Source organism: Leucopleurus acutus, assembly GCF_964270905.1.
Source record: "Leucopleurus acutus genome assembly, chromosome: 2".
NCBI classification, from domain to species: domain Eukaryota; kingdom Metazoa; phylum Chordata; class Mammalia; order Artiodactyla; family Delphinidae; genus Leucopleurus; species Leucopleurus acutus.
Genome location: NC_139143.1, coordinates 189,163,482 through 189,231,354, shown reverse-complemented (window position 1 = coordinate 189,231,354; position 67,873 = coordinate 189,163,482). Strand labels below are relative to the sequence as shown.

The following is a 67,873-nucleotide window of genomic DNA, read 5'->3' as shown; positions in this document are numbered from 1 at the left end:
GAAACTGTTCCCAAGGGCGTCCCAGCAAAGGAGGAGGGGAGGAAAACTTCCTCCCAGATCTGCAGCCGGAGTGGCGCGAGGGCGCCGCGCGAGGGCCCAGTCCCAGCCTGGCTGAGAGCGAACGGAACCGGGCCCTCCCCCGACCCCTAAAAGGGGCTGTAGAGCTGCACCCCGAAGACGAACTTCCTCCGCAGACGCGAAAGGCTCCTCTAACCCGGGCCTCCCTCTGAACACAGGCCGGCCACGCCACCTTCCGTGGACCTTTCCACTGGTCACCGAGGGCGCCGGGTCCCCTCCTTCCCCGCCTTCCGCCCAGGTAACCAGGCCCAGGCCTCGGCTGCCTCACGCCGGCCGGGCTCCAAGGGCCGCCGACCGACCCAGGCTGCAGTCTCAGGCTCCCAGCCCCCCGCTGGCCGCGCAGGCAGGGGCCCAAGCCCAAGCCGCGGCCTCCGAGAGTCCCGGGTCTGCCCCTCACGCCTCGGGCCGCGGCCTCCTCCGCCCACAATGTGCGGGGCCCGGCGGCCGCCCCAGCCTGCTCCGGCCGGCCCGCTAGCCCGGCCCCGGCAGGATGCTGCAGAGAGCCGTGCACCGCGAGCCAGGCAGGGGCCGGGCCGGCGAGGCCCACGTGCCTCTCCCCAGAGCCGAGGCCTCACACGGAGCCATACTAACCACTGGCGCCATCGCCGCAGCGGAGGCAGAAAAGGAGTTGGGTGAACTACGCAGACGCAAAGAGGCCGCAGCGCGCAGAGCACGCAGGGCTCAGGCCGTACTAATCGCTCTGCCACGCCCCACGGTCGCCACCATCTCGCCCTGTACTGTACGCTCGGGGAGCGATTTCTTTTGCCTGAATGCAAAACCTGTCCTCTCACCCGTCCGGAGGATTGCAGGGGGAGGGAGGCAGGGTGGCCTGTCCCACTGCGACGGGTCGGAGCGGGGAGCCATGCTAGACTACCCCAAAGAGAAATAAAGGGGTTCGCTCTACTTTTGCAAGTCTTAGAAAGAAAACAAAAATTAAGGAAATTCAATAAACCGTAAATTACCAGCTACTGGGATGGGAGTCGAACTCACTAACTTGGGGAGGTGAGGCCTAATTTGGGGTCCTAATGCCCGAGAGCCCTTGGCTTCTTCCTACCTAAAGCGCCCAGCCTGGAAGCTGGTGCCGGGGGTGGGGGGATGGGGGGGATGTCTCCCTGCGCTAGCCCTCTTTGCTGCAGTCAGGTACACTCTCCACCACCTCAAGTTCAAGCCGCCCACACTCCGATCATCACCTCCTAGCTTTCCAGTTCATCCCTTCTAGCTTCCCAATTCCAAACATTCTTCTGCCGGCGCTCCCCAAACTGGCATATAGACAGGAATCACCTGGGAATCCCTTAAAAATGCAGATTCCAATTCAATGGGTTTCAGTGGCCTGAGATTCTGCATTACTCAAAGCTCCCAGGAGATGCTGGTGCTGCCGGTCCGCGGACCAAAGTTGAATGGCAAAGGTCTTCATGCCCAGACCTACAGTCCATGGACTGGACCACTTTCACCCACGCTCCCCCCGTCGTGTCCTGACCAGTTACAATCACTCACTTGCACACACCCTCCAGTCCCTGTGTGCCCTGTACTCACCTAGCAGAAGCCCAATCCTGGCTCACAGTGGTGGGGGAGAAAACTCCCCATGCTGTCTGGTCTAGGTTTATTTACCCTCAGGCCTACTCTGCCAGTTGACCAAGTTCCAAACCCACCCTGCTGTTCTTCTTTTTTTATATATATATAAATGTATTTATTTCATTTATTTCTATTTGGCTGCGTTGGGTCTTTGTTGCTGCGCACGGGCTTTCTCTAGTTGCAGCGAGCGGGGGCTACTCTTCGTTGTGGTACACAGGCTTCTCATTGCGATGGCTTCTCTTGTTGCAGAGCACGGGCTCTAGGCACACGGGCTTCAGTAGTTGTGGCACGCGGGCTCAGTAGTTGTGGCTCGCAGGCTCTGGAGCTCAGGCTCAGTAATTGTGGAACACGGGCTTAGTGGCTCCGTGGCATGTGGGATCTTCCTGGACCAGGGCTCGAACCCGTGTCCCCTGTATTGGCAGGAGGATTCCCCACCACTGCACCACCAGGGAAGCCTCCACCCTGCTGTTCTTGACTGCAAACCACGTTTCTGCTTTACCACCTGCAACCTGGTCAGGTTCTTTCAACGGGGGCTTAGAGGGGAGACTGCAGGCTGGAGAAAGAAGAGACTTCTCCCTGTTTGCTTCCTGCTTGTTCCTGTTCTGTTGGTGTCACCTACTCCTGCTTCTTCATCCTGGTAGCAACAGTTGGAACATTCCAGAAACAGCAGTTGAATACAGTTTGCAGTTATTCCAACGCTTGTAGAACAAGCCTCATTTTCTTCTCCCCAGAAACCCCAGCCCCAGCTGAGCAGCACCCCTTTCTCATGTATCAGCTTCCTGGGCCCTGTTCTTTAAGTGTCTCCATTTTAATAAGACCACCTTAGGAGTGGTAGCCACTTCCTGAAGTTGCTACTGTTCTTTTTTTTTTTTTAATATTTATTTACTTTGGCTGCGCCAGGTCTTAGTTGTGGCACACGGACTCATAGTTGCGGCATGCGGTCTTCTTAGTTGCAGCATGTGGACTTTTTAATTGTGGCATGCATGTGGGATCTACTTCCCCAATCAGGGATTGAACCCAGGCCCTCTGCATTGGGAGCATGGAGTCAAGTCTTGATACCTAGTTAACAATCCTTAGTGTTCTTCCTCCCGAGTGACATCTCTCCTAACAATCTTCTAAGTGATTGTTTTCACACCTCTGGTCAGAATGCCACCTCCTCGCCCCAAAGCCTCCCTCTCAGCTGATGACTTCCATTGCTCTTTTTTTGAAAACATAGAAGCAACCCAAAGAGAGTTTCCAGACACACTTGCCTCCACATCTACCCATCCAGCAACAGCTTTACCCAGCTCTGCCTTTCCTCCTGTTACTGCGGAAGAAGCATCCTTGCCCCCATCTGAGGTCAACCCAACACTAGGGCATTCATCTGGCATACTTCCGCCTACTTGAGGATGTCACTCCAGCAGTCCTTGCCCCCCACCCCATGAAATCATCAATGTATCCTTTCTTCTGGATTTTTTTGCATCAGCACTCAACCATTCTTTAACATCTCCCATCTTGGGACTTACTTGGTAGCGCAGTGGTTAAGAATCCGCCTGCCAATGCAGGGGACACAGGTTCGATCCCTGGTCTGGGAAGATCCCACATGCTGTGGAGCAACTAAGCCCGTGCGCCACAACTACTGAGCCTGCGTGCTGCAACTACTGAAGCCCACACCCCTAGAGCCCATGCTCCGCAACAAGAGAAGCCACCGCAATGAGAAGCCCGCGCACCGCAACGAAGAGTAACCCCGCTCACCGCAACTAGAGAAAGCCCGTGCGCAAGCAACGATGACTCAACGCAGCCAAAAATTAAAAAATAAAATAAAATAAAGATAAAATCCCCCATCTTAAAACAGAAAAAGCAATCTCTCAACCCCCAACATTCCCGGTTACTTACCACCCCTTTTGTCTCCTCTCTACTGTGGACTGAATGTTTGTGTCCCCCCCATATTCATAGCTGAAACCTTAGTCTCCAAAATGATGGTATTTGGAGGTGAGTCCTTTGGGAAGTAATTAGATTTATTAGCGATCGTGAGGGTGGGGCTCCATGATGGGACTGGTGCCTTTCTAAGGGAAAGAAGACACATGAGATCTCTCTTGCCACGTGAGCCACAGGGAGAAAGCAGCCGACAACAAGCCAGGAAGAAGGCCCTCCCCAGGAGCCAGAGCTGTTTGCACCTGCTCTTAGGCTTCCAGCCTCCAGAACTGTGAGAAATTTCTGTTGTTTAAGCCTCCCAGCCTGTGACATTTTTGTTACAGCAGCCTGAACTAAGACGATCACTTTAACCAAATTTCTTGGAAGTTTCCTCTGTGTGCTGTCTGCAGTTTCTCTCCTCCCATTTCCTGTTGAACCCACTCTGGGGAGGCTTTTGCACCCCGCCTCCCCAGCCACTAGCACAGCTCTCATCAAGGTCACTGGTGATGTCCCCCTGCTCAGCACTGGGGGCGGGTCCTGGTCCTCCTATTCCTGCTTCTGTAGCGTCTGACACCACAGGTCACTCCCTCCTCCTTGCTGACCCTTCTTCCCTGGGCCCCCAGAACCTCAGGCTCTCCTCCCACCTCACTGGCTGCTGCTTCTCCGTGTCCTTGCTTCTCCCTCCTCCTCCGTGGACTTGAAGAGCCACAGGGCACAGAGCTCCTCTCATCTTCATCTGCACTTGACCTTTGGCATGCCCCAGACTCATATCCTTAAATACAGCTCCCCAGGTCTGTGTGTGCAGCCTCCATCCTGAACTCGTGACTTCTCTAGACCAGAGGGTCAAGGTGACCACCCTCACCCCCATGAAACCACTCTCACCTCTCCACCCTTACCCCCACTCTCCATTCCCAGCCTCACCCCCCACCCTGTGTCCCTTCATCTCCACCCACTTTGGTCTTCCTTTCCTTCCTCTAAATTTATTCCAACTTCTGGGACCTTGTACTTGCTGTTGCCTCCACTTTTTTTTTTTAAAGTCTTTATTAAATTTGTTACAATATTGCTTCTGTTTTATGTTTTTTTTGTTTTTTTAGCCTGGAGGTATGTGGGATCTTAGCTTCCCGACCAGGGATCGAACCCTCACCCCCTGCATGGGAAGGCGAAGTCTTAACCACTGGACCGCCAGGGAATTCCCGCCTCGGCTTTGAACTCTTCCTGGCTTTTCTTGTGTCTGATTTTTTCTCATCCTCCAGGGGCTCTGCCCAGGGTTATCTAGTGTGTCCTTAGCTCCACCCCCTCCCAGCTGCCCTCCATCACATCATCCTGATTCTTTCCTTCAGAGCATTTAACACAGTCTGTCATTATTGTACTTATTTGTGCACTTGGTTAACCTTGCCTGGTGGGTTAGGCGCCCTTCTTGTGTATGGTGCACGGCAGATGCTCAGTAAATACTACTCAAAAGTAACATTGTCAGGATTAGATGACATAATACAAGTAAAAGAGCTTTGAATAGTATCTTGACCCACAAACATTGACCACTGTTTTTATGACTTGTAGCACAAATGGAACCAGGGCTAGGGAGGGCCCTTAAAAAATAGGTAGTTCCTGCCTAGAATTCACTTCCTTTCTTCCCCCGGCAAACTTCTACTCATCCTTCAAAACCCAGCTGGAGGGGGCTTCCCAGCTGGAGGGGGCTTCCCTGGCAGCGCAGTGGTTAAGAATCCACCTGCCAGTGCAGGGGATACGGGTTCGGTCCCTGGTCCGGGAAGATCCCACATGCTGTGGAGCAACTAAGCCCGTGAGCCACAACTATTGAGCCTGCGCTCTAGAGCCGGCGTGCCACAACTACTGAAGCCCGCACGCCTAGAGCCCGTGCTCCGCAACAAGAGAAGCCACCGCAGTGAGAAGCCCACGCACCGCAACGAAGAGAAGCCCCCGCTCGCCGCAACTAGAGAAAGCCCGCATGCAGCAACAAAGACCCAACGCAGCCAAAAATAAATAAATAAATGTATTTTTTTTTAATCAGCCTGAATATTATCTCCTAGTTTTTTCTAGTTAGTAAGATTATTTTTTATAACTTTAAAAAAAATTTATCTATTTTACTTTTGGCTGCGTTGGGTCTTTGTTGCTGCGCGCGGGCTTTCTCTAGTTGCTGTGAGCGGGGGCTACTCTTCGTTGTGGTGCGCGGGCTTCTCATTGCGGTGGCTTCTCTTGTTGCGGAGCATGGGCTCTAGGGCTCGTGGGCTTCAGTAGCTGTGGTTCGCGGGCTCAGTAGTTGTGGCTCCAGGCTCGGTAGTTGTGGCTCGCGGTCCCTAGAGTGCAGGCTCAGTAGTTGTGGCCCACGGGCTTTGGTGCTCTGCGGCATGTGGGATCTTCCTGGGCCAGGGATCGAGCCCGTGTGCCCTGCATTGGCAGACGGATTCTTAACCACTGTGGCAGCAGGCAAGTCCCTGATTAGTAAGATTTTATTGAGCACCTTCTATGGGCCAGGCAGGGGGCCTGACTCTGATTTCAAGAGGGACTGCTACAGGGGCCGCTTTCCCGGAGCTCAGGGTGACATGTGCAGAGAAGGCGGACACGCTGGAGAAAATGACACTGGGTGAAACAATCACTTGCCAGGCTAAGAAGGGCAGAGGGGGCCCAGCTGGAAAGGCTCAGAGCTTCCTCTATCACGCTCCCACCCAAACCTACCTTGGGAACTCGCTGATGATGGGCGTGGGGCCTTAATTATTTTGGAAGCTTAGGGTGTGCGTTTCACTTCACTGAAGTCTCACCTCATCACCGGGCGGCTGCCCTGTTCTACCCCAGCTCTGAGGCTCTGAGAGGTCAGAAACTTGGCCGAGAGACCCAACCTGCCAAAGGCAGCCCTGGGCTTCCAAGCCCTCTCACGAGCTCTCGCAAGAACTGGAGTGTCTGTGGGAGGGAGGGGCGGCTGCTGCTCTCGGGCGCCCTCGACTGCCCGTCGAGGAAATAGGGCCGCGCGGACCCACTCCTGTCCCGGACCAAATCCGACCGCACAGAGCCGGCCTAGCCAGCGGGGCCGTATCCCCCTGAGGAGCCCGCTCTGCGCGGCGCTCCCGCGTCTCCGGGCTCCGGGCTCTGTCACCGCGGGCGGGGTCCAGTCCGAACCTCGAACCCTTGCCCGGCGGGGTCCTTTCCAGCCGCGCGTTGCCGCCTCTCCTCCTCCGGGCGAGGGGAGCAGTGGCCGCGGCCGTGGCCGTAACCGGAGCCCTGGGTCACAGCGGCGGCGAGCGCCGAGATCCGTCCAGGTTTTCGGCTCGAGGCAGCCGGCGCCAGCCTCGGGAAGGTGGACGGGGGCACCGCGCGCGAGGCTGGGGGCGCCTGGCGCGGAAGGGGTGTCGGCTGCGGGTCACCCAGAGGACACCGGGAGGGGAATTCCTGGGGTGGGGGGGAGGGAAAGGGGGAGGCCCGGGGAGGCTGGGCGTTGGGTAGGAGGCACCGACTGACCTTCCAGGGCTGCCGTGGAGAGGCGGGGAGGGCGGCGGCACAGGGTCTGGCCCCTCCGCGCGCCTCCTGCCCGTTCTCCCCGCGCCCGGCGCTCCAGCCCCCAGCCCCGGACCCTCGCTGCTCCCCGCTCCACGACCGCTGGACGCCGCGCGTGGTCCAGCGGGCCAGGTAGGAGGGAGGAGGCGCCGGGGCAGAGGGGCCGCGGGCGCCCCCCCGCCCTCCTGCGCTGTGCCCGAGGATGTCGGGAGCTATCTTTGCGCCCCTGGAGGGCCCGGGCGCCCTGGACGCGGCGAGCGGCCCCCCGCTCGTGTGCCCGCTGTGCCGCGCGCAGTACGAGCACCCCTGCCTGCTGGACTGCTTCCACGACTTCTGCGCCGGCTGCCTGCGCGGCCGCACCGCCGACGGCCGCCTCGCCTGCCCGCTGTGCCAGTGAGTGCCTCGAGCCCCTTAAGACGGGAGACTGGCCCCGCTGGGCTGGGACCTAGGTGCTGGGAGGGCAAGGCTCTGACTCCCTGTGGAGACGGCTGGGAGAGGCTGCCCGCAGCCTGCACCTCTCTGCCAGAGAACATGAAGGCTCCAGCCCATTTTACAGATGGGGTAACTGAGACCTGGGGTTATGGCCCAAGGCCTCCCACAGAAAGTCAGGGGGCGAGGGTGGGCTAGAGTGCGCGTGCTGTCGGATTCAATGCTGCTGGAGTAGGGGATCTCAGCTCAGCGTCTGGACACTCCCAGTAACTCACTTGGGGGTCCTGAAGTCTTCAGTCAACACAAGCAGGTTATGTTGGCTCAAGTTACCCGGGGTGGCCCTAAATTTGCCCAATGCCATGAGAGGGGGTTGAGGGGAGCCTTCTGCCTTTGACACCCTGAGTCGCCAGCCCCATCCCAAGATTCCCCTAGGACTGGAAAGGGACGGGGTCAGAGAGCACTGGCTGAGGTATTTACAGACATCAGACCTGCAGGCATCCCACCTCCTGCCGCCCTATTTTTAGCTCCAGACTGGAATGTCTGGAGTAGGAAGGGGGTAGGGAGCCTTCGGGAAGGGGCCTCTGGATCTTGGCTGGAGCTTCTCCGCAGACACCAGACGGTGGTGAAGGGCCCCAGCGGGCTGCCTCCGGTGGATCGGCTGTTGCAGTTCCTGGTGGACAGCTCAGGGGATGGTATGGACGTGGTGCGCTGTGCCAACTGCGACCAGGAGTGCGGCAAGCAGGCAGGGACGCCTGGGGGTGGGGTGGGGAGCGGAGGGTGCCAGGTTGCACTGTCCTGACGCTTGCAGTGTGTGCCATGTCATCAGAGGATCACCCATCAGGGCATTCTCCAACGCCTCTCTAAGGCACCCTGTATCCAGAATGTGGGCCCCATTTTACTGGTGTGGAGACTGAGGTCCAAAACAACTGCCTTGGGCCAACACCAAGATAGTTGCAGGGGTTAAGGCTATTTCGATTTGGGGAGAGCTTACTGGTGCCCAACTCAGAACACAGTTGTGAATTGGAACAGGAAGGGCATGCCAGGGCACAGGCCTAGGTCAGCCCTCTGGGGTCCGCTGCTACCTGGGTAGCTGTGGGCAGCTATCAACAGCCCAAGGGGAAGTGAGGACATTGTGCCGTTGGGGAGGGGCGATCCTGAAAGACCAGGGAGCAGAGGACAGGCTTCAGGCTGGACTGTGAAGGGCACGCGAGACTCTCTCTGGCCTGTGGAGGCTGGACCAGGTATTCCAAATCCCAGGAGGATGTCCCTGCAGGAGCAAAAGGTCTGGGAGGGCGGGCAAGTTCTAATATATGTGCTACGCAGAAGTACAGACATAACCAGCAGGAGGTGAGGGGCTGGAGGTCAGGAGAGCGTGGGGAGGAAATGGCCTTGAGTGCCAACGTAGGAAGTTGGGGGTCTGTGCTTTCATAGCCATTGCTGGGGTCAGTGCCCTGGACTCCCAGCCCTGGGGAAGGGCACCTGCAGGTCTTCACTCCTTTTCGCCTCCCAGCCAAGTTCCCACTCCAGATGGCCGGCGTAGGCATCCATGTGGCTACTAGTGAGGGCGCCAAGGGGGGGGCTTCACACACACACAGGCGTACACATACGTTTTTGTTATAGGTGAAATGTTTTGCAAAGGCAGTGCCTGCCCTCCCCACAACCCCATGTAACCCCCTCCGCAAGACCGTCCTGGGTAACTGCTCCTTACTGGACCTCCTTACCTATTCTCTGAGCCTCAATATTCTCGTCTGTAAACTGGGTACATGAGAGCGCTGCGCGTTGGGGTTACATGAAAGGGCTGCATGTGACCGCGCGCCTGCCCCAGGCCGGGGCCAAGACGCACGGCCACGACGTGCGGAGGCTGCAGTTCCCTCGCGGGTTGTGTTGGGATCAGGCTCCCAGTTCACGGGCGGGTTGAGCCCGAGCTCTGTCCGCAGGACGCAGAGACCACCTACTTCTGCAACACGTGCGGGCAGCCGCTGTGCGCGCGCTGCCGCGATGAGACGCACCGGGCACGCATGTTCGCGCGCCACGACATCGTGGCCTTGGGCCAGCGCAGCCGCGACGTGCTCCAGAAGTGCAGTGAGTGCGGCGTGCTGGATGGGGACCAGCGCTGGGCGGGGATGGGGACGGGCACCGGCCGGAGCCCTCACCGCCGCACTCCCCCCCCTCCGCCGCAGCACTGCACGCCGAGCCCTACATCATGTTCTCCACCGACAAGAAGTCGCTGCTGTGCATCCGCTGCTTCCGGGACATGCAGGGGTGGGTAGAGGGCGCGGGAGGTGAGGGGGCTGGAGGGTGGCCCGGAGCAGGGCTCATCCGCGGGCTCCCCGTAGGGAGAGCCGGGCTCACTGCGTGGACCTCGAGTCGGCGTACGTGCAAGGCTGCGAGCGGCTGCAGCAGGCGATGCTGGTGAGCGCGGGGTGCCCGGCGCGCCGGGGCGGTGGTGGAGAACGCGCACCCACAAGGCTGAGGCCGCCCTGTCCCCAGGCGGTGAAGGCCCTGCAGACCGCCACAGGGGAGGCCATCGCACTGCTGCAGGCGATGGTGGACGAGGTGCGACGCAGCGCGGCGGATGAGGAGGCCGCCATCCACGCCCTCTTCGGCAGCATGCAGGTGAGGGGCAGGGGGAGCTAGACAGCCACAGGCTGAGCATCCTTACCAGCCATGGCCGGTGCCCGGGACACAGGGCAGGCCCCTCCCCCCGGGGGCCCGTGTGGACTTCCCAGTGTAGCAGGGCAGCAAGTCTTGAGCTGCCTTCAGAAGTTACTTAATCAATCGTAGCTGCCAGGAGAGTTCTAGAGGTGGAGCACGGGCCTGCGCCAGGCTGGCGCTGGTGGCGAGAGGGGGTCAGGGAAGACTTCCCCCAGGAGGTGACATTTAAGGTGAGGGCACCAGGGCTCTCAGGCAGTGAGATGCAAGAAGGAGGTGGCCCGGGCAGCAGCGCTGGTGGGCTGGAGAGAGCCAGCCTAAGCAGCGGTGTGGCTGGGGCCCAGGGGACTGGGAGAGCGCTGGGAGGTGGCAGGGCCGAGTTTGCCCAGCCAGTAGCAGACCTTCCCTCCCAGGACAAACTGGCAGAGAGGAAAGCGCTGCTGCTGCAGGCTGTGCAGAGGTGAGTGGTGGCGGGCTCTCCATCCCCTGCCCCTTGACCTCCAGACACCTATCTCATGGCCTGGGCAGGCGCCGGCCCACCCTGGAGAGCAAGACATCCAGGTGTCTACCGGTGAGGAGGAAAGCTCAGGGCTCAGGGAAGGGGTGTCGAGGAAGGATGCACAAAGCTGGTGGGGAGATGGAACCACCCAGCTCTGAGCCCACCCCCAAAGTGGGGGTGGGCAGCCCTCCCCTTGGAGGTGAGGCTGCCCGCTCCTCCCCCAGCCAGTATGAAGAAAAGGACAAGGCCTTCAAGGAGCAGCTCTCCCATTTGGCTACTCTGCTGCCCACCCTCCAGGTAAGGGGAGCTGGGGGCGCAGGGCCGGGCACCCAGCCCAGGCACTGAGCAGTGTCCCTCTCACAGGTCCACCTGGCCATCTGCTCTTCCTTTCTCAGCTTGGCCAACAAGGCTGAGTTCCTGGACCTGGGCTATGTGAGTGCCCACAGCTTCTGTGTCTCCCCCCCTCCCCACCAGGAACCCACCCTGCACACCAGAGCCCCCCACCTCAGGGCTGGGCAGCCTGTTACCTGGAGGCTGGACCAGGGGGTCTTTGGGTAGCCCCCTCTTCCACACCATCATCTACAAAACATTTAGGGGCTGGCTGAACCCCTTTTAATAGGACAGCAGGGAATTCCCTGGCGGTCCAGCGGTTAGGACTCCACCCCGTTCAATCCCTGGTGGTCGGGGAGCTAAGATCCCGCAAGCCACGCAAAGCGCGGCCAAAAACTAAATAAAAAAATAAGAGGACAGCAAAGCCTAGAAGGGAGCATAAGCCTCTCCCCCAAAGTGCATTGTGTCTACTGGAGTCCAGACCCCCCAGTCTTTCCTGTGGATTTGGGGGCAGGGGTGGTGTGGAAGGATTGGATGACAGGTGAAATCCTAAAGACGGACGCGTCCTCCGGTCCTCCCGCCTCCCTGTCACCCCCACGCCCCCACCCACCTGTGCGCAGGAGCTGGTGGAGAGGCTGCAGGGCATCGTCACGCGGCCACATCGCCTACGGCCCGCACAGAGCAGCAAGGTGGGCGGGGCCGCGGGGTGGGCCGGGCCGGGGGCGGAGGCCCGCGGAGTTTGGAGCTGCCTCACGAGTTCGTCCCGTCCCCCCAGATCGCCAGCGACCACCGCGCCGAGTTCGCGCGCTGCCTGGAGCCGCTGCTGCTGCTGGGACCGCGCCGGGCGGCGGGTGCCGGGGGCGGTACCAGCACGTGAGCCGCAGGGGCGCCGGGACCGGGAAGGGGATGCGGGCACAAGGTCCCCGTTGGGGTGGGGGCCGCCCTTCCCAGCTCGCCGAGCTCCCCGCGCCGCGTCTGGGCTCCAAAGATGTCCACGCGGGAGGGAGAGTCCGCCCAGCCTGGAAACAGCCGTCGGGGCCGCCCTGGATCGGAAGCGCGTGGCTGACCTGCAGTGGAGCCAGGCCAGGGGTGGACAGAGGGACTCAGGGGCTCCCCCAACCGCCGCCGCTGCACCCGGACTGGGGTGCCTAAGCCCTGAAAGGAAGCGGTAGCTTAGGGTGGGGCCTGGGTCTCCAGAAGCCGCAGGGGCTCTGACTTCCGCGGGGGCGGGGCCCAAGTCTAGAGAGCCGGAGACCCCCGGGGGAGTTAGGAGAAATGCCTAAGCTGGATGTGTCTGCTAGGAGCTCCAGGGCCCCAGGCAAGGGATACTGGGCGTCAAGCCAAATTTGCAAGGTCGAGTGTGTGTGAGTGAACGTACTGTCTGAGGATATCCTGGTGGACTCTTCTGCACATTGGCATCACCCTCAGGATTTAAAAAAAATACCCTGCTGATGTCACTGGTCTTGGGTGTACACAGCCTTGCATCAGGTTTTTTCAGAGCTCCTGCGTGGTTGTGGTGTGCAGCCTGGGGTGAGAGGGTTGAGAAGGCTGAGAACGCGCTGGGAGGCTGGGGGAAGGGAAGACCCTCTGGAACCCCCACGTCTACATCCACACTAGTTCTCTCCCCAGGCTAGCAGGGGGCTCGGGCCCCAAGGTGCTGATGGGACCCAGCTGCCCCTCCCCCGTGGGAAAGATGTTGGGGTCACCGGTCCAAAAGCCCACGCTGCACCGGTCCATCAGCACCAAGGTGCTGCTGGCTGAGGGCGACGATTCACCCTTCACGGAACACTGCCGCCACTTTGAGAACTCCTACCGGGTGAGGGGGCCAGGGACCTGCCAGCTGGTTAAGGCCCCACCCCTTCTCGCCAAGGTGCAGTGGCCAAATCTAGTCCTGGCCACCTGGCCTGCAAGCCGTCCCTCCACTGAGGCCCCCGCAGTGCACCCAGCCTGCAGGAAACACAGGCACTCACGCGGTCTCTCCCCCCAGCGCCTGCAGGCAGAGATGCAGAACCTGAAGGACCAGGTCCAGGAGCTGCACCGGGACCTCACCAAGCACCACTCGCTCATCAAGGCCGAGATCATGGGTGACATCCTGCACAAGTCCCTGCAGGTGGACACACAGATCGCCTTGGAGTATGCTTCCGTGGAGGGCATGAGAGCAGTCTTCCAGGAGGTAGCCCTTCCCGAGGAACCTCCCTCCCCTGCGGCCCCACCTGTCAGCATGCACATGAGCTACCCCAGGACAGGAAGGGGGAGGAGGACCTTGGCCTGGTGCCCCAGGAGGCCCTCGTGTGGCAGGCTCTGGAACCTGGGCCTTTGCTGCCTGGAACCACGTGAACTGGCTGGGAGTGCCCTATGGCTCTGAGTAGCTAGAGGACAGAAATGCTGTCAAGGGAAATTCCAACTCACGGCCACATGCAATATCCAACTTACTTTCTCTTTCAGATTTGGGAGGAATCCTACCAGCGCGTGGCTAACGAGCAGGAGATCTATGAAGGTCCCGGGCAGCTGGGCGCACCCCTGTCCTGGAGCTAATCCACATGCTTTCAGGGGCAGGAAGCCAGTTACCCACTAACCAGATACGAGCCCCCATGCTCTTCCCCCTAGCTCTCAACTTTGCCTCACAGCTGCTAACTGGCCCCCAAATGGTCTATCTGAGATCAGGATTCAGTAAGTAGGATGCCTTCACAAGTCTCACCTCACTCTTTAATTAGAGATAATCACTGAAATAGTTGGGTTATTTAGATGGTTCAAGGCTGGAGAGTAAGAATTTGAAGCCAACAAGACCTAACGCTCTGGCCTGGGCCCCCACAGCCCAGCTCCATGACCTTCTCCAGCTGAAGCAGGAGAATGCCTACCTGACCACCATCACCAAGCAGATCACGCCCTACGTCCGCTCCATTGCCAAGGTGAAGGAGCGGCTAGAGCCCAGGTGAGAGCAGGGAGTGTTCCGGGGGAACCAAGACACTTCAGAATGTGCGTAGGAAAGGTGCCACACCTCTGGGAGAGCCCCTTTCAGGGAATTCAGTGGGCCAGGTCATGAAGGTTTAATCAGGGCATCTGGGAGGACCAGGTGCTGGACATCTAACAAGACACAGAACGAGCAGGCTGCTCTGAGTTTCTGCTTCTAGGCACACAACTGCCCATCTCTTTACGCCTTGGGGGTGTAATGAGGGTCCTCAGCTGATCCAGACAGCAGGACACAGAGCAAAGAGAACTTCCCCAGTACACGGTTAAGACGAGTCTAGATAGGAACCTGGACCAGGCTCTCAGCACCACACTTGAGCACTGGAGGTGTTAACAGTGGCAGAGGATTTTTGGTGGCAGGTCCTCAACGTGCCTTCCTCTCAAGTCTGAGCCCCAGGGTGGTTGCCCTGTAGGGCTGGTACACAGTGGTCAACCTAGCCTCTCCCTCCACCACCCTCCAGGGGACTCCATTTGCCTCACTCCAAAGTGAGATCTCCTGATTCCCATATGACACGTGTCCTCTTTCATGGTTTGGTGAAGGCCATCCCCCAAGCAGCTCCTTGAGAAAGGGTACAGAGAAGGGACGTGTTTTGAACAGCGTAAGGCTGCAATATCTTTATTCTGCCTTTGCACTTGACTGATAGTTTTGCTGGGTATTGAATTCTAGATGGAAATTCTAAATTGGAAACGATTCTCCTTCGAAGGCATCACTCTATTGTCTTCTAACTTCCAAGGCTATCTTTGAGAAGTTTGAAGGCATTCTGATTCCTAATCCTTGTAATGTGACCCACTTATTCTCCTTATTTATTTATTTATTTTAATATTTATTCATTTATTTATTTCGGCTGTGCCGGGTCTTAGTTGCGGCACGTGGGATCTTTAGCTGCGGCATGCGGGATCTTTAGTTGCGGCATGCTGACTTCTTAGTTGCAGTGTGTGAACTCTTAGTTGCAGCACGCATGCGGGGTCTAGTTTCCCAACCAGGGATCGAACCTGGGCCCCCTGCATTGGGAGCACAGCGTCTTACCCACCGGACCACTGGGTAAGTCCCCACTTATTCTCTCTTCAGAAGCTTGTGGAATCTTCTCTGCTCCCAGCGTTCTGAAATTTCACGTTGGTGAGGGTCTAGTCCCGTCCATTGGGTAGCGGTGGGTCCTTTCAATCTGGAAATTCATGTCCTAGTTTGGGCATATTTCTTCTTGAACTGGTTAGTTGATTTTCTCCACTTTTTCTCTTTCTGGAATTCTTATTGGGTATTGGCCTTCCGGGGCTGGCCCTCTGATTTACCATCTCTTTTCAGTCTTGTTTTCCACCTCTTCATCTTTTTGCTATACTTTCTGGGAGATTTCCTCTCTTATCTTCTGACTCTTCTATTTAGTTCTTCTTTTTTTTTTTTTTTTTTTTGCGGTACGCGGGCCTCTCACTGTTGTGGCCTCTCCCGTTGCGGAGCACAGGCTCCGGACACGCAGGCTCAGCGGCCATGGCTCACGGGCCCAGCCGCTCCGTGGCATGTGGGATCTTCCCGGACCGGGGCACGAACCCGTGTCCCCTGCATCGGCAGGCGGACTCTCAACCACTGCACCACCAGGGAAGCCCTAGTTCTTCATTTTTGAAGAAAATTTCCAAGAGCTCTTTTAAATGTTTTAAATTGTTTTTCATTTCCAAAGAGGTGTTTTTGGTACCCTGACTGCTCTTGTTACGCAGCATTCTGTTGTTGCATGGACAGAATATCTTACCCCTTTGGGGGCCGATACATGTTTTTTTGCTTTTGTTTTTTTAAGTTTCCTTCTCTCTGAAGTCTGTTTCCTCCAAGTTACGTTTTGTTTATTTAGGTTTCTACCTTCCCTGTTAAAGGCTTTTCTCAGCTGTCAGGAAATCTTCAATTACCGGTTCCTGTTAGGAGTTGGGGTGGAGGAGAGCAGGCTGGAAGCTCTGAGCACATGGGCGGTGCTTCGGTGTAAGGGATCTGGGTGGGCAGCGTTTTTTGTTTTGCTTTATCTTACTCTTGATGCCCCAATGTCAGTTTTAGATCTTTGCCCAGTTTCCTTCCTGGAATGTCACCGTATGGAGTATCTGTACACACAGCTGACTGTCTTTCAGTAGTTCTCACGGTGTGTCGCACCCTCCCAGAGACTAACCCTTCAGTATTGGGGGTGGGGGCAGCGGTTCGGAGGTAGGGATCTTGACCTTCATCGTCCTATTTCAGTCCCACCCTCCTTGCAGAGGCATTGGGGCTACCCGTTCCTGGGCCCCCTGAGGATTCTGTGGTGGGAACTGGTCGGGCCTCCGCCGCTCAGGTCTGCTGAATTAGTGACCATTGTCTACATGCTCTCCAGTTCCAAAATTTTGCTGTTATCCTTTCCTGCTGTCAACCTGGAGAGGTTTTTTTCCCCCTCATTGTTTTGGTCCCTTTACTAGTTTTAATGAGTTTGGGGAAGAAGGAAAAATTAGAGTGTGTGTGTGTGTGTGTGTGTGTGTGTGTGTGTGTGCGCAATTGCTGTATTAATCCAGAACTACCAAGCCACCTTTAAAGTGACTATTTTAACGTCACACTGAGAGGTTGCACTCATCATGCCTTCTGCACAATTTGGATCAAATCCCCGTCCAGCCAGGACTAGTTACAGTGTCCTCCTAAGCTGACATTTACTAAGCAGTTTACTCCAGATACTGTGTGATTCCATTTATAAAACCTCAAAACCAGGCAGAACTAACCTCTGGTGTTAGCAGTTGAGATTGGGATTATCCTGGGGGGCCTCTGGGTGGAGGTGACATCCTGGTGCCGCCTACCCAGCCTGTTCACGCTGTGTGCCCATTCTAAGCCGTGCTCTTAGCATTGGCGTCCTTTCCCTTCTGTGTGCTCTGCTTCGGTGAGCAGCTGGCTTCAAGTAGGGTGCTCCTGCCTGCCTGCAAGGGGCAACACCCCGGCAGAGTCACATCTCTGTGGGGAAGTGGCATCCGTGCTTGGTGTCAGCACATGGAAAGCTCGGGCAGGAGCCCAGCTCCTGGAGGTTTGGGGCAAGCAGGGAGGCTGCCTCTACCCTTCTTCACGCACCGCTTTCCAGGTATCTGGAGCTGCCCTCTGCTTCCTCCCCTCCCACCGCTGGCAGCTCACACCAACCCCACCCACCAAATCTGCTCCTGTTCCCACCATCAGCAACCTGTGGGCTACATCCCTTGGCCTCGAAGCAGCACTCTGTGAGCCTGGACTGTCTGTCACCTTCATCACACTCTTCTTTTGCTTCTGAGACGCCCCACACTCCCGGTTTGGTTTTCCTCCTGCCCCTCCAGCTGTTCCTCCTTCTTTCGTTTTTTTTAAAGGGAAAGAGAACCTTTTTAAAATTTTTATTTATTTTAATTTATCTTTATTTATTTGGTTGCACCAGGTCTTAGTTGCGGCTCGCAAGCTCCTTAGTTGTGGCATACGAACTCTTAGTTGCAGCATGCATGTGGGATCTGGTTCCCTGACCAGGGATCGAACCCGGGCCCCCTGCTTTGGGAGCGCAGAGTCGTAACCACTGGGCCACCAGGGAAGTCCCCCAGCGGTTGCTTCTTAGTCTCTTTGGCTTTGGGCTCTGCCCCCTTGGCTCAAGGCCCAAATGTCAGTTTTCCCCAGGGCTCAGTCCCAGGCATTCTTCTTATCCTACGCCCTCTCCTTAAGGGGCTTCACCCAGTCTCCTGGCTTTAAAACCCCATGGTATTGCAGATGACCCCCAATCCCCCTCCCCAGCACAGATCTGCCCAAGCTCTAGACTCATCTCCAAGTGCCCCTTCCTGGGAGAGTCTCCTCTTGGTGGTCTCAGGGCACCTCAAACCCCACAATGGCCCCGGACTTGGTTTCCTCCCCGCCGAACATGCTACTCCTGTTTCATCTCAGTGAAGGCATCACAGTCACCCAGGTGCTCAAGTAAAAAGCCCAGGAGACTTGGATTCCTTTCTTTCCCTCATGCCTTATTGCCAACCCATCCTCAAGTCCTGTTGACTCAACCCTCTTGGTCCGCCTGCTTTGTCTCGCTGGTGACCCTCGATCCAAGCCGCCGATGTCAAGCCCCGCACCCTGGCCCCTCCAGCACGCCACAGTCAGTGGTCTTTCTAAAGCCTATCGTGCTGGGGCCTGAAAGCCCTTCTGGGACCCTCTCTGCCCACCTCTGCCCACGTCGGCCCCTCCCCACACCCCAGGCACAGTGGCCTTTCAGTCCTGCAAAGAAGCTAGACTGGCTGCCACTTCCCTGCCTCTGCCTGGAATGTTCTTGCTTCTTCTTGTTCCATGGACCTCATCACCCAGGTCTCGTCAGCAGGGAGGCCTTCGCAAACCACCCTAGTGAAAGCAGGTCTCCCTCACTGTCACTCCCCACCATCCGTCCCGCTGGGCCTCCTTCCCAACCTTGGCGCGTCTCCCCCCGCAGAACGGGTCTCCCATGAGAGCAGGGCCCAGCCTCTCTCGTCCACTGCCGTGGCCCTGGCCCTCGGTAAATATTTGAGGCCCAAAGTGTTTGCTCAAGTTCGGCGTCTGTGCAGTGAGCCTAAGCACACGCTGGCTGGCTCTGCTGCATCCGCATTCCTGGGAACTGCTTTCTCTCACGCAGGTTTCAGGCCCCTGTGGATGAACCGTCAGACCATCTCCAAAACACGCATGACGATGGCGTGAACGGCGAGGCCCAGGCCAGGTAAAGTGAGTCTTTCCAACCTGAGGGGGCAAACGATGTAATCTCAGAGACAAATACAGGCGACAAAGACTGACCTCCGGTTTTCTTTTGGTCCCAACTTGCCACTGACCAGCTAGCTCTAGGGCCTCAGCTGGGCCTCAGTGTGTAAAATACGGGGTCAGAGGGGTTCTTAAACTGGGCGGTGCCTTCAGACAGATGACCTCGTAGATGACAGATGTGACCTTGATAGACGTGACGTGAGGTTTATAACTAGGGACAGCCGTGGTTGCCGCCTGCCCAACCCACACCTCTGAGAGCGCAGGCTCCTACGCCACTGTGACTCAGAGAAAAAGAGATCGAGGGTTATTTCTTCCTGTGAGAGAGCACTGCTGCTCACTGGAGCCACAGTGTTTGCCAAAATGACTGCCAGAGGGAGAAGAGAATGTGCCTAACAGATGTGTCACTATCACAGGCTGATCTTTTCGTAGTTCTCTGGAGTTGTAGGAAGTCAGAGCTAAAAGGGCCTGGGGGCAGGGAGAGGTCTGCTGCATCTAGAGGCACCACGGGGTTGGTGACAGAGCAGAAAGCAGCCCTGCCCTCCCAGGCACCATGCTTCGGGGAGGGTCAATTCAAAGAGCAGGGTCACCACAAGCCACTGAAATGGTCTGCACTGCCAATGTTTTGGCAACTAAAAGTCATCAGAAGTGAGTAAGAATCCTTTAGGAGGGGCTTCCCTCGTGGCGCAGTGGTTAAGAATCTGCCTGCCAATGCAGGGGACACGGGTTCGAGCCCTGGTCCGGGAAGATCCCCCATGCCACCGAGCAACTAAGCCCATGCGCCACAACTACTGAGCCTGCGCTCTAGAGCCCGCGAGCCACAACTCCTGAAGCCCGCTACGCCAAGAGCCTGTGCTCTGCAACAAGAGAAGCCACCGCAATGAGAAGCCCACGCACCACAATGAAGAGCAGCCCCCGCTCACCACAACTGGAGAAAGCCAACGAGGACCCAATACAGCCAAAAATAAATAAATAAATTTATTAAAAAACAAAAAATCCTTTAGGAGATGATGTAGTTAAGGTTCTGTCACCCGCTGGTGCCTTCCCGGAAGGCTGGCCGTTCTGAAAGCCTCTGCCTGGGTGGATTTTAGCGCTGGGACACAGTGAGACAGGGCAGCAGAGAGGAGCTCACATTAAGTGTTTCTTTAGGAACGATCCAGGGAGTGTCTCGGAGAGGAGAGAGAAGACCTCAGAGCCGAGAAACAGCCGGACCCCGAGCAGCCTCGCAGAAGAGCCTCCGCTGAAAAATAAAGATTCTCACAGACCCAAACCCAAAAACGGGGGTGACGTCCCCACATGGAGAGAGCGCCCAGCTTAGCGTGGGACTGCCCCCGGAGGTCGGGCGTCTTACAACGTGCACATCAACGCTGGGATATTTAAGAAAAGGCGGTTCCCATCGTGATTTTCTGTTTAATGTGTAATAATCACGCATCAGCAGAACAACCCAGACGCTCTCTGCCAGGTCCCAATTTCAGGTTCTTTGGCTTGAGCTAGACTTCGTGTTGCCCCGAATCTTGGTCCTCATCAAGGTGACTCGGGACGGCATCCCAGTCAGCGTGGAAAACGTTACCTGAGTGAACGTCCAGCCGGAAGCCCCTCACTGCCCCTGCACCTCCCTGGCGTCTGTGTGCTAGTCCCGTGAGCGCCCGTTGGGGTGGGGTGTGCACCCGTCTGAATTTCGGGTGATGAGACCCGCCCACTGTGCGGCACCTGCCCTACCACAGAGGAATCCGGCTCCGCCTGACGCACTGCCCCACTGTTCACCGGGCGCCGCTGGAAAGCTCCCCCCCGCTAATCTGAGCGCTGACTCAGCATAGGGGAGAAAACCCTTTGCTCCAGCTTTTCTCACTGTAGGGCCAGGGCTGAGCGCATAAAGCAACGCGATAGCACCTGGTGGCCTGCGTGGCAGGAGATGGCCTCCGTCACGACTTCCCCACCGCTGTCCCCGCCTGTCACTCTCCTGTGTTCACCTTCTATAGATATTAAAGCACGATTCACCAGCAACTTCGCTCTAGTGGTTTTCCACTCCTACCCAGTACCCATTTTATCAAGCGGAACTTAAACAAAATGCTTAAAAAGGAAAATTAACCTGCACGACCTAAAGTGTAAAGTTTCAGAGGCAAAACGATGCCCAAAGAATCATGCTTTAAGCAAACATCAGCTTGATTCAGTGGTTCAAACGGCTAGTGGCTTCTACGTGCCAGGTGGGCCTGCAGGTCAATACGCTGACGCATCCGCCACGTCCGTACCCAACACCTCCACACCTGCTCTGTCAGACGTTCCCGTCCCAGAGCATCACAAACGTCCACAGTAGGCTGGGGGGCTGGAGGAACTTGTCATTACAAACTGGTTAGAGGTAGGACTTCAGAACAGAATCGAGGAGGCAAACACATCTGGTTTTACGCTGTAGGCCTTGGACATTTCTTAGCCAGAAGCAAAAAGACCTTAAGAGTTTCTGGGGGCTTCCCTGGTGGTCCAGTGGTCAAGACTCTGCACTCCCAATGCAGGGGGCCCGGGTTCGATCCCTGGTCAAGGATCTAGATCCCAAATGCCGCAACTAAAAGATCCTGCATGCTGCAACTAAGACCCGGCACAGCCAAATAAATAAATAAATAAATAAATATTTAAAAAGTTTCTGAATCCCACACGATCATACTATTGTTCATAGTGAAATCAAGTACAGTTTTATTAAAGCATTGGAAATAATTTCTGTGAAAGAAAATCCAATATTTAAGTAAACATTTCTGCATGTAAAAAGAAGAGTGATTACCCCATTAGGTTACTCTCCTAGCCTAAGCTATGGGACAGTCCTGCAGGGGCAAGCGCTTGGGACCGAGCCCAGGACAGGGCGTCAGGCCCCCACAGCGGGGCACAGACAGCAAGCCTCTCGCACCACGCCAGACAGGCTGGGGTCGCCTGGCCTCACCAAGTCACTGCAGAAGCAAAACGCAGACGGAGGGCACAACTATCTAAGGCAGTAAGAAAGTGCAGAGAAGGGACAGTGGTTCACTGTTCCTGTCACAGAGGGGCTGCGACCAAACGGGGCTGCAGTCGAGACCCTACGGAACCTCACCTGTCAACACAACCGGTGGGTTTAGCGATGTTCCCCCATCATGTTAATCACCCAGAGTGCTAAATAAGTGGAAGGGATTGATAAAGTTCACTTTGTAGGCTTATGCAGCAGTTTATGACAATGAAGGGCCGGCGGGGTGCGCTGCCTCCTGCCCTCTGCCAGGCTCACCTACAACCTCGTTTCAGGAAACCGCCGGTCTCGGCCCCAGCCTGCAAACCCTCGTGAAGTGTTTCATTTTGCACTGCTTCAAAATAGCTTTGTTCTGTGCAGTGCCTATTTTCCATTTCAGAGTCTCCGCTTTGAAACCTGCAATGGAAAAAGAAATCTCCTGACGGTTTCTTAATTTGAGGGGACCGGTGATGTGGCCTTTACCCAAAATAAGCTTTCGGGAATACCCAAAAAGCCTGTACCCCATTAACCTGATTCTCTTCCTTGTGCGTTGTCACTGCTGAATTTATAAAGGTAAAAATAACCTGAAGATCTCAGTGCTAGATGAAAGTCAATCACTTGCCAAATCCTGCCCCTAAGTAGTTCATCTTTGATCCCCAAGTAATTGCGGACTTCCGCCCTGGGTTACAAATCAGGGTGGGAACTTGCTTGTGGAACTGCTCTTTCAAGCAGAGCAGAATGTCACGTCCAGCCCAGGTGGTGTGACAGCAGCATCTCCCTGCCGACACCAGGACCTGCCTCCTGAGCTCCAGGCCTGGCAGGCCGGCGGAGGAAGGACAGACCGTCAGAGGCCAACACCTCCGGCCTTACTGTCCACAAAGCCAGGGTCGTCACTAGCTCCTCTCCATCTGCTAAAGAGACAACTTCACGACCCCCAGTGGTAATGAAAGCTGGGTCCTAACCTGCTAGATGCAGCAAGAAAGGACTTTCCCTCAAAGAGCTGGGGGTGGCCGCCAAAACCCCAGCTACATCCTCCTCAGTTTTGCAATCCTATGAAGGGGAGTATATTTCACTAGGAGTGGTCTGCAGAACAAGTTTAGCACTGATTCAAGTCCTCAAACACAGTAAGTGCATGTTGATGTCCCGCCGGGCAGTGTTCCCACCAGAAGAATCTGCCACGAGACCCTGGCTGCTGCCTGGGCTGTCTGCCTGCGAGACCTCAGGAGGCCGAGGCTGGAATCTGTCCGGTCCTCAAACCAGCAAATGTCACACCTGTCACCGATGAACCTGTAAACCTCTTTGGTATATATAATGATGAAAAACACGAATTAGGCCATGAAATCTAGAAATAAGTTAATATTTTGAGTTGGTAAATGCTGTTTTGAGCACACATTTCCAGTATCTGGTGCAGTGGATCAAATGTCCATTTTTGTGTAATTCATGCAATACTGGTTTCGTTTATGTCATCTCTGTCACCAAAGTATTAAAAACGTTTGACATTGTTCTTCTAAGTCTTCACAAGACCCCTGCGAGGTAGGTGGTATTGACCCCATCCTACAGATGGGGAGGTCTAGGCACGGAAAGGTTTAGTGGCTCCTTGAAAACCGCGTCGCGTCGCGTCGCGTCGCGTCGCGTGGCGTGGCAGCACTCCAGCCAGGGGCCGATGCCACCTCTGATTCACACTCTGTTGGTGCCACTGCAGGACTGCATGGAAGGAATTCACACTGAGAGCAAGCTGCTCTCTGGTCCAGAATTCAACAAGGGTCTCAAAGCTTGTATGTTTGATTCGTAAAGCCAACCAATCTTCCCGAACTTGAACAACAAAAGCACTGACTCAATCTCAGCTGCGATTATTTGCCCTATTTTTTTTGAGTTGGCTTGCCTGAATTTCATAGTTGTTTATGCTCAAACCCCTTTGGAAAAGACAGTTTGAAATGGCATTAGGGACGATGGAATTTTGAGAACAGAACATAGAAATCAATGGTTAACAGATTTAAGTCAAAACACAAAAATATAAGCTATGATAGAATAAGAAAAAACCCCAAGTAAACGGAGAGCGGTATTTCTCAACGTTTAACAATGCCTTGCACAGAGCAGGTGTCCAGGAAGCATTTTTTTGGATAAAGGAGAAATGACACACCTTTGACATGCCTGTCACTGGTAACAGCCCCCTTCTGGGAGGAGCCAGGACCCAGGAAAGCCACAGGGGCCCACAGTGTCCCTGGCCCGGGGAGCCCTGGTAACACAGAGCAGCAGCTGAGTCATCTGGAGGTGTCTGTGCTGCCTTTCCGCCAAGTGAAAGGTGGGGCTCACACGCCAAGCGAGTCCCCTGAGTTCATACTGCTGTTTTTGAAAACAGGTAAGTAAACAGGATGAGATATATGAAGAGCCAAAGTGCCTTATAAGGAAGTGTCTTTAAAATTGCAGAGATGCTCATGCACTTAAGGACAGAAACAGGGAGGTTAAAGCTGTGCTGTTTGTGTGTTTCGGTCAAAGTAAGGATTCTGAATGGGTTTCTAACACTAGTAAGTACTGGTGCCCACGTACCCCTTCCTGCTGCAGGAGCCTCACTCAGCATCAGGAGTGAGCCCACCTCTCCCCAAGGGTCTGGGTTACAACTTAACAGCCCTGGCCTCGTGCGGGATGGAGTGTGGCCGAGGCTCTGCCCAGGCGCGTCGGGGGTCACTGCCAAGGACTGCGGTTATTTGCTTATTGTCCACCTTTAATCTATGTCCTACCTTGATGCAGCCCGGGAACAGGCTGCTCCGGGCAGCAGGGAGGTGGGAGTGGGGGTGGGAGTGGGGTCCTTTGGTCCTAAGGCCTTCTGACCATTTGATCTTGAGTGATATTCCAGAAGAGTCACTGGTGACAGACAAAATGATTTAAGAAAGTCCGTTCTGCAGCGTGGCCGACAGGAAGCAGTTCCATCCCACGCTGCCTGGAGTGGGGGGGCCCCAGCCTGGCCCGGGCCGCCCGGGCCTATCATAGCTCCACCTTGACCCCCTTTATGAAAGGCAGGCCCGTGGGCACCCGCTTCTTATACTCCAGGTACTCGTCTCCAAAAAAGTGAATCAGCGAGATCTCCTCCTCCTCTGTCCGGTCGCGGAAGAAGCGCCACACTGTCAGAGCGTAGCTCACGCCGCAGATGGGGTTACACAACACCACCTGGCGAAGGGACACAGGGTTAGTGCACTGGGGTCAGTGTGACCCGAAACCTTGAACTTTAGCGGCATGTGCTGCTCTCCAATGACCACAGAGGACTTCCTGCCAAGGGCCCAAGAGACTCCTGAAACATCACTAGGGTCTTTGAGACCCTGAGCCAGGGCGCCATTAACGGAAACCACACCATCACTTTCACAACAGGGCTAAACACCCATCACTGTAGCTTTCGTTCGTACGCTTTTCTGTTGTTCCTCTTACCTGAGAGATACCTAAAAACTGAAAGGAAAGAGCAACCTCCTGGATTTCAACCCACAGGCAGGGGTGCTGGCAACTCCTGCCTCCACCCCCATACGTGAATTCCCATTCCAAGCACCACTGCCTTCCCGTGTGGCTCCCAGCCTGCCCCCTTCCTAGCACGCTCCCTCCCACCCCACAGCTGCCTGACCCCCTGCCTCTGGCCCCCACAACCTTCCTGCGTACGTGCCGTCGATACACTGCTATCAGCTGAGCCCCCAAAACCACTTCTTCCATCAGATCACTCCCCTGTTCAGAAAGCACGAAGGCCTCAACCACGCCTCCTCAGCCCGGCTTTCGCAGCCCAGGAAAGCAGTTCCTCAGCCCGCTTCTTCTGTGTAGCTCAGGGAGCCCACTGATCCACCCCTGCCCACTCCGACGGACCCCCCGGCCCCCGCCCGGGACGTACGTCTTCCCCACATGGGTGACCTCACTTCTTCTCACCACTGTTTACTGAGCACCTACTGTGTTCCCAGCACATGCCAAGCCCTTTACCACCAGCCAGTAAGCCATTCGACGCCCAGAGCAAGCCTCTTGAGTAGCGCTGCCGCCCCTGCTTAACCCGCAAGGAAACAGGCCAATCAGTTGATGTTAGAGCCGAACCGGCCCCACCCGCCCGCCAGGGACCCCAGAGCCTGTGCCGCCACCGCCAGCAGACCCTAGAGCGGGGTTTCCCAGTCTCAAGCCACAACCCGTCATGGAGCCAGGAGATCAATCCCGTGCGTCCGAAACGGCGTTACAAACACTGACAAGACAGGAAACAGAGTGTTTTGTACACAGTCAGGGTGAGTGTTGCTCAGGAAAGATCTGTGCAGTTGTTACACACACTTGTGTGCTGGGTCATGGTGTATAAAGATCTATAGGCGGGCTTCCCTGGTGGCACAGTGGTTGAGAGTCCGCCTGCCGATGCAGGGTACACGGGTTCGTGCCCCGGTCCGGGAAGATCCCACATGCCGCGGAGCGGCTGGGCCCGTGAGCCATGGCCTCTGAGCCTGCGCGTCCGGAGCCTGTGCTCCGCAGCGGGAGAGGCCACAACAGCGAGAGGCCCGTGTACAGCAAAAAAAAAAAAAAAAAAAAAAAAAAAAAAAAAAAAGATCTATAGGCAAAGAAGTATGAAAAGCTGTCCAGTCCCAGAGCACTTAGGTTTATTAGTTATAGCACTTACGGCAAATTACATGATTCCACTACAGTCAACCTGTTCCCGGGAAATGTGATTGTTAATGCGGAAGTCTTAAGTTTCAGGGTTGCAAGTTTTCACACAAATGCTGTGCAGTAACCTACTACACCACTGGGGGTCACCAGAGTGCCCCCCCATACCATGCACTGCAATGGGATGCCTGGGGGACCGGACTGGATGTTCCCAAAGAGGTGATGAGTTTTCTAAGCTGTATCCACAATCTCTGTCCAAGTTCTTCTAGGACTAAGAAAACAGATTCAAGAGACAATGCTCAAGAAACAAGGCTCGGTCTGCAGCCTGAGACAGAGCAAACCTCCATCGCTCATGTTAAACCTGACATACGACCCTGGGCTCATCCACAGCAGCCTCTAATGAAAATCAGCTGAGCTGCCCCTCGAGTGGCAGAGGGCTCTCCCCAAAGCCCCATGTCTGTCCTCAGCCCACTGGGATGCTCCAGCTCTAAGTTAAAGAGGCAGAGAAGGGGTACGACAGAGGGGGTAACGGCACCTAGGATCGCCGGAAGTTTACAAGCTCAGGACACCCAGATTTTAAGTACATAGCAAAAAGCGCTAAAGACTAAATCAGTTCTTTTGACTTTTATTTAACTATCACTTGAAACATGGCAGGGAACACGTGTACCTATTTAAAAAGGACCAACAGGGAATTCCCGGGTGGTCCAGTGGTTAAGACTCCATGCTTCCACTGCAGGGGGTCCAGGTTCAGTCCCTGCTAAGGGAACTAAGATCCCACCAGCTGCACGGCGCGGCCAATAAATAAATAAATAAGTAAACACAACACTTAAAAAAAAAAGAACACAATGGCAAACAAATTAAAAAGACCAACAACTTCGTGAATACACTGAAATCTACTGAATTATACACTTTGAAATGGTGAATTTTATGATATTTAAATTATATGTCGATTTAAAATATATTTTTAAAAACTTTAAAGGAGACCAGTATCGTATCTGTTACCATACCTGGGTTCCGATACTCCAGTAGAACCACCCAACGTAAGAAGGATGCCGGAACCAAGCGTATACTCCGCTTGTCACCAGAGTGTGGGTTTCTGACTTTTCATTCTGCACCACGTGGTTGAAATTGGAACCAGCTGTAAACATCGCCGCTTTCCGCAGACACTCTCCAAAGACCACCATCAGCAGCCCCGTGGCGCTGAGCCAGGTGATCTGCTTCAGTTCTGCAGGAGAGGGATGGTGACAACCGGGGAGTGAAGACCCTGGACTGCTGAGTTCCCCTCTGCATGCTTAAAATTAACCTATGTTTCGAAAGACAGGAACACTAGAACACATGCTAGTGGGCAATCGGCATCTGTCATCACATTAAAATTTAATTATACACAAAACACATTCCCCTAAGTTGTGCTGTTCACCCATTCACGTTAAACCGCCAACAGCCCAGTTAGAGTGTCATGGCAAAGAGGTGACAGGCTCTCATCCACACACACCCCCGCCACACGCTCCCATCCTTCCTCTGGGGACAAAGACAGCTAAGTGAAGCTGAGAAGGGTCCAGCGTCTCCAGCCTTGGCCCTTTACTGAATCTTAGGAACTACATACATTTCATTTAACTTGCTGTGGAAAGTTCAGTGTCAGAGTAGGTTCCAGATGCAGTAGTTTTTGCTAATAAAATTTTTACATGAAATTTCTCAAGTCACAGAAAATGAACAGATCTGAATCTTCTGACTGTAAACCTGGTATTACAGCTATCAGAGGTTGGGACTTCACGTTAAATGGTACACACTACGTCCTGCAAGGCTTAAAGCGTAAGGTCAACACATTATCCATTCAAACTCCAGAAGCGGAATTCACAAGTGGAGCTTGTCCTTTATAAAGAGCTTAGTGAGGATAGAGGTCTGGGGAAGATCACTCGGGGAGATTAGACCTGAGAGGTGAACCCACGTCACTGTCCTGAGGCCCACGTGGAAGCCACCCACATCCCCTGCAGAGGGGAAAGCAGGGCACACTGACCTGGCCAGAAGATATTTTCAAGTGTGAACTCTATCCAAGAGGAAAGAGCTGCTACTGTATACTCCACACTGTGATTCAGGAGAAAGGAATCCAGGGACAGACTCTTGGGATTATTGACTGCTGTGACTAAGTACTCAGAATAGTGGAACAATGACAGGGAGCACATATACCTATTTAAAAACAAAAAGAATGAGAGGTAAGTTGGGGCAAGGGAATCAAGTTAGCCTTTAAGTCCAAGCACAGATTTGGTCTGAACTGTCCCTGAATTCTATGATGAGGGCCTGCTGTCACATGTCTGAGAGTGGACATCAGGCACCCACATGTAGCATCATTCCCTGAGGTTTGCAGAAAGTGGGGTTGTAAAGGGACTATGTTTTTGAATGTCACAGGAGGGAAAAAAAGAAAAAAAACCAAAAAACAAAAAACATAGGTTAGGAAGGCACTATGGGCCTTCAGCCTTTTTTAAAATGACACTACACACAGTAAAACATGAAAGAAGTATCAAAATAAAGTAGTGATGTATGTCGAATACAAAAATTCAAAAAACTGAAATAATTCCAGCAAAGAAGGATTAGATGGCTCAGAGTATTGATAGTAGGAGATAAAGCTTTTTACCTTGAAGCCACTGGTTCATATCCAGGTCAGGGACTAGAAGGCTCAAGGGACTGAAATCATAGTGTAGGGAAAAATCCTACACTGGCCGTGGGGGAGGCACTAGATGTGACCTAATAGAAATTAGAGACGGAAAAGGCCTGTGAAGACGAGCCAGAGCCTTGCCCCTTCCTGTCACTGAGGACCAGTACCCTCTTCTGGGAGGGGCTGGTCACATTACTGAAGGTGCAGCAGATGAGAGCACCTATGGGAAGGGTGCCAGGGAGACCTGTTTCCACCTGCGACAGAAGCAGCCAACGGGCACAAGTTCTCAAGGTTCAAGATGCGGGAATCTAGGAAGCTAGAGGCCTCATTCCCTTAGAGCCCTCACTAGCCTTCAGCCAGCCAAGGATGCGGGAATATCACTACTGACCCTCTGAGCCGCCCACCCCCGCCTCAAAACTGTCATTCCCAAAGCACTTCTTACCAGCCAAAGTGATTCCAAGAAGACTGGCTAAAACTGAGTAGCACTCCACAGCCAAACACAAAGCCAAGGAAACAGGCTCGGATGGCTATCTGAAACGGACCCAAAAGAGCATCAGTCACCTGGTTGTTCACAGAGCGTACATCGTACTTCCTGGGATAAGCAGGCCACCCGCAAGTCCATGGAGCCGATTTGCTCAGAGGTTAACAGGGTGAAGCACGGCTGCCTGGGTTCAAACCCCAAGCCCACCCCTCTATGGCTCTGTGGCCTTCGGCAAGTTACTTAATCTCTCTGGACCTCGGTTTCCCCATCTGCACAATGGGGATGACAAGAGTACCTACCTCTGAGGACTGCTGTGAAGATTACCCATGTAAAGCACTTAAGACGAAGTGCTTCGTAAGTAAGGTTTAGCTATCATTCCTATTATGATTGTTATTGTCACTCAGGGCTGTGGGAAAACTGCGTTAAACCTAGCTTATTGGCCGGATTCTCCCAAGTCCATGCAGCGAATCTGGTCGGGGCAGCCGGGACTCTGCGCCCAGCCCCCTCCACGTAACTGCGGGGGCCTCTGACCTCAGACTTGACAGCAGGTAGTTCTCCACACCTTAAATTACATAAAAGAACTCGTGGGCCCGCTCACTCCCCACCCCACGTGCATCTGCCGCAGCTGCTGAACGGCACCAACCGCAACTTCCCACCCACTCCGCCGGGTGGAGGGGGACCGCGACCCACGCCCCCCGGGACTGGCAGGGAGGGGGCCCTCCTGCCACCTGAACTCGCAGCTGCTAAAAGACGCGGCCGGGGGAGGCAACCCCTCTCGCGGGCCGCGCTCTCGGCAGACCCGGACCTCGACCCCGGGGGGACGGTGCCCACGCGCCGCGCCCAGCCCGCCCGGCCCCCGGTCCCCGCCCCGGCCCTCGGCCCGGCCCGGCCCGCACCTGGTAGCGCGGCGGCCGGTAGAGCAGCAGCAGCAGCGCGTTGAGTCCAGCCACGTAGAGCGCCAGCCCGGTGCGGCCCTGCAGGCCGGCGCGCGTGAGCAGTGGCAGCGCGAGCACCGAGGCGCCCAGCAGGAAGGTGGCGAGGCTGAGGCGCGCCTCGGAGCCCGGCGGAGCCCGCGCCGCGCAGCCCGCCATGGCGCAGGGCGGCGGACCAGCGGGCGGCGGCCCCAACTGTAGCCTGGGGAAACCCGCCCGCTGCGCCTGCGCACTGCGCTGCCGACGCCGGCCGGGAAGGGCAGCCGCCCAGACCTGCGCACCGCCCTCGAGCTCTCGCGATACCGCCGCGCCGCGCGGCGGGGGCCCGAATTTGACAGAAGCGCCCCACCCCGCCCCGCCGTCCCCCCGGGAGCCCCTGACCCAGGCACAGCTGCGGCTGGCGGGCGGGGCCGCGGGCAGTCTGGGTCCTGGGCCAAGAAGTTGCCGGCGGCGGCTGCCAGGAGTCGGCCCCAAACTCCAGAATGTCCCCATCCAGAGAAATCACGTGAAATCTAAAGCACCCAGCCCCCGCCCCCGCCGCTCACGGGCCCCGCGCGATCCCCGGCGAAACCGACAGTCCTGGGCCTGCGGGCGCGAGCCGGCGATCCGCCTCCACCCCACCGCGCCCCGGGGGGGTCCGCGCGCAGAGACCACCCGCCTTCGGCAGGGTCTCCGAGCGCCCGCTGGGCGCCCAGGCTGCGGGGACACTACCCTTGGGGCATGCACGCAGCGGGGTGACCGCCCACTTCAGTTCGTGTCGAGGGAGAATGTTAGCCGACGGTGGAAATCCTCAAGACATTACGTTTTTTATAATGCAGCATGCCAAACTTTGCAGTGTGATCCTGACTTCACTTGGGAAAAAGAGAAGCATATGTGTGAGCCCGGGAAAATGTTTGGAATAGAAGCCAAAATTACTTCACAACGATAATCTTCAGGTGGTAGGGACTCTGGGAGACTTTTACTGTCTTTTTTTATATGTTTTTGTATTTTCCATATGGTCCACAATCAATCTATATTACTTAGGAATTTTTCCTTACTTTACCGGCGCGGCATTTTGGAACTTCCCGGACAGAGGATCCAGCCCGTGCCCCCTGCAGTGGAAGGGCTTAGTCTTAACCACTGGAGCGCTGGGGAAGTCCTGTTCCTTAATTTTTTAAAAGGTAAATGCCTCCACTTCCGGGCGCTCACAAAGGCCTGATGGAGGAAAATGGCAAGTAAGCAAATGACTAGAATAAACAATGGTGGGATGGGAGTGGGTCAGGAGCCAAGTAGGGATAGAGAGGGAATGGGAGGGACCCCAGGGAGAGGCCCGTGGGTGGGAGCGTTAGGAGTGTGCCCGGAAGAGTCGGTACTGGCAGCCCGCCTGAGACTGGAAATGAGAGCAAGGACATCTACAGAAGGGAGGGGACCGAGTTTTGCAGACACAGAGGCGGGAGGAAGCAAGCCTGAAGCGGGATAGGGGACAGGCCCTGGGGGAGGCTGGAACCCAGAGTAGTGGGTCAGAGAGCCATAAGGGCAGGTGGGCTGTGAGCTGCCGTCAGCCCAGTCTGCCTCTGAGTCCCTGGCCACTCTACCTTCCTGTGTCCTTGCAGGACCAGGCAGGAGGCCTGGTGTCTGGAAAGCTGGGTTCAGGGAAGGGTGGAGAGCCTACCTCAGCGGCGTTGTGAGCTCGGGCAAAGCAACTCTGTGAGCCTCAACTTCCTATAAAATAGGGATCCTGATTTCACGGGTCTCACACCAATGCTCTGTAAACGCAGTATCATGTTTGAAATGTGCTTAGAAGACATTTGCTAAACTCGGTAGATGGGAACTGAAAGGAGATTTAATGTTTTAAAATCCAACGTCACCCAGTTGCAGCACCATGTGGGAAGGAAGCCTGGACTGTTACTGGGGGCTGAGAGCCAGGGTCCTGCCACTGTCCCCTGTTTCTACTGTCTCCCCCCACTCAGGACCTCTCCTGCATCTCCAGGACACCTCAGGGCCACTAGAGGGTGCTCACTGCACCTTCACTCCCGGGAGTGAGTCTGGTCCTGGGGCAGAGGGCTGCTCCCAGGAAGCTCCTTTTCTGGCCCTTGGTATCTGCTCTCCAGGCTGACTTATGGCAGGGGCAGTCCCTGTTCTGGGGGGCACAGAGTAACATGTAATGCAGATTGGAAGGCTTGAGCAACTCTCTCTTCTCTGCCCATCAGTTCCTTTTAGACCATACATCTCCATCAGTCCCAACTTGGAGAAGGGAGAAAGAAGGGGGAGGCAGTCCCCTTCCAGGTAGGGCCAGACCAGCGTGAAGGGGAATTTTTAGAAGTCACTAGAGTTGCTGAATCTGTCAGGGCCCGGGGGTTCACAGAGGAGTGATGGAAGGGAAAGGCAAGTAAACGAATGTATGTACACACTGGCATAGACCCAGAGCAACAAAGTCACACAGAGAGATACACAGGCACACAGAAAAACAGTAATTCACAGAGATATAGACAGAAACACAGAGACCTGCTTTCCCACCAGAGAGGAAAGCAATCTGATCAAACATGTCCACTCTGTACCCAGCTCTCCCGTGTCACTCCATTTTGTCCTCCCCTAGCCTAGAGGAACAGCACACCTACAGTAATATAAGAAAATAAAGAGAAACCAGTCAGCCTGGAGATGCCTTGCTTTCCATTTTTTCCCCTCTAAATAAGCATTTGAATGTGTTTTGTTCTAGGAGCTGTGAGGCAAGCACAAAGGGAACCCTTTCTCATGCAGGAAGTTCCCTCTCTAGGGCCTCCCCTCCCCGCCCCCCAATCCAGCCATCCACCCACCAGCTGAGCTGGCTTTCCATCCTGGGCCCAAGTGGGGATCCCTCTTGTTTTAAAAAGCCGTCAGAACCATGTTGACTTTTCCAAGTTAAGCTGCAGGCTGAGGTGAAATTAGGCTCCCTTTTCTCAAACAGGGTTGCTTTACGGAGAAAGAGGAAATGCAGGAAGGGGGAATGCTGCAGAGCAAGCAGGAGAAGGGGCAACGATGGGTGTTAGCCGAGCACCTCCACCCACCCCAGCTTCCCAGGATGAAGGGCTGGCTCCTGTCCAAGCCTGGCACCAAGTAGGAAACAGCTCTGGAACTCTGCCTCTCCCTCCTCCCTGATGGTGGGTGACCTCCTGGGACTCCTTGTCACTCACAGGCCTCTGCCCCATCCACTTCCCACGTGGAGGCCAGGAGGGACCTGCCCAGTGTGGCTGCAGCTTGCTCTGATCCTCCAAAAGCTGTTTTTTCTTCCCCTCCTCTGGCCATTCCCCACTCCGGGCATGAAAGCACCCCCCACCCCCCCACCCCCGTCTGGTAAATGACTCTCGTAATTTATGAGCAGATCAGCCCAATGTGCATAAGTCATATGTGCACAAAGGGGCCGGGTAAATATTTAAAGATTAGAGCCAGCTGGGGAGAAGCACAAAAGGCTGCGACAGTGAGGGTCTCCCAGAATTCACTCTCTCTGAGCTGGGCCAGCCCGGTTCAGTGTTGATGCCCTCACCGGAGTCCCAGCCTTTGTCCCCTGGAGGGCCCTTGGCTGCCGGGCTATTCGGAGTCCTAACCCAGCCAAAGAGAGTTAAACAATCGCAGCTTCTCCAACCCCATCTGAAGACAATCGGCTGAGTCATTTCTGAGCTTTTGCTGTGTCCCAATAGTTAATTACACGGAGCAATCGCTTCATTCCATTTAGAAGTGCATCCTGGAGGCGGACGCACATTTCTCCCTCCAGTCACTGCACAGGCGGTGGCCTCCGCAGCACCTAACAGCTCGGGTAGCTTTAAATGCCTGGGGGCTGCAGGAAGGCAGGGGTTCCCATCCAGGGCCTGCATCGTTCTGTAATGTTCTTTCTTTTACCAAAGTCAAGAAAACCAAATGGAGGAAGAGAGGACAAAAGGCACAGGTCACTGTGGGCCTTAAATTCCCCAGCCTGAGGAAGCCACGGGCTTTGAGTAGCCCTGGACGCCCCCAGAGCTCTCCTGAGTTATAGAAAGAATTTTTCCTGAATGAGCAGAGGGCAGCCTGTGTCCCCCCAGCGCTCTGCCTGGACCTGTGCTCCTTTCCAAGCCCCCTGGGAACCCCAGAGGCTAAAGATGGAAAGGGAGTCGGTGGCCTACATCCCGGCTTGCGTAAGCCGGGTTTCTAAGTTGGTCCATGCCCTTGCCGGCAGCCCGAGAGCGCTTGGTCCTGCTTGCCCTCAGAGAGGACGAGGTGAACCCGCAGCCGCTCCCCCTACGTCGGAAAACGCCTCCCCAGCCTCTGCACGCGCCCTCGGAGCCCAGCCTGCCTAGGGTGTGTAGGATGCCCAGACGCAAAACTTGCAAACAGACCTGGGGGTCCCTAGCCTAGGTCTCCGAGCAGGATCTCGGTGGAGACTCCGGTCTTTTCCAATGAGCTTGCCAAATGCAAAAATCTGCCTTTAACTTACTGGGGGTATCGGCTGCCCAGAAGACTAACCCGAATTGGGGGTAAAGGGTGGCGAGGGTGGCGAGGAAACTGTCTCTGAAGGTGGGTAAAAGGTAAGATGGAATTTGCACAGAGATCCCTTTCAGCCTTGAGTCCCGCGCGACCCTCGGCCAGCTGGAGGCGACGAACGCGCCAAGGTGGCTGTTTGTGGTGAGGGAGCCGAGCGACGACCCGGGCCAGCCCGGAAGGTGGGGGAGGGGATCGGCCTAGGTGGGGAGACGCCAGTTGAGGACCTGCCAGAGGGGGAGGGGCGCAGCGGGCAGTGCCGGGGTGGGGGTCGGGGGCAGCGGAGGCGGAGGCCCATTAAGCCGGCAGGGGCGGAGCTTGACAGCCCGAATTCCTCCCGGGCCGCCCGGGCCGGCCTCGCCTGCCGCAGCCAAAGCAGAACATTGCGAATTAGCGCATTTTGCGGTCAATTTTCCACTGCTTAAGAAACACTAAGCCACCCACGTGAGCGGCCCCACCCAGAGCGGCCGGGATCTCGGGGCACGGGCTCGAGAGGGGTGGTGGCCCTAGGAGCTGCGGGGGCCAGGGTGCAGGCGGGAGCGTCTCGCGGGCCCCTTTATTGCGGCCCGAACTCTGGAGAGGGGGCGGGCCCGGCGCCCCCGCTGTGGGCCGCGAGAGCTGCGCCGAGGGCCATTGGTTTGCTAATAACGCCGGAGTTGAAAGGCGCGGGCGGCGGTTTATGGGGAGGGATCATAATTAGAGGACAAATTGCCCGGCTGCCCGCGCGGCTGGAGATCTGGGCTGGGATGAGGGGGACCGCCCGAGCGAGGCGCGCGCCCAGCCTCCCTGCAGATGTGCAGCAGCTGGAAGCCCGCGCGCGGCAGGGCGCCCGGAGTTTGGTCCCGAGGGGTCGGGCGGGGGCGCGGCTTTGTGGGGCCGGCACAATGCCCTTAACACTCGGCTGCCCCCTTTGTGCCCGGCCTCGCCGCCCGCCCGCCCCGCGGCGCCTTTGTACCGCGCCGCCACCGCCCCAAGCCGGAGCGAACCCGCGGAAGCCACTCGGGGCTGGCCGGCCCCGGCGCTTCAAAGCCGCCCGGCGCGTGCCAGCGCCCGCAGTCCCGCCGCGGCCCCGCCACCCGCCCTGGGCCGGGCCCGGCCCGGATCTGACCGGCGGGCCCTGCGGCCGGGGCGAAAGAACACTTTGGAGCCGCTGTCTCCGACGCTTCCGCCTGAAAGGAGGGCGGGGAGCGATTCTCCACGCTGCTTGGCGCCTGGGAACGCCACTGCCGGGCAGGGGGCCCATCAATGCCCGGAGCGGGGGTGGATGGGTAAGAGGATGGAGCTGGGGCCCACCAAGGACCCAGCAACTTCCCCTTCCCCCCCCCACTGGGACCCCGCAAGGGCCAGTTCGTTCAGTCTTCGGCAGCAGGGCTCCACTGCCGAACTTTTGGGTCCTTGCGACTTCCACAGCGCCCTCACAAGCGGCGCTAGGGGCCGCATGTTCACTGAGGCCAAGGGAACTCAGTAAAGGGAGCTGTGTAGGTTTGAACCCAGGGACTCCCGCAGACGTCAGTTTTCCCGTCCCTCCCAGCTCCTGGAGCCCAGCCTCCTGAGGCCCAAGCAGGGACTGCACCCGAGTCCTGTTATAGGGCCTAGCGGGTCCGGGGGCAGGTGTCTCCTCCTCTGAGCTCCTTGGGTCGTCAGCCACAGCCTGAATAGTGAACAGGGGTTGACATCCCGGACCTCCAAACGTGCAGAACGGTGCTCTCCGCAGATGCTCAGTGGTCTTCACCACCACCTCCCATTTGTTGGGACCCAGAGAAGGCCAACGGGCAGGGGTGGGGGGAATAAACTCCTAGGCCTTCCCTGTGAGGGAAAGGTCCTCAGAGCCTGAGTTTTCCAGTCTGCAAACTCAGGACTGGGGGTGGGGGAGGCCTTTCTGACTGCCCTGGCCCGAGGCTGCCTGCAGCTTGCCCCCCAGTTTGAAGAGTGTGGGTTGGGTCCTAACAGGGCCGGAGGGCCCCTGAGCCCAGACTGAACCCCGACGCAGGACGGCTCCCAGTCCCGAGGCCCCAAGGAGGAGGCTGGCTGTGGCCCCGCGGGCGGGCTGCATGCTTTAATGGGACACATGTTGCTGCTTGGCCCCCGCGGGCCTGCTCTGCACCTGGCTTTGAGTGGCCACAGGCAGAAAATTGCTGCATTGTCCCGACATTAGGGCGAGTAATGTGGCATCGCCGGCGCGGCCCGAGCGTGAAGCCGGCAGAAAGGCCTCGCTGGCGGCTGCTCTCTGCCTCCGCGTCTTCATCAGCCCCGAGGAGGCCCGGGGCTCAGTCATAGTCATTAGTGGGTCTTGCAGCCATCTGGGCCCATGGACCTCCCCCAGTGGGCTTGGTGGTGAGGCCCAGAACTTAGGGAGACTGGGACGGGAGGGGATGGGCATGGGAAGGAATTCCAGACTCAGGCAGTGGTGAGGGTGAGAGGGAGAAAGGAAAGACTGAGAGGACCTCCCTGGTGGCACAGTTGTTAAGAATCCGCCTGCCAGTGCAGGGGATATGGGTTTGGTCCCTGGTCCGGGAAGATCCCACATGCCGTGGAGCAACTAGGCCCGTGAGCCACAACTGCTGAGCCTGTGTGCCGCAACTACTGAAGCCCGCGCGCCTAGAGCCCGTGCTCCCCAACAAGAGAAGCCACCGCAATGAGAAGCCCGCGCACCGCAACGAAGAGTAGTCCCCGCTCACCGCAACTAGAGAGAGCCCGTGCGCAGCAATGAAGACCCAACGCAGACCAAAAAAAAAAAAAAAAAAAGGAAAGACTGAGAAAGGGTAAAGGTGGTCCCTCAGGAGGGAGGAGGGGTCCTGGAGGTGAGGCCTGGACTAAGGGAAGAGAAGAGGCAGAGGGAGGTGGCGAACTTCCCAGTTTGTCCCTCTCTCATCCCCTCCCCCTTGGGGTTCCACAAGTCCAGGAGCGCCTCATTGACATGTAAACGAGGTGCCCCTATAAAGGCGGTGCCGCCTCCAGTGGTCTCTGCTACGACAACATGGGCACTGAGTCCGAGACCCAGGGCAGCTCTGGCGGCCCCGCCGGCAACTTCCGCAAGGTCTGGGGTCCTGAGGGCTGCGGGGGTGAGGGGTGAGGCAGAGCGCGAGAGGGCCAAGGCCCTGCCCTCTAACTGCTGCTCACCCACAGATCTCCAAGCCGCTGATGGAGAAGAAGCGACGGGCGCGCATTAATGTGTCGCTGGAGCAGCTCAGATCGTTGCTAGAGAAACACTACTCGCACCAGGTGAGAAAGGGGACTCGTTGGAGGTAAGGGATGATACGGTCCCCAGCCTCATCCGCTCCAGCCCAGGCTGCGGTGCTAAGAGCCCTTTCCACGGATCCCCAGATTCGGAAACGCAAGTTGGAGAAGGCAGACATACTGGAGCTGAGCGTCAAGTACATGAAAAGCCTTCAGAACTCGGTGCAAGGTAGCGGGATGGCTTGGGGAGTCGGGCGAAGAGGCGGGGGAACTTGTGGGGTCAGAGCCACGGATTCTACAAGGCCAGATAAAGGAGGGATGGACGGAGAAGAACTGCTCAGGGCAGTGGGCAGCTGAGTGACAAGGGGGCCCCATATTGCTGTGAGTGGGCAGGCAGCAAAAGCCCGGCTGGCTGTGGAGTTGTAATCCGGGTGGGCGAAGGTCTGGACCCGGGAAGGGGGGAGCGGGTTCGGGCTGACTCCCCTCCCTTCTCTTCCCTCCCTCCACACTTCTCCCCTCCCTTGCTCTCTCCTCTCTCCATCTTTCCTTTCCTCCTCCTCTCCCCTCCTTTCCGCATTTCTCTCATCCGCTCCCCTCCCCCCAGGGCTCTGGCCGGTCCCCAGCGGAGCCGAGTACCCGTCGGGCTTCCGCGGCTGTCTACCGGGCGTTAGCCAACTTCTGCGGCGCGAAGAGGAGGGCGGCGACGGTCTGCGCTGCCCCCTGGCGCACGAGCGCGCGGGTGGCAGCACCATGGACAGCGCCAGTTCCGGCCCCGAGGCGCCCGCGCGGCGCGGCCCCGGCGCCCCCCCAGTTTGGGTCCCTGCTCCGGCCGCCGCCGGCTCGCGGTCCCCGCCACCCCGGCTCCTCTTCTCTGGAGGTCTCCCCGGTCAGTCCACCAGCATCCCCGCGCCGCAGTCGGCGTCTCGCCGCTTCGCCGAGAGCCCAGGGCCGGGGCTGCCCTTGTGGCGGCCCTGGTGAGGATCAGGTACGGCCTCGGACTCACAGAGGCCCTCGTCTGGCCTGGGGACGCAGAGACTGTTTTGGACGGCCGGGACTCCGGTCATCGGTTCTGGTCCCGGGACGGGGTGGCCGGGAGGGTGCCGCGTCTCTTCGAACTCGGGGAAATACACGAAGCTACGATTGGACCGGGTTCTGCGCGTCTAGGCATAACCCACCCCCCACCCCAGCACTACCCACTTAGGCCGGACCCGCTTTCTCCTCCTCCCACCTTCCAGTGGGGCTGGGAGTGGGTGTCCCGGGCTGCGCCCCTTTCCCAGGGCCCCTGGCGGGCAGCTCTTCCCCGCCCCGCGGCCGCGCCGCGCTGGGAAGGTCGCCGTCCGCAGCAGCACAGAGCGGACCCCTCGCAGCGAGGAGAATCGCTGCCCCGCCCCTGCCCATTCAGCCGGCCAGGGACGCCCGGTTCCCACCGGCACAAAGCGCGCCAGGCCCCGCCCCCCCGGCAAGGGGCCCCCATCCCATCCCCATCCTGGACCCACTCGGCTTCCAGGGATCCCCACCCCCTCCGCACGCGGCGCGGCCCACCCGCTGGCGCACGCTCCTAAGTCTGCCCTCTCGGAAGCCCCCTCCTTAGCGACCCTGCCCAGTGCCCGCTCAGCGCTGTGGCCCCGCCCGGTAAGATGCTCCACCTACCGCCCCGGCCACCGGACGCTTGGCTCCGCGCGGCTTCTGGTAGGGACCCCGCGCACTGTCGCACCAACTTGGGGGCTGCTAGGGCACACCCCGGCTCCTCTCAAGGGAGAGTTCACTTCTCCCCACTTGGAAAAGACCCCGGCCCCGCAGAGCCCCCGACTCCGGACCTCTGGGGCCTCCAGGGAGCCCACCACCCTTGACAACCCTGGGAGTGCTGTGCGACGGTTTACTCGTCTGAAAATGAGGTCATTGCTGTGCCCGGACTCGAACCCGGGGCTCCCGGCGGGGAAGCCTGGGGGTGGAGGACAGGGACCCTGCCCTGAGCCCAGGAAGAGATCCTAGCACCTCCTCCCACCAGCTTGAAATTCAAAATAAGAACAGTGCGAACTTCTGAAATGGGTATAAAGAGGCCACGAAGGTTCTAATTTCTCCCGTGATGCCTACTTAGGTGAATCTTTTTGAACTACCAACATCAACTTTGTATAAAACGTTTCTCGTTTTGGGCTGCCCCTGCCTTGCCGTGTGCTAAACCCGTCCTGGTCAGACCGCGGGGAGAGGGCGACCTGGCTCCCCTACCGCACCACCCAGCGGGCTCTCCGGTGCTGGGGCGGGGCTCCTGCAGTGGTGGTCCTGGGGCGGCCTCTCGGGTCTCAACTTGCCGACACTAATCCTTCTGCAGGCCACCAGGCTCCTGCCGGCCACCAGGTGGCGATCTTACATCGCGGACCCAGGGCACGTCCTCCGAATTCCAACCCAGGCTGGTGGGCGGGTCAACCGGCACAATGGGTCCTCCTCCCCTAGGCACGGCTCCAACTGCTCTGCCTTTCTCGCCCTCCAGAATCAGCCTCACTGGGATTAGTGGTCCCTGAAGCCAAACCTGGGCAGGGGCTGCCATCTGCACTCATAGGTCATCTCCGCCCTTTATTAGGGCTTTGGAACCCACCAGGCCGCTCCATCCTGCTGCTGTCCCAGGTCTGACTCACTCGCTGGGTGGGGCCGCTGGATTTGCCTAGAGAAAGGGGCAAGTCCAACCCAAAGGAAGGGTGCACTAGCGGAGGAATTCAGGACCCAGAGGGAGAGACGTTTAGGGGCAGCTGGCCAGCGGTGCTGTTAGGTTCTAAGTGTTTCCATGAAATCGGCCTCGGATTGCCTGGTGCAAATCATAGGAAGTTTTTATTAGATTCTGTACAGAAGATAAATGCTCGGTTGTCAAAAAAAACTACAAACGGATCCCTGGCTCTGGGCTGGGTGGTGGTATGAAGACAGAGCTCCCTCCACAGTGAACCCAGGGCCAAGCTGCTCTTCAGGGCAGCAAACAGGCCTGGAGGCAAGACAAAGTGAGAGAGGGAGCCCCACGCTCCGGGGGCCTCTGCTTGGGGTCCTCCCTCCTCTTTAATAATTTTGTAAAAACCAGGACAGGAGGGACTTCAGGGGACCACGCCTCCCTGCAAGTATTGCCGTTGGATATGAAGTACACAGATTGGATATAAAAACCCAAGGTGACCAATTGGCCGGCGGGGGTGGGGAACAGTGGCTAACTGGCTGCCTCTGCCCCCACATCACATGCTGGTCCTTGAAGGCACAGCAGCGTTGGCGAGGCAGGCCTCCCATGGCTGAGGCTGGACCGGAGGCCCCTGCCTTACTCACCTGTGGCCAGCTCCTCCCCCCAAGTTACCCCACAGCCAGAGACTGAAGGGGCCTCTGAAGGTGAGACAGAGCTGCGTAGTCCCCCCTGTTCTCCCGGCTCCCAGAGGCCTCTCTGGAGCTGGGACCCTGTCTGGAGGGTGAGGAGACAGGCTTGGCCACCTGAGGGGCAGAGGCAGTGCTGCAATTCCAGGTTGCAGAGTAGGAGGGGAGAGGGGGTAGACCAGCTCCTTGCGGGCCCTGGAACCCCCTCCAGATCTTCACATGGAGGGGCCACTGCAGGGAGGCAGGGGATGGAATGAGACAGTCTTTGCATTCACCCCGGCCCCTCCAGCTCAAAGTCCACAGCTATTCCTGGGCTTCTCCTTAGCCTGAGTCTAGGGTTTTCCTCCACGCAAGACCCAGCAGGCCCTCCCAAGGGCCCATGGCCAAGCCCAGGCCTGCAAGAGGTCTGCCCAGCATGGAGAGCAAAAGAAGACCCCTGCCCCGGGGTGGAGGAAGACTCTTACCAGGGACCAGGCCTTGAACCCAGAAGCTGCGAGGCCTCTAAGGCAAGATCCCTTCCTGGCCAGACCTGCACAGGTTGGGGATTGGCACCAGGAGAAGGAAGCCCGCTCCCCCTTTGCTTCAGTTTTCTCCACCACGTACCCACGACCTTCGTGGTGGGAGTCACAGAGGTGGCTGACGTGTTGTACATAGGCAATGGAGGCACAGTGATGAGGGTGGGATGCTAACAGCGGCCAAGGCGGGCGTGTGCCAACGGTGATGGTGCGAGAGTGTTGTGCTTTAGCTTGGCTGGGGAGAGTTCTCAAGGGGGCCAGGGGCACTAAGTGTGGGAGGCCTCAGGCCTGGGGGCCACGCCAGGCCCCTGAAAACAGCCCCACAAAGGACCCATGGAGGGTCCTCCACTACTCACTCCCTGTCCCCTCGGTGGCGGCCGGGGCACACAGACCAGGAGACTTGTCCAGACAGTCCTGAGAACTAACATGGTCACCTGCTCCTCACAGATGCGGAAACCAAGGCAGAACAAGTCAGCAGGGAGACCTGCTCAGAGAACTTGGTTTGGGCTCTGAAGACCCCTGTGCTTACAGACCCTCTGTACCCCACCCCCTGAGGTGTGACAGTTGCGGTGCAGAGTGGGAAGCGGCTGCAGTCCGCTGGCTCCTGCAGGGCTGGGCTTTGTTCCGTCCGGCGGTAGCCAGCTGCCCCGTCCGGAGCCCGCCTTTCCCCAAGCCCCAGCCTCACTCTGCCCAGAGGCCGGTCCGTGCCCAGTGTGGTCGTCCGGGGCGGGCGTTGCCCCTCCAGGCAATGGCCGCTTCCGGGACGGCACACAGCCGCCGCCCCGTCAGGGCTAGCGCAAGTCCAGGCGCCGCCGGCGGCCTCAGCGTAGCCTGCCCCGAGCCTGGGCCGGGTTAGGATGGCATCTTTGGTGCTTTGGCCCCGTGGGTGGCCCGGCCCGCCTGGAGACTTGGGGAGGCGCCGGCGGGCCCTAAGACGCCGAACCCATCGAGTCCGAGTGCAGCGTGACGTAGCCCGACGACTCCGAGGGCGAGCTCAAGAAGCTGCTGATGCTGCCGCCGCCGCCGCCGCCCGCCGCGCGCAGGCCCCCGGGTTCGCCCCACGACGCGCTCAGGCCGGTCCGCAGGGTCCTGGAATGCGCGTGTGCGGCCGGGCGCGGCCCGGGGCTCCGTTGCGCGCCGCCGCCGCCAGGAGGCGCCGCATCCCCGCCGGGCTGGGCGCCGTCGCGGGGCAGGGCGCGGACGGGGAAGGGCCCCGGCGAGGCGGGCTGGCGGCGCAGGGCCTGTGGCTCCCGCTCGAAGGCGGTCAGCGCGAAGGCGTCGGGCAGCAGCGAGGCCGAGGCGCAGCGGGCGCCGGGCCCGGCGCGGCGGCGCGGGCTGCCGGGGGGCGAGCCGGGGGCGGGGCGCGGGCCGTCGTCCAGGGCCGGGGGACGCAGCGACAGCAGGCTCTCGGCCGAGCGACGGCGCGGGCGGAAGGGGGGCGCGTCCTCCGCCAGCAGGCCGCCGCGGCGCCGGTCGGGCCCGCCAGGCAGCACCAGGGCGGCCAGGTCCTCGCCAGAGCCCCAGCGCGGTAGGAACGTGGGCAGCGGAACGGCGGCCCACACGTCCGCGTCGTCGTGGGAGAAGCGTCGCGTGGGCGGGACCTGTCAGGACCAAGGGGTTAACCCGGGCTGCCCTCCTGGAAAAGGGGGGCCTAGCCTCCCCTCACCGGGCAGGGCCGCCTGAGGTCAGGGACCAGGCCTGGTCCAGGGCACCCTGGTTTAGAGCTGTGAGATTTGGGGCAAGTGACAATCTCTTCAAACCTCAGTGTTGTCATCTGTAGCTTGGGTCAGCTGGGGAGAAGTCCCTTTGAGTAGGGTGCCGAGCCCCAAGGAAACAACACAGGCACCAAATGGACCATCCTCCTAGAGCACCAGCGAACTTGGGCACAGGGGCTGGGGTGCCGCCCATGGGTCCACCTGCACAGGCTCTGTGACCTGGGGCCAGCCCGTCTTGGGAGGATGAAAGCCAGCCCCAGGAGCTGTGGCAGGCGTGAGATGGGCTCAGAGAGGAAAGGCCTTGGAGAGGCATATTTGCATCTCCAGCCCTGGCTGTCCCTACCTGCAGGTACTGCATCTTGTCCTCCTGCAAGGGCCGCAGAGGGTAGAACTGGGGCAGGTCCCCCTCCAGGGCAGAGAGCTCATACTTGGCCGTCCTGTCCAGGGCCACAAAGTCACCCCCATAGCTGTAGTCCAGGGAGCGGTCCAACACTAGGTCTGGGGGGATGCCACCTTCCAGGCTGGTTTCTGCAGGGCGGGGCAGAAGCTTAGGGCCGTGGAAACTTGGGGGCATCCAGGAATGGGTCCCAGGGACCCCCAGAGACACACGCAGGGCTGGTGGGCTGGTTAACAGAAAAGGAGAAGGGCGGGGTCCTCTATTCAGATCCCGACTCTGCCACCTTTTAGTTGAGGGCCTGGGGAAGTCACAGACCCTGAGCCAGTTTCCTCCTCTATGGGGGTGAGAGCTAAATAGACACAAGGAGCTGACACTGCCTGCCAGGTGGCGAGGGCTCAGCCCAGGGTCACATTATTGCTGCCGGCAGGGAGACAGGACGGGTCTACAGGAGCCCCGGGGCAGTTCGCCAGGACCCCTAAGGTTGGAAGCTCCAAGAAGCACATGCAGGCCGCAGCCCACAGCCACTCTGCTAACAGAACGTCTGATCAACTGGGACCCTGGGGGCGGCCAAGCCATACAGGGGAAGGCCCCGTGTGACACCAGGCTTGAGTCCTTGCGGGGTTCAAGAACCTTTGGGGTAGAGCAAGGGGGCTCTGACAGCTGTTATCCCGCGGACCCCCAGTGACCTCACCCAGGCGCCACTCTCCCTGGGGGGCATGCTCAGACCGTCCTCACCGTCACCCGAGTCCTCGTCGTTGGCCATGAGGGCCATGCACTTCTCCCAGACAGCCTTGAGGTCAGCGCGGTAGCGGTCGCAGGCCCAGAGGAATACGGGCAGCAGCAGGGCCTGGGTCACTGAGCACCAGAGCACACACAGTGCCATCCAGGGCGCCGAGGCGTCAGCCCACAGGCTGCTGAAGCTCACCACCTGTGGGCACAGGGCTGGGCCTGGCACCCGGCAGGACCCCCATCACCCAGCTTCCCTTCCCGGCCTCAGTTCTCCCACCTGTGGGGCAGGTCTGACTGCCCACCTGCCGGAGGCGGGGGAGGGGGAGATAGAGGGGGAGGGGGAGACGGACAAAGCCCTGGGGTTTTGGGCAGGAAAGAGACAGAGTGTGAGGGGAGAAGTCCCTGCCCACCGACAGCCGCTGGTGCCAAGATGAACAGTCACAGCCCCATGTGTGCAGAGCCCTTCACAGTGCAGCAGGTAGCACTGGGCACGGCCTCCCTCACTTCACCCATGACCGCCCAAGGAGGAGAAGGCGTGGATTGCCAGCCCCTTTTTGAGAGCCAGGTCTCAAGTCTCCCCGTTCAGGGACCTTTCTACCATCCCCGCTGCTCCATGGCTAGTGGCCTCCTTGGCCCTGCCCCTACTCTGAGGGTCTAGACCTCAGACCCCAGAGGTCTAGAATCAAAGTAGTTTCTGGGGGTCAGAGGATCCAACCAGGTGGCCTTTGGGTCACCGCCTAGGGACGCCTCATTCCTTTGCTCCCAGGAGAGTTCATTCCCCCACTGAGTGACATAACTATTCCTCTTTCAGAGCAGAAGTGGGCATGATGCAGACATCATGTTGGTTCTTCCATGCGAGCTGTGTGACCCTCAGAAAGATGCTAAACCTCTCTGGGGCTCAGTTTCCTCATCTGTGAAGTGGGCCAAGAACACCCCACAGGGTGAGGTAAAGATTCCAGACACCGTACCAGGCCCGCAGCATGGAGTGGGTTCCACAAACGGCCCTGAAGAGAAGCTGGGGGGCCCTTCCCCCACTGCTGTTCCCGTCTGGCTCTGCAATTTCACACACACATCTTCCCTCTATCATCAAAGGACTGGGGACACCAGGCCCCACTGCACACAGGAGGACTCTACCTGGGGGGTACCTGGCCCACTGAGGATGGGGCAGAAGGTCACCCCTGACTATGAGGCTGCCACACCACCTGTCACCTTCTGGAGCCTGGGTCCTGCGATGACTCCCTGCCCAGCTGCTAGGATGAAGCCTCTATCTGGTCCTTGCCCCTAGACCCTTCCCTGTCCAGCTCCATAGCCTTCAGGGGCAGGGCTGGAGCCCTGTCAGTGGGAGGGCTTGTCTTTGAGTCCAGACGTCATTCTTGGGCTAGGCCTGGGGCATAGCCTCACAGACAGGACCCCAGGCAGCCTCGGTGGACCTTGGACCCTTGCTGGCAGGGTCTTCAGACCAGCCCTCACCTTGGCCTTCCTCAGCTCCTGGGATCAAGTCCAACTCCCCAGCACATATTCAAGGCCTTCCCTGCCTCCCGATTCAGGATCAAAGCCAATTCTGCCACACTAAATCCCTCCTCTGTCCAGCCTGGGACCTGGACCCACCAGAAAGCCTGTGGCATGTCACCCCACCTTCCATACCCTCTGCATCAAATGGGTCTCACTCAGGTCAGGAAAGTCCCCTGCCGTGTGACAAAAGACCCTGGTCTCTGCAGCCACCTGACATGGGTTCAGATCCCACCATGGATGCCCTGCCTTTAGGCGGGTCATTTGACCTCTCTGAAGTTCAGTTTCCACCTCTGTAAAATGGGGATGATGATGATGCCTCCTGAAAAGATCGGGTGTGAGGATTCAACCACCTAACGCCTGGAGCATGCCCAGCCCCAGGGCTGTCCCAGAGCCAGGCTCCCACCACCCGACAGGCTCCCACCACCCGACAGGCTCACCCACCAGCACAGGGAAGCCCATGAGGCAGTCGTATATGACGACGATGGTGGCCACCAGGCCGGTGATCTGCAGCGAGGTCCTGGCGGGCTCGGAGCCGTCGATGGAGGAGCGGCGCTTGCCCTGTGCGTCCTCCACCACGATGGTGGGCACGGTGAAGGCGTGGCGGTCGGCCCGGCGCCCCACCTGCACCGCCAGCGTCTGGAAGAGGGCGATGGCCGTGCAGACCACGCCCATGGCCACGCTGCCGCCCACCAGCAGCAGGAAGCAGACGCCGAAGCCCAGGCCAATCTCAGCCACGATGAAGTGGCAGCCGTGGGTGTAGAAGCGCTCGCTCGTGTCGTGCCAGCCGATGGCAGGCAGCGCCGACAGGATGAAGGACACCATCCAGATGCCCATGACCGTGTGCACCGCCTGCTTCTTGGCGTTGCTTAGCCTGGCATGGGGCGGGGGCAGGACAGAGGGACCTGGCGTCACTCACAGGGTCTCTCCAGAGGCCCCTGGGGACCGGCAGAGGGTCCTCAACTGCCCCAGCCCCGCAGTCAGCACATCGTCACGTGTCCTTCTCACCGAGCCCTTCTGCACTGGACACTGTACGCACCCACGTACACCTACACGCGCTCGTCCCTGCAACCCCAGCACAGCATGGGTGCGGCACACCGCACAGGGACCCTGTCCCCACACCGAGGGTACCTGCGCGCTCAGGCACCCACGTCCCCCTCTCCAAGGACACCAGATGTTCAGGTGCACACGCGCACACGCCCAGGAACTCACCGGTAGTTGACGGGCCAGCGGACCATCCACATGCGGTGGTAGGAGAGGGAGGTGACGGAGAAGCAGGTGGCCAGGGTGAGGGTGTAGAAGGTGGAGACGAAGACCTTGCAGAGGCCCTCGTTCCATTCGTAGTCGGGGCGCTGGCGCCGCAGCTGCACCACAGCGTAGGTGGCGATGGGCACGGCCACGTTGAGCATGTGGGTGGCCGCGAGCGTGCACAGCAGGAACTCCAGGGGCTTCCACTTCTTCTGCTTGGCCCCCACGCTGAGGATGCCCCACGCATTGGCCAGCAGGGAGAGGCCTCCACAGGCCAGCCAGCCCACCGCGCTGCCAGGCAGCCGCCGCTCATCACTCATGGTGCAGATGGGAGCTGGCCGGCGGCTGGGACATCCTCCTCAAGCCAGGCCTCAGCTCCGAGCAGCAGCCCTCACACGTGGCGGCCTGGGGACACCAGGGACCGTGAGCATCTGCAGTGGGTTTGGGGGGAGCCAAAGAGCTCTCAGGGACTCTCCCTTGGGCTCCGGCAGTGAAGCTCCTGGGGCTCTTGGGAGTGCGAGATAGAGGGGGTCCCCTCATGCTCCATTGCCTGTCTGGTCCTGGCTTGGGCTGGGCCGCTTCGCCCTCCTCTGCCCTCTATGGAACCTCCTGGCTCCCAGGGGATGTATACAGGGGTGCTCAATAAGTGCATATCCCCTCACCTCCACCTACTCCTGGTCAAGGTGTGGCACCTAGGCTTCCTTCCAGGCCGCCTGCATCCTCAGGGAAGCCGCCAGGCTGGGCCCAGGTGGGTGCTGTGCCGCGTGTGTACCTGGTCCTGTCCCAGAACCAGCCCTCTCACCATCAAACTCCCCAAATCCTCACGCAGCCCACGTGAGGCTCCCCCAGTGCATGCTGGGGGCCCTCACTTTCATTGGTCCCACTTCCTTTGGCCAATGAGGACATGCCTGGAGGATGAGTGCCCTGAACCTCCCCTGTAAGGAAGGGATGCTCTGGGGACGACTCTCGTGCCCACCTTGGGAAAGGGCGGCCTGCTTTACCCAGGTCAGCCCCCAGCAGGCCTTCCGTGGCCGTGCACGCCTGGCAGGCCCTGGCACTACCCCGAGCTGGGGGGTACACTAAGCTCTAGTGTACTAGCCGTGTGGCCCCAGCAAAGTCCCTGCACCCACGTCCTACTCTGAAACGGGGACGATGAGGCTTCCTCCAGGGGGAGGCTGGGGTGGACAGACGCCGCATCTCTAGCGCCTGGGGCGGGCCCGGCTGCTCGGGATGCCGCAGGCAGCTGGGACAGTAGCTGGTCCAGGGACCAGAACCTGCCCCCAAGGACAGCCTGTGGATAGGTAGGAACCAGGGACCTAGGACGCGGGGCAGGAGGCACGTGTTGGGGAGCCGCCCCATCCTGCCAGTGGGCCTGGCGGTGAGTCCCCCCGCTTCCCAGCTCAGTGCGTCCCTGCGCAGAGCACTGGCCGGTCCCTCTGACGTGAAGCCCCCCACAGCAGGCCCCTCTGGCCACAGCCTGGAGCAGGTGGCGTGGGGGACAAGTGCAGTGCCCAGTGCAGGTCTACTGTGTATGCTGCCTACACTTGGGCGTTCTCACCCTCTAGCCTGTGTAATCTCATTGGCTGCAAATTTGTTGCCCCCAACACTTATGGGCACCACTGAACCAGACACAGCCACGTGATCCTTCAGGGACTGTCTCCAGCTTGGGGTGGACAGGCCATTGCAGGCCCCTGGTGCTCAGGACAGGGGAAGTGACACCTCCCAGCCTGCTGCCAGGCTCCCCTGCTTGTCTCGTGCAGGGTGTGGCCTGAGCCCCACAGACACCGAAGGATCTCTTGAGTCCTGATGGGTGTCATTCATCTCTGTGCCCCTGCAGTGGGCCTGTCCAGGCCCCTGATCCACAGGAGGAGTCTAATCTGGACCACACCAGTGCCCACTAAGGGCCTTTTAGCGGGGGCTGGGGGACTTCTGGGGCCAGGGAACTTCCTTCCCAAACATTAGGCTTCTGCTCGCAAAGCTGCCGCCCCTTCCCCACCCCAGACCCAGCGTGGGGGGTGAGGTGGCCCTGCTGAACCCTCCACCAGCCGTTCTGCTGTCCAGCAAGCCTCCTTGACTTCAGCATACAGAGGCCACTCGGTGTGGGGTGAAGAGCTGTTAGACTCCAGCTTTAGCTCCCCAGCCAGTCACGTGACTCAGCTGGGCCTCAGTTTTCTCATCTGTACGTAGACATGATAGTCCCTATCTGCCTCGAGAAGTGTGTGGGTAGCCGGTAAGCTATGCCAGGGAAAGCGCTTAGAATGGAGCCAGGCACACAGTAAGTGCTCAATAAATGCTTGCCACGTAGATGTCTGTACCAAAGACCTCCCTGCTCACTGAGCTACGCTGTCTCTTCAAGACACTGAGCTCAGAGGTGTCCATGAGCCTCAGACCTGCAGGCAGACGCACAGTCACCCCAGCCAGAACCTGGGACAGCCCAGCTTGGAGGGTAATGAGGCCACAGGGCTACACACAGCCAGGTGGGGTGTCTGGCAGCCCACCAGGGGTCCAGAGCGGGCAGAGGCTTACATTATCAAATAGAAAACAGGATTCGGCATGCACGTGGTGGGCTGCCATCTATTTCTACTTGCATTGCGCCACCTTGGCCGTCAGATTGGGAGGCCTTCCCTCAGAAGCCCAAGCAGGCAGGCTGTCTGACTCTTGTGACCCTGCGCCTGGCCCAGCCCACACTGCCCACCTGTTGATTGCTGGTCCAGAGTGGTAGGGAAGGTGCCACAGGCTGCCACTGGTACAACCCTTCCTGGTGCCGGTTCTTCCCTGAGTCTAGCCGAGCAGTGTCTCACTGCAGGGAAAGGCCCTAGGTCTGTGTGGGCAGGAGCATGTGCCCTACAAGTAGAGGGAGGAGGCAATCCTCCTTCGAACAGGCACACTCCCCTCAGTTCGCACCCCCAGTGATCTTGTCTGAAGGACTGCCATCGTTCCCATTTTACAGATGGTTAAGGGGAGGTAACCAAGCTCTTAGGTTCCCGAGCCAGGATCCAAACTCCACTCGCCTGACATCAAAATCCTGATGTCTGAAACATTAAAATGCTCAGAAACTTGGCATTTTTTTGTTCCTTGAGCTGAGGTTGTCTTTCTGGGCCTCCTGCCCCTGCAAGATGGGTCCTACTGTCCCCACAATGCAGATGGGAACACTGAGGCTCAGAGCCCAGTGCAGCACAGGGAGGAAGTATGGAGGCTGGCTTTATGGACTCCTGAGCGTGGTGGTCCTGCGATGGGGGAGGAGTGTCACCGGGGTGGGGTGGAGAGCAAGGTCTCCAAATGCAGAGTGAGAGGGGGCTGGCTCTGCGGAAACAAGGAGACCCCCTTCTTCCAGGCTGGTGACACCTTCTGTTCATTCTCAATCACAGGGAGCAGGGGACACTAGGGTCCAGGCCCCAACACTCCAGGGGTGTTACCGCCCCCTATTGGGAAGTTTCTCCCGCAGCCCACTCAGGCTCCGCAGCATTTCAGGACTGGGCTTCCCGCTCCGCCTGGATCCCGGAGACCCTCCCTGCCACCCCGCGAGCCCCCCCAGGACACCGCAGTGCAGGCTGCAGGTGTGGCGGACCTGGGACCCACCGGACTCTCTCCGCAGGGTCTGCGGGCGGGGCTCCGGCGTGACGTCGCGGCCCCGGGCCAATGAGGCCCCACGGCCCCCGGGCTCTATTGCGCAACAAAGAGAACCCAGAACTTGAAAGGATTCCCGGGCTCAGGCTGCCGCCCCCAGGCTGCTCTCCGCCGGCGCTGCTACCCATCAGTCCCGCAGGGCCCCGCTCGGCCGCCGCCCAGGGCGGAGCTCTCGGCGAGTAGCCTCCACATCTCCGCCACGCCCGCCCTCCACCCTCGCGGTCCCTGCTCCTCTGTCCTCCGATCCTCCGCCCGGCCAGGCGCGCGGTCCTGCCCCAGAGGGGCCCCCAGCTCTGCCCAGCCCCGAGGGCGCGTCCGAGCGTCGGCCGCGAGCCGAACGCTGACGGGACTGCGGTCCCGGACGCCTCCCGAGTTACGCTGAGCAGGGGTGGGCCCAGGACCCCCAGAGCGGCCATCCCCGCCCCCTGAAAGCAAGCCCCCCGGGGCGGCGCTGCCAGGCTCAGAAGAAGGGGCGGACCCCGGGGAAGTTACCCCGAAGGTCCCCAAGTTGGGGGGAGGGGTGCGCAGCCTTAAGCGGAGCCCGCGGCCATCGGACAGACCCCGTGACCGACCGACCACGGACAGCCCCTCCCCGCCCAAAGTCCTCCCGCCGGGGGTCCCCTGCCCTGCCGCCCCCGGGCTAGGGCGGCGGCGCTCACCCTGCATTCGGGCGCCCGGGGCTCCAGCTCGCTGCTCCCGCCTCCGGCTCCGGCTGCGGCTCCCGCGCCCCCGGGCCGAGCGCGGGCCGCCGGGGACCGCGTGGGTGGCCGGCGGCGGAGCGGCCAGCGGGCCGGGGCATCCTGGCGGCGGCCGCCCGTGGCCTGCGCGTTCCGCTCGGCTCAGCTCGGCCCCGCCGCCCCTCCCTCCCTCCGTCCCTCTCGCTCTCCCTCCCTCCCTCTCTCCTCCCTTCGCGCCGCCGCCGCCGCCGCGCTCCGATCCCGCCGCTCGGCTGGCTGCGCCCGGGCGGCCGGGGGCGGGGGGCGGAGCAGGGCGCAGGCCTCCGAGGGCGTCTCCACACCGCCTCTCGGACCGCCCAGCCCCTCCCCTCGGAGACGCGGCCCGCCGCGTGTGTCTGTGTGTCTGCCGCGCGTTTGTCTCGTACCCGCGGGGGCGCGCCCTCCGCACCCGCGCCTCCCGGCCGAAGACCCCTAGGGAGGGCGGCGCCTCCCGCGACGCCTGGATCAAGCTTGGGCCTCTCGCTGCCGACTCGGGTCTGTCCATACTCCCGACGCTGGCTGCGAGCCTCCTGGGGAAGACCTAGGCCAGGGGGGCCTGGGGCAGGAATGGACAGTGGGGACTTAGGGCCGGCGGTGGGGGGCTCAGTGAGGCCTTCCTGAAGGAAGTCACATCTAAGGTGAACTATAGGGGCGGGGCGTAAGGAGGACTTGGGGGCCCTGAGGACTGGTGGCCTCTAGAAATTGGGGAGTCGTTTATGGGGGGGAGCCAGGGCAGGAAGAGGTGAGGTTGGGTCAGCTAAGGATTCAGACTTACCCTCGGGCCTTTGCGGGGGGCGGGGGTTCCACCGCGGGAACCAAGTGAATGGACCACTGGGCTGCCTGCCGGGTGGTTGTCCCTCCCCCCATGGGCTCCGAAGTGTTCTCTGTGAAGCTGAGACCACGACCAGGCAGCTGGGAGAGGCCAGGACCTGCAACCTGACACCCCTGGCCCTCTCTCTTCCCTCCCTCAGGAGCTTGCCCTCCACTTAGCACTCCTAGCAGGGCACAGGCTGTCAGCACCTCTAGGCTAGGTGGGGAAACCCATTAGTCCCCTTGATGGGGTTCTCTGGAGACCCAAGTCACAAGAGAGAGTGGCCTCTGGCATCCTGGCCTCCCATCCAGTTAGAGGATCCTGCCTGCCTCTTCTAGAAAGCCAGGGACCACACACACCCCGGACGAAAGGCCTCTGGAGTCACTCTGGGCTGCCCCGCAGGGCACTGTCCTGCCCCACAACCAGGAGCACCCACGAGTGCCCAGCCCTGTGTCTGGAGGAAGGCGGGCATCTGCTCGGGACTGGACTCAACAAAATGCAGCCAGTGCTGCCTGTACCACTCCATAGCCTGGCTTCTGTGCCCACCTACACCATCTCCTCCACACCCCAGAAACAGCTGGGAAGTTAGAAGCAGCTTTTAGGGGGCCCAGAGTGAGTCTTGGGATCAGGTGTTTTTTTTGTTTTTTTTTTGACCGCGCTGCACGGCACGTGGGATCTTAGTTCCCCGACCAGGGATCAAACCCGCACCCACTGCATTGGAAGCGTCGAGTCTTAACCACTAGACTGCCAGGGAAGTCCCCAGGATCAGTCTCAGACAAAAGTCAAAGTGTTTGTATAGCAAAGGTTCCACATGAAGCAGAGCTGGTGAATGGCGAGTCCTGGGCCATGCGCTCCCTGTGTGTGGCTTCTGGGTGGTCAGGGCCCCTGATGAGCTCTCCGTGGACAGGCCAGCTCCCTGCCCATGTGACCCTGGTTGTAAATAGGGCATCAGCAGTAGGAGGCTGACACAGGGTAGCTGGTAGTCAAGTGTGGCATTTCTAAGGCAAACAGGCAATCCAGCCATCCAGAGCATGGGCCAGGCCGCTGCCCAGCTGGCAGAAGGCAGCCTGCCCCACGCCTGTGGCCCCAAGTGCACCTCCACGAGCGAGCCCAGCTCACCACGGCCGCCTGTACTAGTGCCCCTGCCCCTGGCTTAGCTGGCTCTGGGGGCAGGTGGGAGATTAGCTTCCGATGGCCACTGTGGGGAGCCCCAGGGCCCAGGCACTTTGGGGCCGGCGTGGCCGACTCTGGTTTCTCAGACCAAGGCTTTGGCTGGCCTGGGCTGGCTCGCCTCCGCACCACTCCCTGCCCAGGGCACCGCCTATAGCCTTCAGGAAGTTGGCACAGGGTGTGGGTGGAGCTGGGGAGGCTGAGGCAGCTTCCAGGGGGCCGGGGGGCAGGGTGGGGCTGCCGTGGCCTCCTGTGGTCTGTTCCCCCCCACTGCTCCCAGGCAGGAAATAACCCCGTCAGCCAGGACTGGGGCCCGAGACGGATTCCGGAGGTCCTGGCAGGCGTTTCTGCACATCTGGAGCCATGTTCTCTCTATCGGGGCCCGAGGGAGCCCTGTGTGAGGCCGTAGTTGTTGGTGGCCAGTCTCATCCCCAGGCTTCGGGGACCAGCCTGGGTCAGGAGTGTTCTCCTAGGCGATGGTGACTGCCAGTGCTTGGTGAAGGGGCCTTTCTCAGCTGGGGCTGGGGCTGGGGGGCTGGAGTGGCCTTGGCTGCGTATCTGCCCTGAGGCTGCTGGACCAGGTGCACACACACAGCCTCACACTTCACATGTGCGCACACACGTGTGCAGAGACAGGGATGCCGACACACGTGCACACACGTGCGTGCACGCGCGCGCGCGCGCACACACACACACACACACACACACACACACACACACACACACACTGCCCCTCGGACCCCCACCCCACGAGCCTTCCCAGTAACGCCCCTGCCCGAGTGGCTGGGGGTTCCCACATCGGGCACAGGGGCCCTGGCACCAGCTGGGGAGGCTCCCTCCAGCAGGATCCCTGCCTCTTGCTCCGAGGTGTCTCAGCTGCCTCCAGGGAGCAGAGGCCAGGCCCAGGGCAGGCCTGCCCCATGCTGAGCTGTGGTCTGGTCTGGCTGAGCCCGGCTCTTTCTGCCCAGCTCCTTGCCTGAGTCCTCACAAAAGCACCCCAGCCCCCATCGACAGGAAGGCCAGTGGGACACTGGTTGGGGCCTCAGAGCCGGGACACGGAACCAGGGCCCAGGAGGGGGTTGGAGGGTGGGAAGGAAGGAAGGGGTGCTCTCTCTCTGTCCAGCAAGCTGTCGGGCAAACCCAAGTGGGCGCCGCTGTGCCCAAGGTTCTGGGGTACGTGCAGGTACAGGCACCGGGGGGGGTGGCCCTGAGGAAGGGGGGGACCCGTGGGAGCCCACAGCCCCCAACCCCCCGGGGAGAGCAGCCGCCCAGGACAAGCAACCACCCAGACCAAGGTCCAGCCAAACAGCAGCTTTATTAGCGATGCTGAGCTTTCCATACCGTACAGCGCGCGCCCCAGCATCCCCAGGGCTTCCAGGGAACGCCTGGGGGCGTCGGGACAGTACTGCGGAGCACTTACACGGGGATGATATAAATAAAGCTTTGGTGTAGAGGTTTCCAGGAGAGGTGAACACAGGTTAACACTGCGAGACAAATACTTCACACAACACCAGCTGTCAACGTGAACTGGGGTTTTGGCCAAGGGGTAACTTCTAAATGATGAGACGCTGGGGGCTGCTCCAGGCCCCAGCGGTAGGAGGGGGCGTCTAGGGCTGAGGCTCCGCTAGACCCTGTCGTTTTGCCTTCATCTGCAGGTACCGCCCTTTGCCTTCCTCAAAGCGCTTCTTCTCGTCCTCAGTCTCGGGCTGTGGACCACACACAGAGAAGCAGGCAGGTTAGAGAACCTGTGACTGCAGCGGAGCCTGGGCCCCGCCCCGACCCGGCCCTCCCCGAGGGCACAGAGAAGCCGGCCCAGGCCCCATCTTCCTGACAGCCCACAGCGAGCATCCCTCCCCGTGTCACCTTCCACAGCAGGCCAAATCCTGAGCCCAGCGCCATTTTGGTAATGAACTTCAGCTGAAAATACAGTTGATGATGAAACGCGGGAGGGGAGGCCTAAAGCAGAGCCGAGCCAGGGCAAGGAAGAGGGGGATCCCCCTCGTTTGCGCCACTCCCATGGAATGCCAGCTGCTGTCCGTCTCTGCCCCGAAGGGAAGTGGGGACAAGCACCGTGCTGGCTGGGTGACCTTGAGAAGGCCACTTTACCAGGAGTGAGCGACCACACTGTGGGCAGCGAGTCCTGGCCAGCACAGACGCCTAGGAAGTGGCACCTGGTGTCCTCTTCACCTCTTCTCTGCTGCCTCCTTCCTCTGAGCAACCTAAGAAGCCAGGTCCCCGAGTGACCAGGGGACTTGGCCAAGGGCTGGGTTTTGCCCAGGGCAGTCCCGGCTTGTGCCTGCTGACCCAGCAGGATGGCGAACGGTGCCCCCTCTCACTCTTGAGAGTGGCCTGGCCTGGCCGCTAAGTGGTGTGGCCCTGGCCAGAGAGGTCCACTGCGGCAGCATCAGGGGGTCACTTCCCAAGGCCCCATCTCCCGCCCCCCAGGGCCAGCGATTCGGGCTTAGAGAGCTGTGCGAATTCCTCTGGGACGACACTGCCTTGCGACACTTTGAAGGTGTCTGAAAGCCAAAGAAATGGGGCAGTTGCCCTTCATCCACAATGACACCAAGCCCTAGCAGCTATTTTTGGCCCAAGGGTTTTACAGACAAATGGTATATTGGCAAAAGAGAGAACGATCAGCCTGAGGATGGAATGGAGGATGGAATGTCAGGTCATACCGAATACTTCCTCCCCTTCAGCCTTCTCAGCAATTGTTCTCTAAATGTCACCAGGTGTAAACTGTCAAACCTTGCGGCTCAGAGCCAGTAGAAAGTTCGGGTATCTGAAGCACCAGGATCGTGGTCCTTATAGTGGTTCCGGTTCCTGTCTGAAGAGTCTCGGGGCAAACATGGAAAATGGTGGCTTTTCCAAGACACTTTATTGGAGGCCTGCTCTGGTTTCACCTCTGGCTGACTTTTTAAAAATAAAATTTGAGGCTACTCAATTTGACTTGAAACAGCACAGGGAGATAAACTGTTCTATCTCAGTTTCAGCAGGCAGTTCTAAGCGGGCAAGACCCCCGAGTCCTCCAGCCCCTGCTGCCCAAGGCACCCCACGAACACAAGCCCATATCCTGCTGGGCCCAGCCCAAGGTTTCTGCACACATCCAGGCAGAATGTGCTAGCTCGGGGCCTCTCAAATGTTCACGTACGCACGAATCACTTGAGGATCTTGTAAATGTGGATTCTGACCTGGTGGGTCTGGGGGTCAGAGGCTGAGACCTCTTTCTTTTTCATACATTTATTTATTTATTTTTGGCTGCATTGGGTCTTCGTTGCGCGCAGGCTTTCTCTAGTTGCGGCGAGCGGGGGCTTCTCTTTGTTGCGGTGCGCAGGCTTCTCATCGCGTTGGCTTCTCGTTGCGGAGCATGGGCTCTAGGCACGCGGGCTTCAGCAGTTGTGGCACATGGGCTCAGTAGTTGTGGCTTGCAGGCTCTAGAGCGCAGCCTCCGTAGTTGTGGCGCACGGGCTTAGTTGCTCTGCGGCATGTGGGATCTTCCCGGACCAGGGCTCGAACCTGTGTCCCCTGCACTGGCAGGCGGATTCTTAATCACTGCGCCACCAGGGAAGTCCTGAGACCCGTTTCTAACACGGGTCCAGGTGATGCGATGCTGCTGCCCGTAGAGCACTTTGGGTAGCAGGGCCCTGGCTCCTCCCCATCTCCATCCCTGTTCCAAACGGGGGACAGCCAAAGCGGCCAAGAATGCAAGGTCAAGGCCACCAGGCTAGAACAGTGGGGGCTTTTTCCTCCCCCTCCCCTATATGGAATTTGCTTGGCATGGCTGAGGAGACCTGTGGCTCCCATCCACCTGCAGCCCGAAGGCACAGCCCTTCCTTAGTGGGAGGAGGGGTGTAGCCGGGCTTCCTGCCTGCCTCGCAGACGACCCCATCAGCGCCTATGGGGGGTCCCAGAGCTGGGAACCGGGGAGTCGGGGCCCGGTGGGGCTGGCTGAGAGGAGAGCTGGAGGAGGGCAGTGGGGGGTCTGGACCACGCCCCAAGGTTCCTGCCAGCGCTAGAAACCCGCCCCTCTCTGCTGGGGCTCTGGGGCAGGCCCTCCTTCTAGCTGGCGGAGTTGCCATCTCGGGGGCAGGGGAAGGAAGGCAAGGGCTTATCAGAAAGAAAACGATTTCTCAGAAGCAAGAGAGTGTGAGCTTGGCCTGGGTAAGGCAGCAGGACCAAGAGGGGGCGGCTACCAGGCCCTCTGCAGAGCCCCCTGGAGCCACGGCCTGCCTCGCGAGACGGGCTTCCTGTTTCTCCAGCCCATCAGTGGTCTTGGAAACCAGCAGATGTGGGATTCTGGTGAGAACTGGGTCCCTAAGTGCCAAGGTCATCAGCCAGGTGCTCCTGGGGCTCCAGGGAGCAGGGAGGGGACCCAGGGAGGGTGGCAAACGGCCCCGTGGAGCTGCTGGCGTGAGCTCAGGAGCTGGCGTCCCATCTGTCAGGCAAGGATGGCCCACGTGAGGCCAGGGCCTGGGTGGGGGGTGCTGGCACTGGGACTGAGGAAGGGCTGCTGGGCCCGGGAGATGCCCGGGGAGCAGCCCACCCTCTGTGGGCACCTAGCCATTGACCCCTTGGGGCCGCCCACACTGCGCACTTGGGTTCTTTCCCTCAAGGACGCACACCACCGTTCAGTTTGCGTTGACACCACTGCCTGCAAACTTGCAGCAGGAGTGCGGGCTCTGTGGCCTCCTGCATCCCGGGTCTCTGTCTCCCAGCTCCAAAAGGGAGATGAAGCCTTCTTGATGATTTGTGGCCAAACGGGTCTGGAAACCTGAACGCTAATTAGCCTCTCCCAGCTACTGATGCACACAGGTCAAAATCTTGAAGTCAAATAAACCTGTTTAATGGTGTTTAATCAGGGCTGTCCCGCAATGATTTAGCCAGGGACCCCTTTTCCTAAGGAACCTTACTTACTCCCATCTTGGGGGTGGCCGAATGGGAAGCACGGCCCACCCTCTCCTGAGGTCAGCTTGTGGCACGCCCTCAGAGCTGGCCGACAGCCCCGGGAGAAAGAAGCCGGGCACAAAGGCCCACCTCACGTGTGACCCCAGTTACACAAACGTCCAGAACAGGCAACTCGACAGAGAACACAGATTAGTGGTGGCCAGGGGTTGGGGGAGGGATGAAGACTGGCGGTGTGCTGTGTCTTTTGGTTTTTTTTTAAAGAAATGCAAGCATTTCTTTCTTTGCTTTTTCTTTTTAAATAATTTATTTGTGTATTCATTTTTGGCCACGTTGGGTCTTCATTGCTGCGTGCGGGCTTTCTCTAGTTGTGGCGAGGGGGGGCCACTCCTCGTTGAGGCGCGTGGGCTTCTCCTTGCAGCAGCTTCTCTTGTTGTGGAGTGCGGGCTCTAGGAGTGCGGGCTTCAGTAGTTGCGGCTTGTGGGGTTCAGCAGTTGTGGCTCACGGGCTCTAGAGCGCAGGCTCAGTATTTGTGGCGCACGGGCCTAGTTGCTCCGCGTCATGTGGGATCTTCCCAGACCAGGGCTCGGACCCGTGTCCCCTGCATTGGCAGGCGGATTCTTAACCACTGCGCCACCAGGGAAGCCCAGATTGTACATTTTAAGCCGGGGAACTGTACGGCGTGTAATTATATCTGAAAAGCACCCCAGAGGTACAAGTGCCATCCTAGTTTACAGAAAGTCAAAGGGAAGGTTCAGCGGGGCGGTGCCCCACCCAAATCCGGGCACATGAGGGAGGGGCACCAGGGCCGGGGTGATGCGCACTGAATTAAACCATGCACTTGTCCTGCCGCAGCGCCCGGGCCTGGATGCGTACACTCCCCGCGAGCACACAGACCACCCCCTGCGGGACCCTGCCTTGGGGAGCTGACCCGCTAGCTGACCACACACGGGAAAAGAGGCAGCCGACGCAGCACTAGGAACGTGACAATGGCAGGGACCAAAGACAAAGGAGAGCAGAGCGAGGTGGTCTCGAGGGCCAGGTCCTGGGAAGGGTTCCTGGGAAGGCGTGCGGGCACCACCCAGCCCACGAGAGTCTGCGTAACAACCCAGGAGGGGTCCAGAGCTGTCACGCTCCCCTCCCACCAATGAGGACACGGGGCAGAGGCTGAGGCTGAGCTAGCGACAGCCGCTAAGTGGCAGAGCCTCGGTTTGAGCTGCTGCTGCCCTCCAGACCAGCCTGTGCTGACGGGCTCTCGGGGCGGGCCTGTCGGTGGGCAGCAGGGCACGCAGTGGCCCTCCCGTGTCACCCTGGCGACCCTCCAGAATGAGCCTGGAGCCCCCTGGGCCTGCAGCGGCCCAGACCCCCTGGCTCTTCTCCATCCGGGAGGGGACAAGCCGGGGCAGGGGTGCGTTCCTGTCCCAGCCTTGGAGCCAGGCGCCTCCCCGAGGAGCTGCCTGGGCACTAGAGGTGAAGAGCAGATGGGCGTTGCGCCTTCCCCTTCTGCCAGGTCCTGTGAGTGCCAGCGGGCCACATGCAGCTGCCCGAGCGTCCTCCGGATCTCCACACACACGAACAAAAGTGCCAGCCCTTCCAACACATTTGGGGCCACGACCCCCATGCTCTCCGCACATTCACGAGGAATGCCCTCTCTAGGTCATAAGCTCTGGGAGTGAGGGGTGAATGTCTGGGGGTAGCAGAGCATCTAGAAGCCAGGGGAGGACCACGCTGGGTCCTCATCAGGGCCGGTTCTGGGGCAGCGGGCAGGGTGTCCACTTCCGGGTCGTGCCCACACAGGGTGGGCGCCTCGTCTGCTTCCCCTTGTCCCACCAGGCCCCGATGTGCAGCTGTGACGAGCCCAGCCCTCCACGGGGTCACCCTGGATGACTGCAGCTACTCGCCCCCTCAGCAGCCAACGGGCCACCACGTGTCCAGAACGGGTGCACCAAAGGCTATGAATTCTCCTCTCAAAGCATGACCTGAGGAGGCGCCAAGGCCAAGGTGCAGGTACAAGACGGGGTACATTCTAGTCTCTGCTCAGTGGAGGGAGGGGCCCGCGCCCAGCCCTGGGCCTCAGAGCTGCTGCCCTGAGTCTCTGACATTCGGTATTCTGCAGCTAACTCATCAGCCAGGAGCTGCCCTCGGACAGACCTCACGCCGCCTGATGATGGATGCACAGGCAGCTGGCCAGCTGGAGAGCGTGGCCAAGCCATTTGCCAGGCCTGGGGGGGGAGGAGCCAGACGAGGGCTCATCCCTCTTCTCGCCTCTGGGGACGGCGGCCTGGGCTGCACGTTCCAGGCTCTGAGGATTCGGTGCTGCTACCCCAAATGCTGACGGCCCTCCTCACTGGCCTGCCCTGGAAGGTGCCCAGCCAGGGCACACGTTTAAGAAGACAGGCCCTGGCCGCCACCCTAGGGGGAAACAGCCAGAGGTGAGCAGAGCAGCCTCTCTGCTCTCTGTGGAGGTGGGCGCCCTGCCCTGCTGGCTGGTGGACACTCAGCCTCCCCAGGCACGAGCTCTGATAAACAGCTCTCCTGGCCAAGTGACTAAGAGGGTCCACCACTTCCCTGCTGGGCACGGAGCTGATAGAACGAGACAGATGGCTCCCGGCACGCGGCCCCGCCCACGGCCCCGCCCACGGCCCAGCGCCGCCTCCTCACCTCCTTGCAGCCCGTCTCCCTCCATCCGGCAAAGTAAATAAATACATAAGTTGTTGGCTGTTGCTGTTTTTAATGGGGGTTGGAGGTGACGGGGAGAAGGGGAGAAGGACAAAGCTCCTCCATGGGAAATCACATTTTCCCTCAAGTGCCTGAAGCTGTTGGCAGGGAGGAGGGCTCACGACCCCCCCCCAAGTGGCCCCCTGTGGGTATGAAAAAGGAGAGGTGACAGCAAAGGGGCCCACAGGCCGCTCAAGGCGTGGTGACCCCTGTTTACCTGCCTGGTGGAAGGGACAGTGGAGGGGTGGTGAGGATGTGGTCCCCCTGTGGGGGTCACAGGGACCTGCTGTGTGGCCTCAAGAGACGCTGCCCGCCTCCCCAGGGCCAGGTCCTCCCACCTGTAAAATGGAGTTCTCAAGGAGGTGACGTGGCAAAGGGTTTCCTGCAGTGCCAGTGCGGGCTGCTGTCCGCGCATGGCAGTCACACCGCGTGTGTGCACGCGCGCACGTGCACGCTCGTGAACTACTGTCATCACGAATGGCCTTAGAGACCAACTGTGCTCCTGTCTGCCGACCCATAGCCACTGCGCTGGGAGGAGGGCGAATGGCCCTGGGGGTCACCTTAAGGCAGCTGGGCCTTTGGAACGTCACACAGCCCCAGGGACGTGGGGGTGAGGGGAAGGTCCCAGGGCCGGCCCCTCTGTGCTCCGGGCACCCCGCTGGCTCCCACCCGCCCGCTGGCTCCGGGCCCCCGGGCCTCCGATGTGCATCTTCTCCCCCTCTCCCCCTCTCCTCCCACCGCGCTTCCTGCCAACGCTGTCTTCCAGGCTCCCGTCAGTGCAAACCAAATGTTTTCCATTTTGCATTTTCTGTGCTTCCAGAACACACATTTGGAACTTGGCAGGGAGGGTGAGTGACTAAGTTCCACCCTCAGTAAAATCAAGAGCTTGTCCTTTTTGTAATTAACGAACGTCTGGTGCGAAGAGGGTTCCCGGTGGTGATATAACAACTTCCTGTGAGCCTGAGGGACGGCAGACCTTCTTAATTAGGAAGCCATGCGGCACAGCCTCTCCGGTCTTCATAACAGGAGACGAGAGGGATTGTGGGACAATCATGAAGGCAATTAAGACATCCTCCAACTACTGGGGCCCTTCGGTGTGGCGTGGCGAGGGGCTCTGTGCATGGTGGTGTCCAGGAGTCCCCAGCCCCGCAGGCAGCTGTGTCCCCCAAGTACAGCTCCACCTGCAGACCCCGACCCCAGGGGTGCTGGGCTAGGCACCCGGGGAGCCGCCCTCCGGGGGTTTAGCTCCCAGCGGCCGCAGGCTGGGTCTCACCGCCACCGCCGCCAGCACACGCAGCCCCAAGACTCCAATGATGGGACCGCCATGGGGAGTTGCAGACACCCTTGCCAGGGGCTCCCCTCACCCCACAGCACCAGCTCAGCCCCTGAAATCACTGCCCTCGTGTGCGGTCACGAAATTCCCCTGCGGAAGGGCCAAGAGGAGGCTACGGAAGAGGCAGGGAGCTCGGGCGCTGCCTGGGAAAGGGCAGCGACGGGTACCAGTCTCCGCTGGGAGAGGGGACACAGGCCCTGCTCACAGCACTGGCCCCTGTACCAGCTCTGTGGACACGGCTGTCCCCACCAGACGACAGCTATAAGGTCCTCACCGCCTTTTTCTGAGCCCTTCCCACGGGCTGGGCCCCGGCCAGGGGCAGTGTCCTCACTGCAAGCCTCTGGCCCTGCGTGTGCTCACTCGTGTCGGCGTCTTCCCTGCCGTCTGTCTGAGGCCAGCACAGGGCCTGAGACACGGCGGGGCCCAGAAGGCGTTTGCTGAGTGAACGAGCAAACCAACGGAGACTGCAGCGAGAAGGCCACATCAGTGTGACGTGTGTTAGAGAGTCTGCTCGATGGACACATTCAGGCAACCTCCGTCCCCAAGCAGCTCCAGAAGGCTCAGAGCACCCAGGGGCTCGGCAGGGGCCTGCGCTGGTGACAGAGGCACAAGGTGGGGCGTCCGGCACACCTAGGGGTGGACAACCCCCTCCTGCCTCCGATGAAGCATCTCCTCTCCTGCTGGCGGGGCCGGCATGCCGTTCTCTGATTCTGTGTGTGCACGTGAGTGGGGAGATCCTTCTGCGTGCTTCCTCCCACTGCGGGGCTCCGGGGTCTGTTTCTTCTTTGCATCTTTGAGCACGGGGTTCAGAAGTGTCCCTGTCCCTGGCAGGCCTTTGCCAGGGGACTCCACGCCACCTCACAGAGAAAGCACGAGGCTGCCAAGAAGCCACGGTTCTCACATGGTGGGGCGGCCCTGTGGTCCACCCCAGGATACACCAGGCATGAGCTCACCCTCCTGAAAGACCCTCTCAGGTCCTGCGGCCGTGGCCCTTGCCTGGGCCCAATGACCTTCACAGTCCTCTCCCCAGCTTCGAAGTCACCTTCCAGGGGGGCCACAGTGAATCAAGGCTGTCCCGACTCTAGCTGGGATTCTCCTCTTTCCGCTGCACCCTCTGCCCACAGGCCTCTCTTCCTGCAGCCGTGTTTCCGGCACCATCTGGGGTCAGGCCTAACAGTGCCCCTGAGAGCCTGCCTCGGGCCTTCACCTTCTATAGAAATCACAACAGCTGGGGTCACCTGGATTTGGAGACACAGCACTGAAGCAACAAGAAGCTGATGTTCCAGAGGTAGAACCTACCAATGTTTTAACGAGAAAAAGCGTGTCAGCGGAGCATTGGGCCCTCTTCTGGAGAGCTGACTGTTGAACTTGAATTGAGCGTTCTCCAGAGCCCTACTGCTCCACAAAGAGGCCGGCCCAGAGCCGTCAGGGCCACGGCATCTTCAGGAGACGTGAAGACTGGACGGGTTAAGAGGTCAGAGGAAGAGTCTGGGCTCATGGCAGAGCAGCGGTGAGAGCCAGGCTGGCGGGGGCCGCACCCTCTCATCCACACCCCCTGTAGTACCCACACCCCTGGTTCCAGGGGCAGGTGGGACTCACAGGCCACTACAAGTTCCCAAACGCCACCCATTCAGGGGACAGGAGCAGCTTCAAGGTTCTGGCATTTCCCCGTGACAAGGCAGACTCCCTGCTAAGCATCGAAAGCCAAGGGAGAGAGAGAGGACATGGGGTCCAGAAGCTTCACGTATGTTCTAGTCCCCGACTCGCTCCCGTGGACAGGCAGCAAGGGCACGGCCTCCCGCACTGACATGGCTCCCCGGACCCTTCCTGGAACAGACAAGTCAGTCCTGCTGTGCTCCAGCCTGAGTTTCCTAAATCAGAGAGCAGGTAGAAATCATTCCAGCGCACCGGATGTCTGGGACAGAGGTGCCTCCCCAAGCCGTAGGGCCACCTGGGACCCCCAGCCCAGAGCAAGCCCCATGTGAGGGCCCTCTTCCCTTCCCTGCGGGTGGGATGTATGTTCCTTTCACCATATCAGGCTGTAGAGAGCAGGCCTGGCCATGGCTGCAAGGAGGTGGTGGCTGCCCCTTCACCTCCAAGCTCGGGTCCTAGGATCGAGGAGCTGCCCGCTGCCGGAAGCCTTGGCCCCGAGCTTCCTCTTCGGTGCAAAGTAGCGAGGAGCCCTCTGGTTAGATCACGGAGATGGTGCCGAGACCACAGAGGACCTGCCGGCCTGGGGTGGCTCCAGTGGGGAAACGGAGGCTCAGAGACCAGAAGGGGCTGCCGTGGCCAAGGGGCTCAGGGTCTGCTCCAGGTCGACTCCACGTCAGGGCCGGCCACTGGACTCTGGGCGAGTCCCTGCCCATCACTGTCACTGTGGCCTGTCTGTGGGCTCGGACAACCCACCCTGACACCCACCAGGGAGGCGGGTCGGCATCTCGTGAACGCTCAGCTGCCTCCCCTGGGACCACCGCTGCTGTGGGCACCGGGGGTATCCACCCTGCCGGCTCCCTTCCAGTAGACAGAGAATGGTCTCGGCGGGCACCTGGCCCCAGGGAGTGGGCGCTCAGGAAACCTGGTGGCGCCTGACCCTCGAGGGTGCCCTGAGGTCCGGGTGTGGTGCACAGTGGAAGCACTCACAGCTGAGAAAGTGCAGAAGCACACCTTTTGCCGTGTGCTTGGCGGAGCTCCACCGGCTGCGAGAGGGAAGGCCGGCTGCCTCCCCGATCTCCTCACCGCCGCCGCTTTCATCCCGACTTGTCACTTCAGTGGCTGACGACGGAGGCCCCAGGGTCCAGGCCCCTGTCCTCTGCACGCCAGCTGTCCGTGTGGACCGGGAGGTGAGGGTCTACAAGCAGCGGCCAAGACCCCCGCGCCGCAGGCCGCTCTGTGGTTTGGGTTTTCTGGGAGCCAAGCAAACCGGCTTCGGAAAGACCCTGCTCCGCTGCCTCCACGTGCCGTGGCCATGCCGCCCGGCTTGGTGGGGAAAGCATTCCTATTCCAAATGACCCACAGAAGCAGCTGTGAACGTGCTCTCTCAAAACCCGCATCGCCTGCGTGCTTGCGATCGAGCCCAGGCTTCTCCCTTGTCGAGGGCGCGACCTCTCCCGCACGCGAGTCTCCTGGGGCCTCGGGGGCTGCAGCGCCCACACGTGAACCAGAGAGAACGGAGGCCGGCCTTGCGCCCAGGACGGGCTTGCTCTGGCTTCAACACAGTCTGTCCATCGGGTTCTCACGCTTCTGGAGACTGAAAAGGCTTCCTACACCCGGGCTGCAAAGTCGCCCATGGGAGGTGCTGGGAGGTGCTGGGGCCAATCTGGGGCCGGGTCCCAGAGAGCCACCTCGGGGCGTTCCCCCACGTCCCTCCGTACCACCTCTCCAGAGCTGGAAGGTGGTGTGGGTCTGTCTGCCACCCCCGAGGTCAGAGGGCACAGCCACAGGGAGGCGTTTAGAAGGAGGCAGGGCCTGGGCCTGGCTGGTTCCACGTCCCGCGCTTGCCTCCTCTAATAAGCAGCCTGGCAGTGCCGGCAGCTGCCGGGCGGGCGGCGCGGTGCAGTAGGCCCTCCCCAGCATAAAATATTCATCAAGAAGAACTCCGACAGCCACGCTGCCTTCCGTGTCAGCCGGGCCCTGGGGATGGGAGCTAAAAATAGACAGGAGGATAAGTGCTGACAGCAGGGGTGGGGAGGGCTGAGCCCCGACGCGGGCACACGTGGGCTGAGAGGCAGACAACTGTGGTGTCGGTGGTTCCCAAGTGAGCGCCCCAGAGGCTGGGCTGGAGGCTAGGGAGTCTGCCCCACCCCCTTTGAGCATGGGGTGGGGGGGCTATTTTTATCCACATTGGTGGGCCCCAGGACACCCCAGTGAAGAATCAAAGCCTATCTTTAATTAGCAACAATAGCCTGGATCGACATGCAGCCGGCCAGTGGGAAGATGTGGCCACTGCCAACCACCGGCCCCTCAGACCTGGGAATTCAGTTACCCTCCCTTCCCCTTCATTCAAGCAGGTGACTTTCCCCTAACCCCCTACAGCCCCTCCGGCACCGACCCCCCGACCCCCAGGTTCCTATGTTTCTGGAAAGGGCACAGACAGCCCCCAGGGTTCACAGACCAGCCCGGCACCATGAGAGCGTCCCAGCTCTGGGAAGGTCATGGGCTCCTCCACAAAGGGCTCTCCATGCAGACTGGAGCCCGGGGCCAGAGGCTCTCCTCCCTGAGCCCGGACTGCTGCCCCTCCACCCTGGCTGCGGCACTGGTCTCCCCAGCGGCCTGAGCTCTGGGGTGCGGGCAGGGCAGAGGGGGTAGCCATTGAGAGCTCCAGTCAGGCCCGAGGCAGCTCCTGGGCTCCTGGGCGGGCGCACACTACAGCCGGCTACGGCCGGAATGCAGACCTTGCCGGGACACCCTGTCCACCTGCATGTACTCTGTGGGAGCCTTTTCAAAATGAAGACGGTCCCGACTCCTTGGCTATCCTTGGTCTCAGGGCCATTTGGGGTGTCCTGCAGGCCCCACTCTCCCTCAGCTGACGGTAGAGGAAAGGGCTCGGACAGCCAGAAGGCTGTCCTGGGCCGGGCCTGCCCTCTAGCAGCTGGGGGGCCTCGGGTGTGTTCCTGCCCCTCCTCTCCCGCTACAAGAGGCCAGCTCGGCCCCCAGCCCTCTCAGTTCCTTTTGCTCTCTCTCCAACCAACTCCAGGCCGGTTTCCAGGCAACGGCAAAGAGTCTCTGGGTGATGGGGTGGGCGTGGGGAGTAAGGCTTTATCCAGAGAGGGGAGGGAAGGTCATCAAAGGAGGAAATATCTGAGAAATGGTGGAAGGAGCTGCTGTCGCGACCATCTGAGGGAAGGTGTCCAGGCAGAGGAACAGCAAGTGCAAAGGCCCTGAGGCGGGACTGAGTTTGGGATTTGAGGAACAGAGGTGGCCAGCCTGGCTGGACCCCGTGCCCAGGGCAGCGAGGAGCCGCTGAGCTGCTGAGCAGTTCAGGCGGGAGAGGCAGCCAACGCAATTCTGTTCTGAAAAACTTGCCGGGATGCCCCACAGAGTCAGGGTGAGGGCAGCAGGAATGGGGGAGGGCATACAGCTTGGGGCTGAGCGGGAGGAAGGGGCCAGCCCGGTTCCCAGGCTCACCGGGAGGGAATCCACCAGGAGGAGTGGGAGTTTTGGGGGGAGGCGGCTGGGAGACAACGGTTCAGTTCGGAATGTTACGTTTGAAATGCCTGCTGAGACCCTGTGGAGAGAGGCAGCCCATAT

General features: G+C 59.4%; 6 protein-coding genes across 6 annotated transcripts in view; 2 read left to right on the top strand and 4 right to left on the bottom strand.

Moving 5' to 3' along the window:
• Positions 1-696, bottom strand: part of RPL22 (ribosomal protein L22) — a 6,350-nt gene extending 5,654 nt beyond the window's left edge. The window contains exon 1 of the mRNA XM_082833463.1: positions 670-696. Coding sequence (XP_082689589.1) covers positions 670-681 — 12 coding nt within the window. The 5' untranslated portion in view covers positions 682-696. The remainder of the gene's footprint in view (positions 1-669) is intronic.
• Positions 697-7,249: 6,553 nt separating this feature from the next.
• RNF207 (ring finger protein 207) lies at positions 7,250-20,618 on the top strand (the record flags this gene model as incomplete). Its single annotated transcript, XM_082832547.1, has 17 exons — positions 7,250-7,440; positions 8,086-8,218; positions 9,414-9,558; positions 9,657-9,738; positions 9,813-9,888; positions 9,967-10,092; positions 10,542-10,588; positions 10,852-10,924; positions 10,991-11,059; positions 11,578-11,646; positions 11,733-11,830; positions 12,587-12,773; positions 12,945-13,130; positions 13,403-13,454; positions 13,772-13,889; positions 18,508-18,588; positions 19,773-20,618. 17 exons carry the CDS (start codon positions 7,250-7,252, stop codon positions 19,939-19,941), a joined length of 1,902 nt encoding a protein of 633 aa, XP_082688673.1. The 3' UTR covers positions 19,942-20,618.
• Positions 20,619-23,006: 2,388 nt separating this feature from the next.
• On the bottom strand, positions 23,007-30,436 carry ICMT (isoprenylcysteine carboxyl methyltransferase). The gene is made up of 5 exons (XM_082833353.1): positions 30,218-30,436; positions 29,283-29,371; positions 28,205-28,374; positions 27,198-27,415; positions 23,007-24,750 (listed from the first exon to the last, which is right to left on the bottom strand). The coding sequence occupies exons 1-5, from the start codon at positions 30,410-30,412 to the stop codon at positions 24,568-24,570; spliced, it is 855 nt and encodes a 284-aa protein (XP_082689479.1). The 5' UTR covers positions 30,413-30,436; the 3' UTR covers positions 23,007-24,567.
• Positions 30,437-37,697: 7,261 nt separating this feature from the next.
• HES3 (hes family bHLH transcription factor 3) lies at positions 37,698-38,875 on the top strand (the record flags this gene model as incomplete). The annotated part of the gene is made up of 4 exons (XM_082856902.1): positions 37,698-37,757; positions 37,847-37,942; positions 38,045-38,126; positions 38,502-38,875. The coding sequence occupies 4 exons, from the start codon at positions 37,698-37,700 to the stop codon at positions 38,873-38,875; spliced, it is 612 nt and encodes a 203-aa protein (XP_082713028.1).
• A 3,805-nt stretch (positions 38,876-42,680) lies between these two features.
• Positions 42,681-47,669, bottom strand: GPR153 (G protein-coupled receptor 153; the record flags this gene model as incomplete). Its single annotated transcript, XM_082834242.1, has 5 exons — positions 42,681-43,352; positions 43,810-43,994; positions 44,599-44,791; positions 46,546-46,975; positions 47,314-47,669. 5 exons carry the CDS (start codon positions 47,667-47,669, stop codon positions 42,681-42,683), a joined length of 1,836 nt encoding a protein of 611 aa, XP_082690368.1.
• A 7,611-nt stretch (positions 47,670-55,280) lies between these two features.
• Positions 55,281-67,873, bottom strand: part of ACOT7 (acyl-CoA thioesterase 7) — a gene marked incomplete at both ends in the record, with an annotated part of 90,202 nt that continues 77,609 nt past the window's right edge. Inside the window, one exon of the mRNA XM_082833352.1 lies at positions 55,281-55,379. Within this exon, the coding sequence (XP_082689478.1) occupies positions 55,281-55,379 (99 nt within the window). The remainder of the gene's footprint in view (positions 55,380-67,873) is intronic.

What these genes read in the sequence shown, in the direction of transcription:
- ICMT (XM_082833353.1), bottom strand. Translation starts at nt 30,412, where the DNA reads ATGGCGGGCTGCGCGGCGCGGGCTCCGCCGGGCTCCGAGGCGCGCCTC. An exon ending in TGAAAATATCTTCTGGCCAG is followed by an intron (nt 27,416 to 28,204) that starts GTCAGTGTGCCC and finishes CCTCTCCTGCAG; the next exon opens with AACTGAAGCAGATCACCTGG. An exon ending in ACTGGAGTATCGGAACCCAG is followed by an intron (nt 24,751 to 27,197) that starts GTATGGTAACAG and finishes TCCCTTCGCCAG; the next exon opens with GTGGTGTTGTGTAACCCCAT.